The sequence below is a fragment of the Arvicanthis niloticus genome, chromosome 3 (genome assembly GCF_011762505.2).
Source record: "Arvicanthis niloticus isolate mArvNil1 chromosome 3, mArvNil1.pat.X, whole genome shotgun sequence".
In the NCBI taxonomy this organism is placed as follows: Eukaryota; Metazoa; Chordata; class Mammalia; order Rodentia; family Muridae; genus Arvicanthis; species Arvicanthis niloticus.
The window spans coordinates 105,433,723-105,505,811 of NC_047660.1; the positions used below are offsets into that span (position 1 = coordinate 105,433,723).

General features: G+C 43.4%; 1 long non-coding RNA gene and 1 pseudogene across 1 annotated transcript; both read left to right on the top strand.

The window, feature by feature from the left end:
- The first annotated feature begins 7,918 nt into the window (after positions 1-7,918).
- On the top strand, positions 7,919-46,188 carry LOC143441787 (uncharacterized). Its single transcript, XR_013109469.1, has 3 exons — positions 7,919-8,056; positions 39,143-40,791; positions 45,528-46,188. It is a non-coding gene; the product is annotated as an uncharacterized LOC143441787 (long non-coding RNA).
- LOC117706367 (U6 spliceosomal RNA) lies at positions 9,913-10,004 on the top strand (annotated as a pseudogene).
- Positions 46,189-72,089: the final 25,901 nt, after the last annotated feature.

The window sequence follows — 72,089 nt, forward strand, 5'->3', positions numbered from 1 at the left end:
GTTGTTTGAGACAGGGTTCTGGAAGTCCAAACTAGCTTCAGTCTTGTATATTAGAGACTGACCTTGAAGTCCAGATCCTCTTGCCCCTGACTCCTGAATGCTAGGATTATAGATGCATATCACCACATCAGTCTCTGGACTCCCTTTTTTAAATATAAGATCTCACGTATCCCAGGCTAGCATCAAATTCACTAAGTAGTCAAAGATGACCTTGAGTGTCTGACCCTTCTGCCTACAGCCCCTGAGTGCTAGGATTACACGTGTATTCTACCATGCCTGGCTCATGTGTACTGGAGATTGAACCCAGAGCATCGTGTATTCAAGGCAAGCATCCTACCACATGGCTGTGCCACCTCCTCACTTTTTCCCCATTCACAGTGGTCATCCTGCCTCAGCTGCCTGAATGCTAGAGTCACAGGCCTGTGCCACTACATCCAACTTACGTTAATCTCTCCTCTTCTTGCTATAGCTCAACCGCACAGGTGCTTCTAGAAGTACCAGGTAGAATAAGATGACCCAACCCTGCCCACATTGTCTGCTACTTTGACACTTAGGTTTGGGGAGGTAAATGGAATATTTTGTTTGTCACAATTACATGCTGTAGTTGCACTAGGAGAAGATGATCCCAGAGTCAACTTGCAACAGTAACAATCAGATAAAAACAAAGGTCAGTGGATGTGATGCACAAGTCAGGACACAGGCAGTCAGAACCAGAGTTACCTGCCACAAGCTGGTTTGTATGGACTAGAAATTTTCCAAGGAATGAACCTCTTGCAAAGGGAGAGGGAGCCAAATTCGGACTCTGGAAAAGAGGAGAGGAGTAAACATTGAGGTTATAGCACATCTGTCATTCATGGTCGGGTCTTGTCTCCACAGAGACTGTCATGAGGATGGGGAGGGAAAGGTGGGACAAAGAGGGTGTCTACTGAAAACTCAAACAGGCTTCTCTCTAAAGCCTCTGTGAGACCAAAGGCAACACAGAGCTAGGCAACTCTAAGTCCCTAAATTCATCTTAGCCCCTCACTGGTCCTGTGATTTGGGCAACTTGTTTTCAATTCCCTATGCTTTAAGTTGCCTTGGGGGGGGGGGGGTGTTGGGGGAGGGGATAGGGATGGGTCGGTGGGAGGGGTGAAGGGGCTGGGGAGAGTTGGGCTGAAATGGGCTCTCACTGTATTTTAGACTGGCCTGGAACTCACTTCAAAGCCCAGACTGGCCTCAAACATTCAATTTTCCTAACTTAGCTTCTTGGGTGGCAGGATTAGAGGCACGAGCCACCATTCAGAGAGGTGGCACTAGAAGATGTAAGGAGCCTGGAAACAGTGGGCTCTAGTGGGAAGATCTGAGAGCTCAGAGAGCATCATCAGAAAGGATTAACAGGTTCCTAGACTCTAAGTTCCTTGCTATTTTGTCATTTTATGGAGGCAAGGTCTCATAGAACCTTGCCTAGCTTTCAACTCACTATGCAGCGAAAGCTGATCTTTAATTCCTCATCTCCCTGTCTCTACTCCCCAAATGCTTGGATTATAGGCTTGCCCCACCACGTGATTTCTTGTTTTAAGATGTGATGTCCTCCTTTTACTGCGGCCAGCCATAGGCTAGAGGTGATACAGCCAAGTGGGTCCCTTGCCAGAGCCTGCATCATGCTGTTGACTCAACCTCCCAAACTGTGAAATTATTATTATTGACTCTCTTGTCTTTATAAAGTTAGTCTGCCTCAGGTATTTTATTATAGCATAAAAAGGAAACTAGTAGAGCGCTTGCAGTTGATTCTGGTGTGTGAGCAATAACAATAATTACAGCAGTGGTGATGCATTTCATACCCCGTCTTTCATCTGAAGGGTGCATTAGGAGCAACAACTCACTCGTCATGGGCACACTTGTTTCAAGTTATATTTAGTGGTTGGTTTTATTATTGTTTCTATGGAATTAAGAAGCTGCAATTAAAGTATAGTCATTCCCAGTACTACATAATAATTTCCATTTTTTTTCAAATTAAGATTTCTAAATATTTCAAGTTTGAAGGCATCAATCCCGTGAATTAATATTTGGGCTATCCAGGCTTTAGGGCAGCATTTATTAGTTAACATTTACATACCTTAGAAAAATGTTTCTTAGCCAGGCATGCCTTTCATTTCAGCACTGGGAAGCAGAGGCAGGAAGCAGAGTCTGAGGTTAGCCTGGTCCACATAACAGGTTCTAGCACAGCCAAGGCTGTAGAATAAGATCATATCTCAAAATAAACATCAACAACAAACATAAAAAGCCAACTTCTTCAATCTGGGTCAGTCAGGAACCATTTCTGACTGCTCTCAACAGACAATTCCTCCTTCTTTTAGGGTTTCCAAGTTTAATGGATGAGTTATAATTAATAAATATTAATTGGCTATATACACACACACATATATGTATGTCTTGTCTTCATGTATGTATGTCTTGCATCATGTGCATGCCTAGTGCCTTCATAGGCCAGAAGAGGTTGTTGGATCTCGTGGAACTGGAGTTACAGCTATAAGCTACCATGTGGGTGCTGGGGATTGAACCCAGGTCCTCTGAAGAACAGCCAGTGCTCATAACCACTGAGCCACCGCTCTAGGCCCAGCTGATTGGTTCTTTACACACATTTCTTTTTTTAAAAAGACATCCTTTATTTCAGAGCTGCTCTAGATTTACAGCAATGGAGAGGATGGTCTAGCATCCTTCATTGTCAACATCACTACAAGAGAAGGACCTGTGTTGTACTGAATTGTCTACATGACACATCTTATGGCCAACACTCAGGTGACAGTTTACAGAACAGCTCACTCTCATGCTATAAATTCTGCGTAGAGGTGTAATGACGTAGGCCACCCCCCAGCACAGTGTGATACAGAATATTCACTGTCCCCCAAATCAATGCTCAGCTTGTTCATCTGTCCTGTCTCCTAATCACTGATATCCCTGATCTTTGTACAGTATCAATTGCTTTAACATTTTTAGAATGTTACTGAATTGTGTTGTCACTCTTTTTCATGTAACTATTGTGATGGTTTGTATATGCTTGGAAGAGGGAGTGGCACTATTAGGAGATGTAGCCTTGTTGGAGTAGGTGTGTCGCTGTGGGTGTGGGCTTAAGACCCTCATCCTAACTTCCTGGAAGTCAGTATTCTGCTACCAACCTTCAGGTGAAGTACAACTTTCAGTTCCTCCTGCACCATGCCTGCCTGGTTGCTGCCATGCTTCCTGCCTTGATAATAATGGACTGAACCTCAGAACCTATAAGCCAGCCTCAGTTAAATGTTATCCTTTATAAGACTTGCCTTGGTCATGGTGTCTGTTCACAGCAGTAAAACCTTAACTAAGACATCTATATAACTTTGTTTGTTTGTTTGTTTGTTTAAGACAGGGTCTCTCTGAAGCCCTGGCTGTTCTGGAATTCTCTCTCTCTCTCTCTCTTTTTTTTAAAGTTCTTATTTATTTATTATATATAAGTACACTGTAGCTGTCTTCAGACACCCCATAAAAGGGCATCGGATTGTGAGCCACCATGTGGTTGCTGGGATTTGAACTCATGACCTCTGGAAGAGCAAGTCAGTGTTCTTAACCGCTGAGCCATCTCACCAGCCCTGGAATTCTCTCTCTATATATAGACCAGTATAGCCTCAAAATCAGAGATCTACCTGCCTCTGCCTCCCAAGTGTTGGGACTAAAGTCATGTGCTACCATGGCCCAGACAGACTTCTTACACTCAGCAAAATGCATTCCAATTTCCTCTCTGTCCCGGCTCTTTTCTCTTTAGCATTAAATGATATTCCATTATCTGGGCACAACCACACTTGAGTTAACTCACTCAAATCTATTTCATTTTTAATTGAGCACAGACTCTCAGTAGTTAGCTGGGAACCAGACAGAAAGTAAAGAGGCAGGCTGACATTGACGAAAACTTGAGACCTGCTTTCAAAAAGAAAAGAACATTTTCTTTAAAGTGGTTTGGCTGAGGCTTGGAGAAATGACTTTGTCCTTGAGCAAGGGTCTCTTTCCATCCACCTCTCCTTCCTTCTTTCCTTCTGGTTACAGAAGCAACTGCTGAGTGTCCTGTGCCGCTTTGTTTCATGTCAAGGGGAACTAGGCTGGAGGGTGGCAGAAGGCTCAGCTGGTCAAGGTCATGTGCTTCTCAGTGATGCATCTCTAACAGCAGTGCAATGATATACGGTTGTTTTTTTTTTTTTTTCCAAAAGAGAATTACAAACAATTGAATTAATCTTCACAATTAATTCATGCTACAAAACTATGAAGGGCTTACCCTAATTTGTATGCATCTATATTGTTCCTGGGGCAGGTCTTGTCTCTATTGCTCTAAATAATTTATCTGAGCTACAAAAATATTTCACAATTATCAATTACCCCCAAGATCTTCTCATTAGCCCTTTAAAACAAACTCTAAAGGTCGGGGAGAGGGAGCCTTCAGTAAAGCAGTACAGTATGAAACCACATATTAGACAGTTGGGTGTGGTGGCCTATTTATAATCCTTGTGCTGGGAAGATGGGCAATTCCTAGAACAAAGTAGCTAGCTAGACTAACAGAAACAGAACTCTAAGTTCACTGGATTCAGCAAGAGAACCTGAGTGAGGATTTGAATGAAAATGTTCCCATAGCTCAGATTTTTTTTTGGTTGGCAGTTAGTAGAACTGTTTGGCAAAGATTAGGAGATGTGGCCTTGTTGGATTAGGTGTGTCACTGTGGGGGTGTATCTGAGGTTTCAACCGCCCTGGTCATTCACAGTTGCAATTGTAGATCACTGTGAACTCTTAGCTATGGCTCCAGCTCCATGGCTACCTGCCAGCTGAGATGCTTTCTGTCACAACGACCATGGATGGTAACCTTCCGGAACTGTGAGGTTTTACTTATTTGTTTGTTTGTTTGTTTGTTTAGGTTTTTCAAGACAGGGTTTCACTGTGTAGTCTTGGCTATCATGGAACTCCCTGGTTATACTGGAACTCTGTAGATCAGGCTGGCCTAAGACTCACAGAGAGCCGTTTCCCTCTGCCTCCCAAGTGCTGGAGTTAAGGCATGCACCAACACTACCCAGATTTATTTATTTATTTTAATAAATTGCCTTGGTTATGGTATTTTCTCATAGCAGTAGAAAAGCAACTAGGGCACCCTGTATTACTAAAATTCCTTCTCTGGAGGAGAAGAGAAAATGTCAACCCACTCCTCATAAGGTTCTGAAGACAAATCAAAGTAACAGTTCCACCATGTTCAACATAAGGGAAAACAGTGTGTTTATTGGGCTTAATTACATCATGAGGGGGTTATTGACAGAAGTGTGGGGGACACCCAAACAGCCGTACTGGTACCTCTTCACCAAGCATGGTGGCTATATGGCTTCCATATAGCCATCCATATAAATGGAGTTCCAGCTTGCCCTACCTACTCCCAGAGACATGTGAAATTAGGACAGGACTGCATGCAAGTGGCTGAGAGGAGTGGCCAGATGTATAGGAGACAGACCAATGACTCTACATACCCCTTCCATCTACAAGGGAATGCCAACAGTCTCCAGGTTACACCCTGATGCACACTTGAAAGCAGGCACAGCTGGTATGATTAATGACGGTTGTTTAGCTCAGAGGGGGAGTACTGAACAACAACCTGCCTCAGTATGCAATGTAGAGACTGACTGAGGAAAAAGCCAGATGTCAACCTTGGTCCTCCCAACACAGATTCACACACAGAGAGACACACAGACACATAGACATACACAAACAGTGACACATACACATATAGACACACTCACAGAGACATAAATATACAGATATATACAGAGATACATAACAGAGACACACAGAGATACATAGACATATAGACACACACAGAGACACATAGACATACAGACACACACACACAGAGACACATACTTACACAGAGACACACAGAGATACACAGACATACAGACACAGAGGGATACGTACTCACACAGAGACACACATACACACAGACATACACACAGAGAGACACATACAACAGACACACGTACTAAAACCTTTATTTGTATGTATATGTGTGTGAATATTTCCATGTGAACACGTATGCATGGAAGCCAGTGAACCACCTTGGGTGTCTTCTTACACTGCCCTCTTCTTTCTTTGAGGCAGGTCTTTCACTGGCCTAGAGTTCTCTAAGTAGGCTAGATGGCTGACCAGCAACTCCCAGTGATCTGGTTGTCTCCCCAGGGCTAGTGCTGGATTAGAAGCATGTGCCACTAAATTCAACTTGCTTTAAATGTAGGTTCTGATGGATGAACTTAGGTCCTCAAGGAAAACTCTCTAGTGACTGGACAGTCCCTCCCCACCCCAACTGCAGACTTTCTTTTTTTAGAACAGTTTTGGGTTCATGCACACAGGGAGTGGGCCTGACAGCTGCTGTGTCACCTGTCCCCCTTTAGTAATCTGAGCTCCTTTAATTGGATTTCTTGTACTTGTGGCTACTGAGAAAAAGTCTTAAGTAACATAATCTAAGCACTATAGTGACTTATATTATTGGGTCTTTGGATAGTGTCAGTATGACCATAATGGGTGTTTCGCATGTTCACAACCAACTCCAAACTCAAAAGGCCTTTTATTTTTGTTTATTTTTTTTTTTAAAGATTTATTTATTTATTTATTGTGTATGTATACAGTACACTGTTGCTGTCTTCAGGTACACCAGAAGAGGGCATCAGCTCCCATTACAGATGGTTGTGAGCCACAATGTGGTTGCTGGGAATTGAACTTAGGACCTCTAGAAGAACAGTCAGTGCTCTTAACCACTGAGCCATCTCTCCAGTCCCCCTCCCTTTTTTTTTTTTTTTTTTTTAATTTTTAATTTTTTAATCAAAAGGCCTTTTAAACTTGAGTTCTCCCCCACAGAATTGTGACTGTTTTAATAAATACTTCAGCAGGATTCACTTCAATCTTCCAGCTGCTGGCCTTTTACCTTGGGATCTCTGATGGAATGGACCCTGAGATTCCATGCTCTTGGGTCTATTAGTTCATCCAACATCCTCTCCCCATCCCCATTCTCCTTAATTCTTGCTCCCTTTCCATCTCAACTAGAATTTCTAAACTCCTTTGAAGTGACCTTTTGCAAGATGTTCTCTGAAAAATCCATATGGAGCAGGTACCATTCCAAATCCAATCGTTCAAAGGATGCCTGTTGTAGGCTGGAATTCATGCTAAAACAGTGTTCACTTTGCTTACATTTTTAGTAGTAAAAACAATAACCAAATAGGTAGTTCCTTGTTAATTGTACAGAGATTTTTTTTTTTTTCTGACATAAATAAAGATGGTTTAAAAACTTTACCCAATGATGCTTTTGGTGGCTTTTGCAAGGGACCTGATTGCTTTAAAAACAATCATTAAAGTATATTAACCAGGTTTATGCTGCCTGCAAGCCAGATAGGAGAGCCAAAGAGCTTTGAGCTTTTCTTTTTAATCTGTTTTAGGATCACATTACTTAATGAGAAGAACCAAACATCCCTGTCATAAGACATCCCAGCTGTTGAATCACCCTGAGCCACACCGCAGGGTAGTTTGGATTGTGAACCGAAAAGGAATCCCATGGTTAATTGAACTGATGGGATAAACAGGACAGCAAGTCAAAGGCTGCTTGATGAAGGCCGAAGGCCAGGACCTCTTCAGATGAGCCTACTCTTTGTTCAAATGTGCCTAGGAAACCAGCCTCTGAAACAAGGAGTTGGTTTAGTTCCTAGAACTAGAAAGCACCTAGGAGCCTGTATCCTTAAAATCACATTTCAGAATCAAGGGGAAACATGAACACTCAAAACCAGTCTCCTTTAAGGGAAATTGCCATATCCGCTCTCCTAGACTCCCTGCCTGTGCACACTACTGTTAAGGGGCAAAGCTGGCTTAACCCTCCTCTCCTGTTTGCCTTTCAAGACAAATGAAGTCCAGACAGGAGCAGCCCAGTGCAGAGCTTATTATCATGGGATGAGGAAGCTGGCAGACTCCAGGGAAAGCACTTCAACAAGCTCAGTTACACAAGCCAGGTGGAACGTGTCCTTCCCTCCAGGACAGAGTAAGTTAGCATCTCATCTTTGCTTACGCAATGGTTTATGCCGATTTATCGTAGGAATGGGAGATCTTTTCATTTTTATATTCTTTTTCTCAAAGCAATTTTCCACTGATTTATATCATTGGGGGTAGGGGGTGCCTTATCCTTTGTTTGTTTGAAATGGGATCTTACTCTATAGCTCCAGCATCCTGGAACTCTCTGTGTAGACTAGCCTGGTCTGGAATTTGGGGTGATTATCTCCAAGCACTTTGTCTCCCAAGTGCTGAGATTAAAGGCAAAGGTCAGGAAATCTAGCTATTTTTCCTTTTCAAGAATTTGGGGAAGGGGAAATGGTATCATACACCCCAAATCTCAGCACTCAGGAAGAAGATTGCTGTGAATTTGAGGTCAGCTTGGGTTTGAGGTCAGGCCAGCTTGGCCTAGCGTGAAACATGGTTTCAAAAAAACTAAACTAAGCAAGAGTGAATAAAAAAGCAAATGAGCAAACCAAAGACCAGGTTACATAAGGATCTGTCGGAAATGAGAGCAGAGGTTTATGGGAACCTATCTGTGTACTGCGTGTTGGAACAATGGCTCAGTATTTGCTAACTTAATCTTTATGGTTTAGGTTGTTTTTGTAGGACACCACTGTCACGAGAAACTGGTCTCCAGGTTGCTATTGTTCTTTAACTATGGTGAGGTGGCTGCCAGAAAACTCAGCTTCTGCTGGAGGAGCTGATTAGTTTTCAGTCACCAGTGTTGATCAACTAGTTTCTGCATTTCCTGGCCACCACCCTAGCACATGTAAGAGCACCCCCCCCCCACTCCAAACCTAAAAAGCCCTTCTGTCTCACTCCGAGCACAGCAATGAATCCCTGGGTCTGACCCCTGTCACCTGTTATCTGCAGTTGCTTAGTCACATGCCCTATTCTCAGAGAGAGCATCAGAGTATATATACAAGTCACAGCAGGCTCCTTTCCCACTCTGTTTGAAGAGTGTTTGTGTCAGAGTCTGGAGGTCCTGGCTCCAAGTCCTGCCTTTTCCATTGCGCCTTTGATGAGATAAGGTAACACACTGAAGGAGAATTCCTTCTGCCTGGCTTGAAACCCTAGCCTGTCAGACAGAGATGCAAATGAGGCCTTCATGCTGGACAGTGTTTCCCTGTCAGAAAGTGGTGCTTAAGAGGGAACTCGGGTGCTCCTTGCAGAAGTCTCGGGATTTTTGTTCTCGAGCTTAAGTAAATCAGAACATAGATAAACCCCTTTACTTCTTAAAACATGTTAGTTCCAAAACGGTAAGGTCACTTGGTGAAATATCAAGCGGAAAGTTCAGGTTTGGGTGACATAGACCTATAATCCCAGTGGTTGAAAGGTGGAAACAAGAGGATTAAGAGTTTAACGTCATTCTCTGCCTGTTACTGAGTGGGTTTGAGCTAGATAAAACCCTGTCTTAAAAGCCAAAATGTGAAACACACACACACACACACACACACACACACACACACACACACTATTCAAAGTAATACTTTCTAATTAATTTGGGGGTTTTGTAGCTGTCACAGTGAAGGACAATTTCTCTTTCAATTGATCTAGGAAAATCATTTGGAAATAAGCAAATCGTATCTCTTTTACTATGTATATTAGGAAGGCAATTATCTCTACTTAAAATGTATACCTTTACGGTATATCAGTGCAAAAATGCAACATATAAAGATGTAAAAAATCAAAACATAATATGGAAAGCCAAAACAGTGCAGTTGGCAGATCCTCACGCTATGAAATAAAGAACTGTGTGGTTCAAACACGGGACTCACACAGAACTGTCAAGTGAGTAAAGATATCAGTTTCAACCATTAGGAAAAAAAAAATACTCAAAGACGTGCTCCCTTCGGTGGTGCTTAGTAACACAAAGAAGATTAACATGGCCCTAGACAAAGGATGACACACAAATTTGTGGAGCATCTCATATTATTCAAGCGAAGGAAACAACAGTTAAATGAAAGCCACACAGAGCTGACAGAGATGTTGTTTGTTTGTATCTTAGTTTGTTTTGAGGGAGAAGCTCATCTAACCCAGGTTTGTCTTGAACTTGCTATAAAACCAAGGCTGGCTTTGAACTCCTGATACCCCAACCTCAATCTTTCAAGTCTTGGGATTATAATTTTGCACCACCATATTTGGTTTTCTCTCTTCCTTCTCTTCTCTGCCTCCCCAGTCCCTCTCCATCTCCTCCTCCCTCTCCAGCTCCCTTTTTTTCCCACTCTTTCTCTAACCAGTGCCAATTTGTTGCTGGGATTTCCAACCCCAATAAACCCGTATAAAAACCACACAACCCAGTTACTATAATTATAAGCTATTTGCCTAGATTGGGCAGATCTAACACTATACTAACTTATTTCCCTGCTATAAAGACCTTTGACTACTTTCGGTTTCTCCTGGCCATGTGTTCTGCTACATTATGGTGTCCTCATCTTCTTCCATCTCTTAGATTTGGGAAAATTCGTAACTTTACTACCATGTAATTCTGGTAAGATCAGAGAAAAAAGGTTTCTCAAGCATGGCAGTTGGGAGTGCAATAGAGTGATTCTGTAATCTAAAAAAAGCTACAGTTGCATTTATTATCTGCTTCAGAAATCTCAGCTCTTGGAATGTGTTATACATATGTACCAGCACACAAAGGATGAGACATATGTTCAGAGTTATCCATTAAAGCCGCACTCAAAAGAGCAACAATTAGAATCAACACAGGAGTGTGATAGGGGATTAAATGGCTTAACGAACTATATAGTATGTCTCAAATAAAATACAATGCCAGTCAGTGGGTACTGGCACAACTTTGTAATCCCACTGTTCAGAGGCTGAGGCCAGAAGATGGTCAAGTTCAAGACCAGCTTGGGCTACATATTGAGACCCTGTCTCAAGACAAAAAAGCAGTCTATAGAGACCAAAGTAAATCAGAGGCTGCCTTTCACTAAGAGATGGGAGCACCCTGGGAGCTTGTCAAGTGATGGCAGATGAGTCTTTTAAATGTAATGAGGGTGCAATAAAACCAGTTACAGCACCGGTTGCACAAATGCTGTGAATGTAGCCACAGGCATCAAATTATACATTTGAATCAAGTGTGAATTTCAGGGTATGAACTACTTTTGGTAAAGCCATTCTTGGAATAAAGGATATGGGGCTGGGAAGATGGCTTGGTGGGTAAAGGCTTCTGCTGCCAAGCCGGATTACCTGACTTTGACACCCCGGGACCCACTAGGCAGGAAGATAACTGACTCCCACTGTTGTTCTTCTTAATATAGCTCTAGAGATCGAGTGATCAAAGGGGAAAGGGAAACCTTTTAAGTAGAAAAGAGAGTAAGTAAGAATGATCATGTTCCTACAGAGACCCTGGGAGGGGAAGGTACAGGAAGCTAGATTAAGGTGCTCGGTGGGCAGGAGGGATGTAAACAGAAGTGCCCTGGCTATGCATGTTAATTTTCTGTGACTGATTTAGGCAACGTACACATTTAGCATTGTATTTCAATCCTGGGGCAATGCTCCACTTATCCAGACACATAATAATAAGACACAAGACGTAATTCTTAAAGGCAGATAGATGGATCAGGTTGTCCTGACACTGTGCCCATATTTGCCATTGGGAAATGTTTGTGCCTGACATGACCACCGTGGTATCCAGGAATATGCAAAGAAACAAGCTAGAGGAATTGATAAGCTGATGTGCTCCACTTAATTCGTCGGTGGCTGCAGGTGTGAAGGGCAAATGAGGATAGCCTCAAAACAAGGAGTATGTGTCCCTGGGCTTTATTCTGAAGGCCAGTCTGTGTGTGGAAGCCATTCACAACACCACAGTAAGATCCCTGGCACCCACAGATTGCCACGTATATACCTACCTTCCTAATGGGTTCAGGGGAGTGGATAAAGGCAAGAGAGGGATCGAGCATATTCATTGCTGACACTGCTTGGAAGATGAAGTAGCAACCGTCAAGAGCAGCTTCCTCCCTGTACCCTTCTAAGAGAAAGTTATAATTCAAAGACTTCAAAATATTAATACAGTCTCAATTTTCTAACCAACTCCAACCTATCACTACAATGCAGGCAGATTAAAACCTGGCACTGCATCCTGTCATGTGGATGAGCTGGTGGGAGGCACCATGCTGTCTCCCATGTGCCAGCTAGGAAGAGCAGTCTTTCTTCTGAGGACTCACTTGTACTGTTTCATAGATGTTTTGCTCGGTTCTCTGCCTTCAGAAACACTACCTCAGCAGCAGAGCAGGCCTTTCCTCATAGGCCAATTGTCCGGATACTCAGCTCTGCTAGGACCACAGAAGTTTGACTTCAGATGAATGTGTTTGAAAAATGGCAAAAGAGTGTGTTAAATTGGTGGTGAAGGACAAGTGCATGTTTGGGGGTTAAGTTGTTCAAGTTACATCATACATGTGTGTGTGTGCGCGCGCGCGCGCGCGCGTGCATGAACTCAGAAACAATGAGCATATTCACTATTCATAAGTCATATTGTGACTGTGAGCTGCCCAGCATGGGTGCTGGGATCTGAATTCACATCCTCTGGAGCACAAGCTCTTAGCCTCAAAGCTTCTCACTAGACCTTGAAAATGCTTCACTTGAGACAGGATCCCATGAGGCCTAGGCTATTCTAGAACTTGCTGTGACTGAGGATGACCATGAGCTTCTTATCCTCCTGTCTTCCCTTCTGAGTGCTTCCATCATAGGTATAAGAACACATCTGGTTTCTACTCATAGGTCATGTATTTTCTCCCTATAGTCTCAGGGAATAAAGGTATTATGGTATTTGGGGCTGGAGAGATAGCCTATCAGTTAAGAGCACCAGTAGCCCTTTTAGAGGACCAAGGTTCAAAACCAGCACCCACAATCTTTGGTAACTCCAGATCCAAGGGCTCCAGGTACCTTCTTCTAGCTTCTTTGGGTACTGGGCACACACGTGGTGTATAGACATATGAAGGCAAAACAACCATACACAGGAGATGAAATTTTTAAAAATCCATCCTAAGATTCTATTTTATTTCTTTTTTAAACAACAAAGCAAAAATTCAAATATTTATATACACACACACACACACACAAGTGCACACAAGCTAAACTTTTTAAAAGCCAATACAAATTCTGAAAGGTGATTTGTTTGTTCCAAGTTGCAGATATAAACTATTCCCACCACAATCTCTAGGATTATTGTATAATTTAAAACATTTCCAGAAGTCTGCAATACTAATTCATGTCCCATCACTGGTAATAATGGCATCTATTACTGCAGGATTTATTTGTTTTGTTTTTGTGGCCAGGCTTCATGTAGCCTACGTTATGAAGCCTATCCTGGTCTAGAACTTTTTCATGTAGATCAAGCTGGCTTTGAACTTCACCTTTTACCTCTCTGCCTCCTGAGCACTGGAATTAAGATGAACTGAGTTTTCATTTTGTTGTTGTTCTTGTTTATTTGTTTTCATAGTGCAACTCTGTTCCAAAATAAACAAACAAACTGATGAGTCAATAAATAAACAAATAAGTAAATAAATAAAGGTAGCCCCAATGTTGTCATCATAGTCAATATATTTATTCTGTGCTAACTTTCTAAGTGTCTAAAAGGTTCATTTTTTTTAAAGATTTATTTATTTTTCCTTTTGTCTATGTGTATTGTCTATGTGTATAAGTCTCTGTGAATATATGCCACAGTGTGTTTACTTGGGTGTCCATGGAGGCCAGAAGAGGCATTCGATCCCCTAGAACTGGATTTCTAAGCAGTTGTGAGCTGCTCAGCATGGGTGCTGGGAACTCAAGTCATCCCTGAAAGAGCAGTGAGTGCTCCTAACCTTGAAGCTATCTCTTCAAACCCTATTTGAAAGCCCATTTTTAAAAGAAAGAAGAATTTAAAAGAAATAACTTAAGAGAAAAACGCTTAGTAAAATCAAAAGTTCTCAATGAGTGCAATAGAAGCTTCCAGGAAAGGGAGCATAAAGTAGTATAGATAACTAAACAATAAGACCTCTGCAAAATGTCCTCTGGATCAAGAACTTAGTCACTGGGATTGTAATACTATTTCCAAGTTAGATTGACAATGCCAGGCAATCAGACGAAGTGACATTTTAATGAACCAATCCTCAAACTCTGCCAGGCACACGCACATGATTCTCTGAATCTGGAAATGGAAAATTTTGCCATGTATGGCAGAAAGGAATGTTTTTCTATGAACAATTTGCCAACAACTTCAAGACAAACCAAATACAAAGCTCAACAGGCTATGTGCAGAGCTTAGCTTTTGTTTCTAGAACTCAAAGACACAGCTCTTTTAAGGTGCTGGCAGCAAGGTTTTTCTCAGCCCTTGACCTCACAAGGAGTAGCAGCAGATACCTTTGGACCATAGACCAGTCCTGCCTGACACTTAATCCCACCTCACCTCTGAGAAGCCAGGAATTGGGATTTAGACGAGACCCTGTTGGGTACTTGTTAGAGAGTTTCACAAAGAACCAAGTGGCTTTGTGTAGAAGTCTTCTCCATCCGAGAAGTAGATCACCTCCGAAAGAGGCTGGCTTGACAACTGAAGGAGATTGTGGTCCAGTGATCTTCCCCCAGGTCTCATCTCCTCTTGAGTTGCTGTTTATCTCCACATTGTCATAGTCATCAGGTACAAGCAGAGGTGGCAATCTTGAGCAACCCACCAACACTTCTGAGTCACCTGTCAATGTACCAAGTGGAGATTTGCCAGGAAATAAACAGACTGGAACCTTTGAGGGACCCATCAGAAGACCAACCTACTCATTCTTCAAAATGGTCTAGAAATTTGAGATGATTTTTAAAAAAATTAGAAAGGAAGGAAGGAAGAAAGAAAGAAAGGAAGGAAGCCCAAGTGCCACTTTGGAAAAAGAGTTCACTTTGTTTGCAACAGCAGAGGAAAATTAATCATAATCTTCCTCTTGCTGAGTTTAAGCCTCCCTATCTTTAAGATCTACAGTTATTTAAAGCAAATAAATGATAATGGCAAATACAGGCTGAAAGCGAATCTTTGGTGGATACAGGAGGCGGGGGCTGGGGAGACATCTCAGCAGGCCAAGTATTTTCTGTGCAGGGATGAAGAACACCATCCCTTGAGTTGAGCCCTAGAACTCACGTAAGAAAGAGGTGGCACACACTTGTAATCCCAGAACTGAGGAGGAAGGCAGAGACAAGAGGATCAGATTCCAAGGTTCTAATAGGAATCTCTCTCTCTCTCTCTCTCTCTCTCTTTTTCTTTCTCTCTCTCCCTTCCCTCCCTCTCCCTCCCTCCCGCTCTCTAACAAACAGGTGGATTTTTTTTCTCCCTCCAGGTATCAGTTGCACATAGTTTCTTGGCTAGGAGGTGAGGGTTTTGTTGTTGTTCACTCACTCTTCTCAATGCTGAAATTTGGTGTGGCTCAAACTTGTGCAGGTCTTGTACACACTGTCACAGACTCTGTGTGTGATGGTCTGTATATGCTCAGGCCAGAGAGTGGCACTATTAGAAGGTGTGGCCCTGCTGGAGTAGGTATGGCCTTGTGGGTGAGGGCTTTAAGACCCTTGTCCTAACTGCCTGGAAGTTAGTATTCTGCTAGCAGCCTTCAGATGAAGGTGTAGAACTCTCAGCTCCTGCTATACCATGCCTGTCTGGATGCTGCCATGTTCCTGCCTTGATGATACTGGAATGAGCCTCAGAACCTATAAGCTAGCCCCAATTAAATATTGTCCTTATAAGACTTGCCTTGGTCAGGATGTCTGTTCACAGCAGTCAAACCCTAAATGAGACACTGTGAATCAGTTTTCTTCAGTGGAATGACAGTGGGTATATCAACCATGCCCCAGGGCAAACCTCATACTTATGAGTAGTTGGCCATCATAGAGCAGATTAACTACATGGTTGGTTTTTATTGTGCGTTTGTTGTTGTTGTTCTGGTTTGGTCTGATTTTTAAGAGAGACAATGGACATAAAGTTTTATGGATGTACAAGGAAGCTCCGGGACGAGTCAAGGGAAGGGAAAGAACATAATCAAAATATAGTGTGTGAAAGTCTCAAAAAAAAAAAAATTAAACAAACAAATCTGAGGTGGATAGCTCCCAAGGAACAATACCACCACCCCAAAAAACAAAACAAAACCCAAAGCAAACAACAACTGTTGTGTTTTATAAAAAGATAAGGAGAGAGAAGGACTATGTTTGGTGGATGTGTAGTCTGGTGTGGGGGAAGGGGATGTCTCAGTGGGCTCATGCTGAGGCATCCCTTCCCCCTGAGGGACCAGTTACAGAATGGTATAATATAAAATAGAGTTTATTTAGGGCATAAGGAGAGGAGTTGAGAGGGTAGTAGAGACAAAGAAAGGCAGAGAAAGAGAGTAGAGAAGTAGAGGCCAGCCATGAGCACTTGGAGAAAGGGGGGAAGGGGTGAGAGGATAGAGCACGTGAGCAAGAAGGCAAGAGAGAGTGGAGGGGGCAAGCAGCCTCTATTATAGTAAGTCAGGCATACTGGCTGTTGCCAGGTAACTGTGGGGCGGAGCTTAGACAAAATGCTAACAACAACGACAAAACCCTCAAAAAACAAACTAAAACAACCAAAACAAACAACAGAATAGGATAAAAAAAAAAAAAAAAAAAAAAAAGGAACAATTGAATGGCAAAAGCTAGGGTTGGGGGATAGCAGAAGGATGGGACAAAGAACTGCTGTGTTTTAAAGCTTTCAAATAATTCATCTCAAGAGTAATAATAGGACCATTCTCAGCTGAGGCAGATGGCGTTAATGTTGAAAAGGATAAAAACCTAATGGAAAGGCTATGCCCCATAAGACAAGCTGTAGGAAAGATTTGAGGGAAGAGAGTTCCTGAGTGTGACCCCATTTCTGAAGGAAGCCTTCACTTCTGAGCAAGTGTCATCTGCTGTTATTTACCAAGGACTCTGGCAGCAGCCAAAGCTTCCTAAAGAGATTAAACAGTTTTTTTGAAAATGATTTCTGATGCCGGAGCACTGGGTCTCTAAAGAGTTAGGGACAGATGTTGCTCCTGAAGGGGAGATTCTGTTCTTTATCTTTCCCCATTCACAAAGACCAAGGTCTTTGATGTCTCAAGAGCAGGTGTCACCTGCTGTGCTCTGGGGCAGCAGGGGAGGCTCCCTGTGACCTGAGTGATGGTTTTTACAGGACCAGCTCAACACCCTCTAGATGAGTGTGTTCATATCACTGCCCGAGGCGATGACCCAATACCGGAAGCTGAGGGCCACCACCTGGGAGGACTCAAACTCCCTGGGATCCTGCTGATTCCCCGCTCCCTCTGCTTTGGCTATTGGCCCCCAATGCTGTGCAGAAGTATTACTCACTATATGTGTTATATGTGTTGGGTAAGGAACAAACAAATAGGCAGCATGAGGCCTCTTCTGAGGCTTTTAGTTCACAATCTTCAATGACCGTTTCAGGGAGTCTGGGTTTCACAGTGCCGATATCTGGGGTGTGAATGTAGAAAATGAATCCCTCTCCTTCGCAGGCACAAGGATGCAGAGCGTGCTCCTTCATGGATGTTTTAGCAAGCAAACCTCAGGCCTCCTGTCTGTGGTTCTAGGAAAGTTCTCAGGCTATTTACCTATGTGGCCAGGCCTATGCCTTCACTGTCATTTCAGACATAATGGAAAAACATAGATGTCATTGCTGGGTGTAGGGGCACACACCTTTGATCTCAGCACTTGAGAGGTTGAGGCAGGTGATCTCTACACATTTCAAGCCTAGCTTGGTCTACACAGTGAGTGTCAAGACAGCTGGCGCTGCTCAGTAAGATTCTGTTTCAAAAAGAAAGAAGGTTTCCCAGTGAGGTACTTCGAGGCCAAGAAGGACTTCGTTCAGGAAGGGGAAGGCTCTCTGGTACTGGCCTGGGACAATGTATTATAATAATGTCAAGAAGTACCTGAAATTTATCTGTTATGCAGAACCTAGAATAAACAGACACACACACACACACACACACACACACACACACACACACACACACACTTAATGTATATCAAAGACCAAGTATGTTTTTTCAAGCCTGTCAGCCTAGCACTTGGGAGACAAGTTCAAGACCAGGCTGAACTAAACTGTGTTCAAGGCCAACCAGCCCAGCCTGTTTTAAAGGGAAGGAGACAATTGAAAATGCCTTTTTGTGCCCAGCAGTCATGACACATACCTTTAATTCCAGCACCTAGGAGGCAGAGGCAGGAGAATTCCTGTGAGTTCAAGGCTAGTGTGGTCTACAGAGCAAGTTCTAAGACAGAAATCCCTGTCTTGAAAAACAAAACAAATCTCTCTCTCTCTCTCTCTCTCTCTCTCTCTCATCAGAGTTATAAAGTAGCCTTTGGGTTTATGTTCAGAACAAAATTCCTCTTGAGTTATTTGTTCCAGGAAGAATTTGTATAACAGGGTGTAGGACCAAAGACTACTATAGACAGGCACATGGACATGAACACACATGCACAAGTATGAAGCAAAGGAGGATGGGTGTAGCTGGAGTTTGAATATGGAAGCAAATTCGGTAACTGCAGGAATTCCTCCCATCCCCTGGCTGGGGATGCAGCTTGCTCCTGACAGCCCAGGAAGTAAGGGTGCTGCAAAAAAGAAAAAGAAAAAAAAAAAGAAAGAAAGAAAGAAAGAAAAGTGATGTTTCTCATTGTGTGTGTGCACACAGCTATCCATCAGAGGGAGGAGGAAAAATGGAGGATATGAAAATAAGAACAAATGAAAAAAAGGACGAGATGTGCTGAGAAGAAGAAAGATTCCTAGGAAAGAGGACAAAAACCAAACCAAAACAAGACAAAACAAAAACAATGGAAGAAGTTTTAGCAGCTTGGAAAAGGGGTAGGGGTGTTGACCTGAAAGGAGAGTACCCAGAAAGACCTGAATTTGGTGTTTGAGTGCTTTGTGATAAAAGATGGGGCTGAAGCCTGAGCCTCAAGATAGGATCAGATAAAAGCAACAAAGGACCACGTACAATCAGAAACGTGAACATGGATCAGCGTGAACCACAGAGGCCAAGTTCAAACACAAAGAATCCTAAAGCCTCAGGTGTAAAAACCCGGACACAGAAATCCCTGAAGAGTGTCAGATGCAAGCCTGCAAGGACAACAGGGCCATGCCTGGGTCTGAGTCAGCTCTAGGAGGAGTCTGAGCTTAGACTGACCTTGATACCCAGCCAGCCTCTCTCAGGACAGGCACTGTAATTATAGGAGAAAATATTTTAAAAAAGAGTCACTGAGGCAGAGAAAATACAGGGACCTCCCGTAGACAGGCCCTGACAAAGAACATTAGCGTGCCAGAGCACCAGTGCATCAGAGTCAAAGGCATGTTTTCCTGTCTCTGGTCCCGAGTTGGCTAGCTGTATGGTTCTTGTTCCATCCCAGCTCACCCACTTTGCCCCTGTAATGACATTATGTAGGCCTCTTTCTCAGCCAGCAGGCGCTACAACAGTCAGTGTGCTTGGTTCTAGCCAGAATTTACTCAGAGTAGAGAAACAAATTTTTTTTACCTATAATCCTGGGAGTAATAACACTTGTCTCAGGCAGTTTTTATCAAACTATACATGAACCTGACAGACACTTAATGCAGGTCGTTCTAGTACACAGTGGGAGCAGAAGATTTCTGAGAGTTTGAGGCCACCCTCTGAGAGTTTGGACTACATGATGAGTTCAAGTCCAGCCTGTACTATACAGGCTTGTCTTAGAAAAACAAACTTCAGAAAGAAACACTACACAAAGAGCATGCCATATGCACTAACACATAGTAGGCACTTAATGCAATAGCTGCCTTTATTACTATTTTATTAAAATCAGTATCAATATTGCTTACTACTGTCAGAAACAGATATCTGTGCCCCCCACCCCCCACCTCCAATCTTGCAAAGAAACACAGGAACAAAGAGAAAGTAAGCTGGCAAGGTGATTTCTTTTTGAAAAAAAAAAAGTGGGGGGGGGAATGACAGGGTGGCAGTGGGGTGGGTGAGGTGCCTCGATCTAAACTAGGCTAGCAAGTATGCTGAGAGAAAGTTCACCTGGTTTTTATTCTATTACTCTAAATGACTGTTTCTTCCCCCCCCACCCACCTGTTGGCTGGGGCCTGACTTATAGTCTTTTGTGATTGGCTACTTTTGAGAAGTTGGCACAAAGGAAATGAAGGAAAGGGGAAGGGGCCAGCTTCTTCAGGCCATCAAGTTGTAGGAAACCAGGGAGAGAAGGAGGCTTTGCTAGACACAAGGTTTTGTGTTTAGGAGAAATTAAAAGATCCACATAAACGTTTCACAAGGTAGGGAAGATTTATGGAACATTGGCCCTTGGCTGGCTAGTTATTTTGATAGGAAAAAAAAAGAGAAACATTTCTCACACTGCTGTGGACTGAATTATGCCTTTCCCCAGGCCATCATACATACAACTTCCTGATGAATCCCTGGTGCCTGGGATTGACTATATTTCAGGAGGGCATGAAATGAGGTCATAGGTCTAATCAGGCCTTGGGAGCATATATGTCCATATATGGCCTCTAATCCTTATTAAAATTAAGGAAACACTACAATCTCCAATCTCCTCTCTAAATACTTATGCTTATCCCCATAGGCTAGTGCAGCTCTGTGTTCCAGTCAGAGAAGCGTCCCTGTGACTCTTTTTTGTTTTGTTTTGTTTTTTGTTTTGTTTTGTTTTGTTTTTCGAGACAGGGTTTCTCTGTGTAGCTCTGGCTGTCCTGGAACTCAGTCTGTAGATCAGGTTGGCCTCAAACTCAGAAATCCGCCTGCCTCTGCCTCCCAAGTGCTGGGATTAGAGGCGTGCGCCACCACCGCCCGGCGTCCCTGTGACTCTTAAGTGGTCAAATTGTTGAGAAGTGGGTTTTGTGTGTGTATGTGTGTATTTGACTCTAAGCCAGACATCTCTATCACCTCCTCCAAGGCTCAGACAACACTGCAGAAGAGGAGAACGGAGTAACGTAAGAGCCGGAAAGCGGAAGGAGTGCTGCCTTCTGGAACTAACATGGCTTGGGGCATTTATGAAACCAAAGGTTCAGTGGCCAATAAGAGAGACCTGCAAAGGACAGGAACTGCCAGTGGATGGAGAGGGGCTTATAAAGCCCCGCCTTTCCCCGAGGAGCTATTGGCAGTTAGAGGTTACTGGGGGAAGAGTGAGGGACATATTCCTCAGTGGTATAGTCACTGAGCGTTGATACGCTGCCCTTGCACAAATAACTAACCTTCCATGGGGGCTCCTGCAGGCAACCCTAATAAAATGCAACAGGCCAGCCACATTAAACAAACAGTCAAAACCCCATGCTGGTGCAGGAGGGTGGGCTGGGAATAAGAAGTAGTGTGTGATGGGAGGGAGGAAGGGAGGGAAGAATCAGGAAATTCGATTGCCATTTTATTCAAATCAGTATCAATATGGCTTACTGTTAGATCTGGTTACATCCCCAAGTAGACATATAAGGAAATCTACAGATGGATAATGAAGATAGCAAGCTTCTGGCTTCTCCCTAACCTGTGACAAAGGCTTGGAAGCCTGAGACAAAGGTGTGGCAGGTGCTTTCTACCACCAGTAGATTCCCCGTTTTTCCCTGATGGCTAACTGGTCCAGACTGGACATATATGCTCCCAAGGCCTGGCTGGAATATGTACTCAAAGTTGTGAGTCTATCTGCTTCCTCTCCTCATCTAAACCAGCCATTCTAAATTAGAGAAAGGGGACCCCACTCCAACCCACCGAAAACCCTTAAAGGGACCCACCCAACTTTCCAGACGAGCTTCTGCTTTTTATGTCCCCCTTCTGCTGCTTACTGGGGCTTGCAGGTTTTTCTCTGTGTCTCTCTCAGTGTCTCTGTCTCTTTTTCTTTCTTTGTCGTGTTGTCTCTGTGCAAACTACCCCCCACCCCACCACGTGTTTCTTCACTTTGAATAAAAGTATCTTTCATCTGTATCTGTTAAGTTTCAGGTTTTTGCCTGCAGCTACCTGTTGGGATCAAAACACCCCACCCCTGCATTTTAATTCTTTGATCAGAAGAGAAGAACAAACTGGATCCAGACTCCTAGTTGGCAACATGAGAACGATAAGAGAAGATAATAAGGGAAATGATGAAAGTTGATATATACACATGTGTGTGTGAAATTATGAAATAATAGATACAGAAGAAGAGACATGAAGTCAGACATGCTAACACATACCTGAAATCCCATTATCCAGTCAAGGTGTGTGGTTTTGCCCACCACTGACTCATTCATTATCTGATTTCTAGTCTAATCTTTAAGGTGTTTATTAGAACTGTTTGAAATATTTTGGGGAAGGGAGCAAGTTTCCCCTCTAGCTGGTGTCCTTTCTTTCTCCTGGAATGAGCCAACATGAGATTCCTGGGGAAATCCTCATTTCAGGGAGTCCACTGTTTCAACAGTCAGACAGTCAATGAGAAAAAGATTAAAAACTGATACACGGGGGCTGAGAACCTAACATAAGTCCTCTGCAAGAACAGCAAGTGCTCTTAACTGCTAAGTCATCTCTCCAGCTCTGATACAAAGGTCTCTTTAGAATATCTTCATTCCTACCATCCTGGTTACATCTGGAGGATCATGAGTTCCAACCCAGCCTGGGCCACATAGCAAAACCCTGTCCCAGTAGCAAGGAAGGAAATAGCCAGCCCTCAGGATGCTGAAGCAGGAGGATCAATTGAAATTTGAGGTCAGCCTTGGCTACATGGTAAAATCTTATCTGGAAAACCAAATAATGAAATGAACCACAACAAAACAGACAAGAAGAAAAGAACTATCAGGCAATTCCTTTACTGATTCCTAACCTGGCGATGGCCTTGGTTATGTGAGGACACAGGAGAAGGTGGCTGTGTGTAAGCCAGCAATGAAGAGTCTCACCAGAAACTCCTGGCATCCTAATCTTGGACTTCTCCAAAATCTAGGCCTAGGAGGAGAGAAATCTGTTGTTTAAATCAACTAGTCTAGCACTGTCAAGATAGTTCAGCTCAAAAAGACAGGTAATAGGACTAATGGGAGTTCTGTCCTAATGACCTGAATTTGATCTCTGGGACCTATGTGATGGTAAGAAAGAACAACTCCTCCAAGTTGTCGTCTGACCTCCACACGTGTGCTTGGCATGCCTGTCACTCAGGTGCACACAAATATGGGAGCAAAACCAACAAGTAAATGTCATAATCTACAGTGCTTCCTTAGCTGAGGTGACAGATACTAGAATGATTACATTTGTAGCGTAGCGATGGAGCCCCAAAACAATCAACTTGTACCCCACAATTTAGATCTGTGCCTAACATAAGCAAGAGTGTGAGCTGTCTTCAGACCTGTGGATACAAATCTAGGGAGCCCCTCTGTAGTGGAGGTTATATGAATCATAGCCTGGGAGCTTTATGATGTAGCAGCCACACCATGACCTTCCCTTCTCCCGAGGAACAGCAAGACTCACTTTCTCTACATTACAAATTTTGTCTTTTTTTTTTTTTTTTTGTTAGACTCAAGCTGACATGTCAGGAAACACTTGCATATAAACCATCTAAAAATACACACAAGAAGCTGGTCACAGTAACTGTCTTTAGGAGGAACTGGAGATAGGATAGAATTAGTTTTCAATATTTCAACTACTTTATGGTTTAAAAAAACTAATTATATGCTGTACCAAAAAAAAGTCTACTTTATGGTTATTTCTTATTGGTATGATCTTGACTCTCAGCCAGGTCCAGAAATACCAGCTTATTGAAGAAGGAGGAGGAGCTAATTTTGGAAATAAGGATTAAAAGTATTTAAAAAAAAAAAAAAAAGTGACACAGCAGTTTCTACCATGGGTTCAAATCTGAGAATCTTTCCGGAAGAGCGATAAGTTTAGAGCGAGGGAAACAGCTGCCCAGCTGAGCCTCAGGTGACCTGTTTTCCTGCCACTCCAAAAAAAAGAGCACCTCAGCCTGGGGACCCTTCGGCATCTTCACTGTCTTGACACATTCCGTGCCAGAGTCCACTCCTTTCCGGTGTTTGCCTGTCTCCAGGGAGCCTTGAGCTGCACCAAGATAGCCCCTCTCTACAGCTCAAGGCCGAGGAGTGACTGTGACCAACCAGAACACCCCTCAGTGAAAGCCAAGGTCTGGTGTTTTGAGTTTAGGTCCCTCTGGAGTGACGGGAACCTTGTTCTGTAGGAAAGAAGCAAGGGCTTCCAAACTCTTATTATTAATAAAAATGTTTTTATTAGCACACACTAATTATACACCACAATGGCTTTCATTCTGACATTTTCATACATGTACATAATGTATAAGCTGTTGTTACCTTTACCTCTCTTACGCTCCCATGTGCCACTCAGTCTCGCTGACCCTGACCTCCTGGCCTTTGTGTTCGTGCACATGTGCATTCATGCATGCTTGCGTGCGTGCGTGCGTGCGTGCGTGCGTGTGTGTGTGTGTGTGTGTGTGTGTGAGAGATAAATGTGGACAAGAGTTTGCTTATAAGAACCATGGTACCCCACCAGTGGCTACACCACTGAAGAAAATGTCTCCGTTCCTCATCCACCTTTGACTCTGTGTAGAGCTTCCCGAGTCCCTCCTCAGAAATTCTTCAAACATCAAAACACAATTTGGCCTTAAGCTTAACGTTTGTCAGAAACCGCCTGAGATGAATTAAGTGAGTCAGAAAGGAAGCAGTGAACATTAGGAGTTTGTGCCTAATTGTTGAGACTGTTGAGGACTTGGCGAAGCTTTTCCTCTGGTGCCAAATAGAAATGGCACAGTCAGGGCCACACAGAGGCCAGGCTGCGTGTTCCTGGCCAATGGTAGGGGCTTGTTCTTTGCAGCTCAATTTGAATGGGGCAGCTGGCTAAGACACTAATGAGGAGAAAGGGCCCAGCCTGAACAAAGACAAAGGGTGTCCCTAATCAAGGACCCAATGTGTTTGACCTTTTCTGGCCAAAGAATGTTCCTGTTGAGAAAGATGCATGAGAAAGTTCTGCACCTCTGCTTTTAATCTAACACATAATGTAAACGTGTGGACCAGAACACAGGAACGAATGCACTCAAGGATCGGTTGTAGGGGCTGGATTCTAAAGCTAATGACAGATGCCTCCATTTTGTTTTTATTTCACTTAAGTGGTTAGTTGGGTGTTTGTTTATTGTTGTTGTTGTGGGGTAGGGAGCTGTTGCTTTTTGGCTCAACAGTCTCATATTGCCGAGGCTGGTCTGGGAGTTTCATATCCTGTCTCTATCTCTTGACTGCTGGAATCACATCTGTGTACCACCATGCCCAACCTCTAAAATTATTTTTTATTCTAAAATATATTTTGTAAATGATTTGAACAAGTTCAAGAAAAGACAGCCTTTTGTTGGTTGGTTTGTTTGTTTGCTGTTATAAAATACATGATTAAAGCAACTTAAAAAAGGATTCATTTTAGCTTACAGTTCTTAGGGATGTGGTCCGTCATGGCAGGGAAAGTCCAAATGCTTGTGCTCATCTGGCTTCCTCCTCTTTATTTGGTGCAGGACCCAGCCCATGGAATGGTACTGCCTATGTTTAGAATGGGTCTTCCCACCTCAGTTAACCTCATGGAAATATCCTCTCACGGACATGGCCCAAGATTTGCTTCCATGGTAATTCTAAATCGCATCAAGTTGACAGTCAAGATAAACTGTCATAGTGGCATTGTGCTTGGATACTACTGAGGTACCCTGTCTTGTTCTCGACCGGACATAGCTCCCTCCTGGCTCCTCAACTGGCCCCAGCAGCTCTCTGATGTCAGCACTGAGTCTCTTAGCCTTTTCTTCTTTTGGAGGTAGCTTTGTTGCAGTCTTACACAGATATTGTGGGTTGCCCTGACGCTATTTGTATCTGACGTTAATTCTGCTTCCTCAAGAGGGGCTGCCCCCAACGAGCAGTTGCTCAAGTACTCAGATGATCTCATGTGACTCTTCTCCTCACTCTAACTGGTCAATAAAGACTAGAGCCCATGATTGGGTAGTAGAGGGGAAAGGTGGAATAAGAGATTTGGAAGAGTGAGGGAGGAGAAGAAGGAGAGAGGACAGAAGAAGAGGAGGGGGAAGACATGGTGGAGCAGAACCTAGTGGTCAGGAGAAACCGCAAGTAGCAAAGAGTCTTATATTGGGGGGAGGCATATGAGGGGATATGGTTAGTATAGCTCTACGTCTGCCCAATCTAGGCACATAGGTTATAATTATAGTAACTGGATTTTGTGTGTGTGTGTGTGTGTGTTTTGATACAGGCTTATCAGGGTTGGAAATTACCTCAACACACAGATGGCTCTGCAAACCCTTGCTCCTGGGGTTTTGCCTGTTCTCTACAAACTAATACTTGGTCTGAGGGTTTCTGGCTTGTCATCACAATAGCATATGCCGACAAAGCTATACAAAAGGGAGGCATCTGATGTATGGTAATGGTGGTGGGGGTCCTCCATCCAAATCACTGGGGCTGAGTCTTGGAGCAGTGACCACAGAGTTCCTTCTGGCTTGAGAACCCACTCTGTTTTCCCAGAACAAGCTCCTCAACAGTCTTCAGGTGGCATTTTTGCCCCCTCCCTGGAGGTGGTCCTGGAGAAAGGTGGAATGCTGTCTTAAATGCACCACCAGCACTGTCTTTGTAGCCCCATGAAACAGATATGGATGGAAAGCAGCATTGTGGGTTACATAATTATAATAAGTGTGATGTGAAACTCACTCTTGGGCTGGAGCTTGTAGTCCAAGGGTAAAACTCTGACTAACTCATGGTTGATGCATAGTACTGAAAAACAAACTGAGAAACCTCACCCCCAATTACAGTCAGCTCTCCTCACACTGACATCACTGTGGTTTTCTAGATTCCTCTTGAACTGTCAGCAAAAGGCAAGAGGCTTAGGTAATGTGCATCTGCGAGGGAGGGATTAGTATTCTTAGTTCACTGCCATCTACAAAGCAGGTGCTTCAAAGGATACTTGGTGATTCTGTATAGGGAATTTTAAATACATTAACTTGGATTGTGAGTTAAAATATGAGTAGAGTTGAGATGCTACTCTGTATTCTGCTTCCCTGGATTAGTGATGGATGTGTTTGTCTTGAAATAACAGAATATCCTAGTGTGGTGAAGCAAACAAATAGAGCACTGGTTTTCTTCCACAGGAAGGAGTATGAGGAGAAGAGGCTGTTGGTTGGGTGAAGCCACCACTCAGTGATGTAAGCATGGGCTCTCTTTGCTTTTCTCTCCTTCTATGAAGATGTCTTCTTCCACCCATAGCATCACATCTTCATTTTTTGGCAAAATAAAACAGACAGTCAATAGCCACCTATTTCCTCAGTCCCTGATATTGAAAAGCAATACTCACCCAACTGACCCAGCAGAGAATTTCCCCAGAATCTGAGGTTCTCACTGCATCATCTGTTCACCACTGAGTAAAACAGAGGTGAGGAAAGACAGAAAGGAAGGGATGAATAGTAAGTAGGCCATAGCGAGGGACGGCCAGATTTCTTCAGTCAGGGGCATTCATACTAGTTCAAAACTCTTCAGAGCAGAGGAACAGTTTGTTCCATGCCTGGCAGCTTTAGAAAGATGTTTTTGTTTAGACCCAGATTCAGCCCCCCTTCGGACTGGTCCCTGTGGCTAGCGGTTATATCGTGTGGCAACTTTGCACATGAATTTGTTTACTTTTTGTTAAGAGATGTACAAATATTTGAAGACATTGACTCTGAAGCTCCTATGACTCTTCTCTTAAACGCAGGAAGCACCCCCTGTTGGGTCCTTGTGTGACACAATGTTCAGTGTGCTCCCCCTTTGATTTACTCCTGGATGTTTGTTGAATGATGTGCCAGTTAGACTTTGGTGCCCCAGGTAACACTTCTGGTCAACAGGTATGAAGCAAAGCCGGAGAAGCCAGGTGCTGATCGACATTGTTCTGGGAAGATATTGATGAGTTTGCCTTTTATGCATCTGATACAGGTGATCTGGCTTCTAGAGGCAATAAAGCATGTATGTATGTATGTATGTATGTATGTATGTATTTTGGAGGCAGAATCTCTACAATGCTCTGGCTAGCCTGGCTTGTCTGGCTGGCGTGAAACTCACGGAGATCCACTTGTTTTTGCCTCCCAGGTACTGAGATTTAAAGACATGTGCCACCATGCCTGGCTTAATTTTTTTTTTAAAGAGGGTTTCATTATGTAGCCTTGGTTGCCCTGGAACCCCATATGTAGACCAGGCTGAACTACCTACCTACCTCTGCCTCCTGGCTCCTTAGATTAAAGACCTGTGCCACCATGACCAGGCTTATATATAGTTAATTTTTGAGACAGAGTTTTATGTAGCTCAGTATGGCCTTAAAAATCCATATGTAGCCAGAGATAGAGCTAAAGTCCCAATTCTCTTGCCTCTACCTCCAACAGATGGAATTACAGGTATGGGCCATATATAGAGAAGAATATATACTTTTAGTAGTATATTCTTTCTATAGTGTTAGGCTTGACTTATGTGTCTAGTTCACTGAATTATTTTTAGGTTATTTAATTGTCTTTAAGTTTTTAGTATTTCTTTATTGAGGGGAACTTTGCCACAGCATTTGGGTGGAAATAGGTTCTGGGGGTTGAACTTGAGTCATCAGGGACGGCAGCAAGCTGAGTTACCTGCTGGCTCATTTACTCGCCCTATTTTTGGATTTTAATTCTTTTTTTTTTTTTTTTTTTTTTTTTTTCAAAATGTGAGTTATTCCTTCCAAGTCAAAAGTATCTGCAAATGTGACTGATATAAGTTCTTTATAACTCTGTATAAATTGTCAGGTTTCATCACTGATTATATTTGCATGATTGGTTTGGCTTTATGAGACCAAGTGTCCTTATATTGCTCTGGTTGGATGAGAACATTTTTTGTAGCCCAGGCTAACCCCGACATCATAATCCTCCAGCTTCTGCTTACGGAGTGCTGGTATCACAGGTGTGCACCACCGTGCCCAGAGTCAGCAAGTACTTTCAGTAAGAGAGTCTTTATAAAGTGAGGGTGGCTGGTTTGTCATTAAGCACATCTGCAGTTGATAAATGTGCCTTGTGACTATTGAGCTTTCACTCCACCCATGTCCTAGGACACTGTGAGACTCTCTTTCAATCCCTTTGTAAAAATTTAGATGAGGAGAAATGAGCTGTGTGTTCATGGTGCTCATGTCTCTAATCTCTGTGCTTGAGAAGCTAAGTGCCATAAGTTGTGTGTGTGGGGAGGGATGGGGTTGGTCTCATTCCTGCCGCCTGTCTATCATCTCAGCAGATACAGAAACAAAGGGATTTTAAATTTGAGGCTAGTTAGGACTACATAGTGATTTCCAGGCCAGCCTGGGCTACCTAGCAAGGAGCTGTTTATTGTGTGTTGTTTAAGGGGAGAGAGAGAGAGAGAGAGAGAGAGAGAGAGAGAGAGAGAGAGAGAGAGAGAGAGAGTCAGTCCTCCTCTGTGTTCTTCAAATTAATGCGTTCTGTGACCCCGCTGCCTTTTTAGCAGTAAACTCAGGCTAAAATTTGGAGCTGGATCCCACAAATAGTTATGAAATTGCACTTTAAACTGGGGTTAGCATAAAAGCAGAGATTGTGTGTAATTTGAGTGATCTTTGAAAATGTCCTAATGACATTTTCAAAATACATCAGTGATGGTGTGCCATGGACAATCTTTTGTTCTGTTTGTTCTGATGTGTTTTGTTTATTGAGACAAAATCTCTCTAGATAACCCTGGCTGGCCTGGAAGTTGCTATGAAGACCAGACTGGTCTCGAACTTTCAAACTTGTATCAATCCTCCTGCCTCTCTACTTCCCTAGTGATGATTACAATCTTGTTCTACTATGCTCATCAACAGTAGTAATAGCTTAAAACCTTTAGTCAGTGATCAAAGAGAATCATTAAGTAAAGGTTCAAATAGCTGTCTGTCACTAAATATTTTAAGTATTTCATCAAATCATCTTTAGAAGTGAACGACACAAAATGAAGAATTTCAAAGTACTCCTGCCTTTTGTTAGGAATGATTTATGCTGGCTTAATTTGAATCCTACTCTCTCTTAATTTCCTAATTTTATTTATTATTATTAATTATTATTATTATTATTGTGTATTGTGTGTGTATGTGTCTCTGCGCACATGTGTACACACACACAGGCCTGTATGTATTGATTAAGAGGGAAAGGGCTCATGCCACAACACACGTGTGGACATCAGAGGACAACTTCAGAGTTAGTTCTTGCCTTCCATCTTTTACATGGGCTTGATGTTTCTTTAAAACACATGGCTCCAGCAACATAGCTGGCTTTTCTGTATGTGTCTACACAGCGATACTCTCTCTGTGTGAATCTGTCCCTGTATCTAAATCTCTTCCTTTTATAAATATGTCTGTCATCTGTGGATTGGGACTCAACTCTAGAAACTTCATTTTTAAAAGACCACCTCTGTAGAAACCCTATTTCCAAGTAGTCTCATCCTGAAGTACTGAGTGACAAGATTTCCAAGTCATTGGGTTTGAACAAAGATTATGGGGCCATCCTAAGATGGCAGAAATAATGCCCTCAAAAGCCAGCATCAGGTTGGAGAGAGGCTAGTGCGGAAGAGAGAGATGGCAAGGAAGGGTTTTCCACATCCACTTTTTACCAACCAACACTACACTTGAGAATGCTGGATGCACACAGCTGTGGCAACATTAATAAGGCCTTAAATATCTTGTTATGTTTAAGCTCCTTTTAAAAATTTTTAAATTTTAATTTATTTTAATTAATTAATTAATTAATTATTGAGACAGGGCTTCTCCATGTAGCCTTGGCTGTCCTGGGACTAACTGTATAGGCCAGGCTGGACTTGAACTCAGTAATCTGCCTTCCTCTGCCTCCCAAGTGCTGGGATTCCTGGTATACTCTACCATCGTCCATCCAACACTTAAGAAGCCAGTCGTGGTGGCTCATACCTCCAACCCTTGCACTTGGGTACTGAGACAGGCGTTCACCACTACTTGGGCTACCGAGTGAGTCCCAAGTTAGTCCTATATGGCAAGATCCTGTCTCAGAAAATGAAATAAAACAAACGAAAACATGCAAGCTTTATGTTTTCCACCCATTTGTGCACCACAGTGGCTTAGACATCAGAATACACAGCAGAGTATGCTCTCTCAATTCCTAATCTCAGCACAGCTTAGCACAGGCTTCTAGCCAAAGTGTTTCCTGTGAAATGAATCACAGCCCAGAACAATTGACACAGAATGAGCAGCTACACCACACTCAATAAATACTAGCTTTTTTCCTTCTTGCTATTGACTCTTGACTCCCCAAAAGCTAATTTTGTTAGATTTGTTGTAGCAAAGAATAATAAAAACCTTGGGCTGGGGATACAAGTCAGTGGCAAAGCTCTTGCCTAATATGCATAAAGACTATAGGTCCAGTTTCCTGCAGGGGGAAAGAAAGAGAGGAAAAAAATGAAGGAATGATAGACCCTTGACAAATAACCGATAATGAATTAGAAGGAAGATTTCAAGGAAGGTCACGGAGATGTGGTTAGACCAGTGTTTCTCAACCTGTGGGTTGTGACTCCTTTGAAGCAGGGATGGGAACAATGCTTTCACAGGGGTCACCTAGGGCCATCAGAAAATACAGGCATTTACTTATGATTCATAACAGTAGCGAAATTACAATTATGAAAGTAGCAACAAAAATAATTTTATAGTTGCGGGTCACAACGTGAGAAATTGTATTAAAGGGTCTCAGCCTTAGAAAGGCTGAAAACCACTGGTTAGACTCAAGTGGTCATAGGCTGATTTTCATTCTTTAACATAAATTCAGAGTTTTAAATTATTTTATGTATGTGTGTGTGTAGGCGTAGATCTATGAGTACAAAGCCAAGGAGTCCAGAAGAGGTCACTGGATCCCATGGAGCTGAGTTACAGGCAGTTTTGAGTTGTCAGTGTGGTTGTTGGGAACTGAACTCTGGTCCTCTGCAAGAGCAGCCAGTGCTCTTAACTGCTGAGCCATCCCACCAGCCTCCATAGACAGACTTTCGAAAGAGTGAGCCAGTAACACTGAGCCCTGTTCATGACATAACTGAGGAGGAACTCTGGGCACAGTGGGACAAAGATTTCCCCAGTTAAGCTGTTTTCTGACAGGCCAGTTCTTTCCTCCAGTAAGCAAATCATTTCCTGATAAGGAACAACCTTTTCTGGGATCAAATTTGGAGGAAGCTCATGAAGCAACCTGTTAAACTATTGCTGTATACTCATCTTCTTAGGCAATAATTTCATGAATATTAATAGAAATGTCATCATCTCTCATGGCCCATCTGTTCTTGAACATCACCTGAATTTCTCTAGGTGCCATGATGTGTACAGCTTAGAGAATGAGCCGACTAGGGTGATGGGGACTGGTGGACCAGCACATGTAAGTAGGGAGAAGCTGGGAAGAGATGGGCTGTGGTCTCTGAACGAAGCACACTGATAGCAGCCCAGAACCTCGAAGTCTTTATTTCATATCACCAAGGGTTAGCTAATCTCTGTAGAAAGTCTCCGGAGGGATCACTCATCGGTTGCTGGCATCCCCGAGGAGGAAGAGCCTCAGTTGACACATTCTGAACACACTGCTTTCAGCTAATGGTTAAAAGGTCCTCAGCAACAGTACTTGGACTTCAGGAAGCTTTTGCCATTCTGAGCATGACCTAGGGAAGGCTGTGCTATTCCCACGGGTCTAAGGCACTGGGATCTTCCACATGGTTGCACCCATGCCAATAATACACATTCACTCAGGATTTCATCGGCTTCCTACATTTAGAAATATAAACTTGGTGTTGGAGAGATGGCTCCACAGTTAAGAGCACTAACTGCTCTTCCAGAGGTTCTGAGTTCAGTTCCCAGCAACCACATAGTGGCTCACAACTATCTGTAATGAGATCTGATGCCCTCTTCGGGTGTGTCTGAAAACAGTGTACAGTGTATTCATATATAAAACATAAGTAAATAATTCTTTTTTAAAGAGGAAATATAAATTCAGTTATCTTTTTAAACGAATTTTCAGATTTATTTATTTTATTTATACATGTTCATGCATCACCCACATGTGTGTCTGTGCACCACATGTATGCCTGTGCCTGTGGAGGTTAGACACTAGTATTAGATCCCCTGGAGCTGCCATACAGGTGTGGGAGTCAAACCCCATCCTCTTCAAAAACAAGTGCTCTTAAGGGCTGAGCCATCTCCCTAGCCCCTAAGTTCTGTTATCATTAAGGACTAGAGTGATAGGCTTGCCTTCAAGTCCTGTGATAGGCTTGCCTTCAAGTCCTGTGTTTGGTAGATGGGAAGATGTTTTGTTTAAAAGCTGAAGTTTTCTTCTTACTGCTGCAAAGCCAGTTCTAAGATGCTAGGCTCCCAGGTTTCTCCTCCTCCTCCTCCTCCTCCTCCTCCTCCTCCTCCTCCTCCTCCTCCTCCTCCTCCTCCTCCTCCTCTTCTTCTTCTTCTTCTTCTTCTTCTTCTTCTTCTTCTTCTTCTTCTTCTTCTTCTTCTCCTTCTCCTCCTCCTTCTTCTTCTTAAAGATGTATTTATTTATTATATATATATATATATATATATATATATATATATATATATATGTACACTGTCACTGTCTTCAGACACACCAGAAGAGGGCATTGGATTCCATTACAAATGGTTGTGAGCCACCATGTGGTTGCTGGGAAATGAACTCAGAACCTTTGGAAGGGCAGTCAGTGTTCTTAACCACTGAGCCATCTCTCCAGCCTTCCCAGGTTGTTAGGAGCCTCGGTGAGCGTGACAACATTCGCCATTACAAGATGACACAGGCATCCTGTGCTCCCACAAGTAAACAACTAACTGCGCAGGTGCAAAAGGTAAAAGCGCGCCAAAGTCACTGCCCATCCCAGGGCGTAATATGGGGTGATGAGTGAACAGCCAATCAGAAGTGAGCACACCACTCTAGGGTACATATAGCAGTGCCTTTCCCGGGCTTGGGGTCTTTCTGCTTCTGCTGATACAAGAATAAAGCCTAGCTGTAGTAACCACCCGAACACTGCCTCACGTGTCTCTTTCTCGGGCAAAGGGGACACGGAAGAGGCCCGGAATATCTGGTGCCAAAACCCTGGGATCTTCAAGGCGCCGCGGGAGACCCCCTCGAGATTTGGGGCGGGTTAAAAGACTATAGGATCGAGGTACGTCTCTGAGAGATATGTTTGGGGTGGAAGCCTTCATTGCGAGCGGATTCTCACCCATTGCCGCCGCTGCACTAGTTGGCCTCTTGTTTGTGTTGCTTTTGCTTTTAGCTTATTTGTGTTGTGAGAATCCAGCTTGCAGCACAGCTATTAGGGCAAGTCAAGAGGTTTCAGGAGAGGTCCACTCCAGGGTATCAGAAACAGATCGTGTTAGCAGGCATCAGGCCAAGGAGCCTGGGGAAAAAGATCAGGCCAAGGAGCCTGGAAAGGAGAAGCAGGCAAAAAAGCCTGGGCAGCAGAGACAGGCCAAGGAGCCTGGTCAAAGAAAAGAGTACTCAAAAGGAACAGGGGCCACTGCAGGACCTGTTAAGGTTAAGGACCCTTCACCAGCTGGTGAAGAGAGAGTGGAGGTCAAAAGGACCCCCCTATATCCCATTAAGGAGCTTGCCTCCATAGACCTTGGCAGCTCCGAGGAGGAGAGCCTAGAGGAGGAGGCAGCTGCCTGTGCAAAGGATAGCCGTTCTGGGATAAGACTAAGAAAGACCTTGAGCCCCTCGGCCCCGCCCTTGCCTCCGGCCTATGCCCCAGGCAGTGCCTCTAATTCATTTCTCAGCCCAGGAAATCGGAGATAGCTACAGCTTGCATTTCCGGTCTTTGAAGTGGCAGAAGGAGCACGTGTTCATGCTCCAGTAGAGTATAGGCAGGTCAAAGAATTAGCTGAGGCAGTACATGCATATGGAATTGGGGCTAATTTTACTGTATCCCAAGTGGAGAGGTTAAATACAGCTGCTATGATGCCAGGAGACTGGCAGGACACAGTGAAGGCGGTACTTAACAATATGGGCCAGTACCTAGAGTGGAAGGCCTTGTGGCACGAGGCACTGCAAGCACAAGCCAGGATTAATGCAAACACTGAGGGACAGCAATTATGGACTTTTGACATGCTGGCTGGAGTTGGCGTACACGCGAACAACCAGACCGCTCACCCTTGGCAGGTCTACGCACAGATAGCATCAGCTGCAATAAAGGCATGGAAGTCTCTCCCTAGGAAGGAAGGCAGTAACCTTTATTTGTCCAAGGTAGTTCAGACATCTAATGAGTCTTTTTCTGATTTTGTGGCCTGAATGACCGAGGCAGCGGGTAGGATTTTTGGTGAACCAGAGCAAGCAATGCCATTAATTGAACAGATGATCTTTGAAAATGCCACAGCTGAATGCCGTGCAGCCATTGCTCCTTGGAGAGCCAAAGGGCTACAAGACTGGTTAAGAGTCTGCCGCAGCTTGGGAGGTCCCATTACTAATGCCGGACTTGCAGCAGCTAACTTAGAAATAGCTGCAGTCCTCCTTAAGGGTCAGAATCGTGGAAAATTCCCTTCAAAACATATGGCCCGATGCTTTGCCTATGGGAAGGTGAGACATATGAAGAAAGAGTGCCCAAATAATCAAATACCATCAAAGTTGTGCACTAGGTGTGGAAAGGGCTATCATCTGGCTCGGGATTGCCACTCTGTTAGAGATATAAGAGGTCAGATCCTCCCTCCAAATCCCTCAGCCATTAAGGAAGGAAATTTTTCAAAAAACTGATATACGGGCCCAAGATCCCAGGGCCCCAAAAGATATGGGACACTGTTGAACACTCAGGGGACTCTTCGCTGCAGAGCCACAAGGGGTTCCGCAGGAGTGGCCCTCCATTCCACCTCCCGAGTCCTACTAATGCCACACATGGGGGTGCAGCCGATCCCGGTTGATTATAGAGGCCCCCTGCCAGGGGGAAGTGTCGGCCTTATTTTAGGCCGCTCCTCTCTTACTTTAAAAGGACTCGTGGTACACCCCGGTGTAATAGATCAGGATTATACCGGAGAACTTCAAGTTCTCTGTTCTAGCCCACAAGGCATATTCTCCATCTCCCCTGGGGACAGGATTGCTCAATTGGTTGTCCTTCCAAGCTTACATGATTGTTTTCCATCCACCGAGAAGCTTAGAGGTGCTCAAGGCTTGGTTCCTCAGGAACTGACTTCGCTCATCTGGTGGTTGACCTTAAAACTAGACCCACCTTACAGTTAGCAATAGAGGGGAAGAACTTTACTGGAATTCTGGACTCAGGAGCGGATAAAAGTATTATTTCTTCTAATTGGTGGCCTAAGGCATGGCCTGTAAAACGATCGTCCCACTCCCTACAAGGATTGGGATATGAGGCCAGCCTCGCAGTCAGTTCTCGCTCGTTGACTTGGCAGGCACCAGAGGGTCAAACAGGAAGTTTTATACCTTATGTGCTTCCTCTCCCTGTCAATCTCTGGGGAAGAGACATCTTACAAGACCTAGGGCTAGTTCTGACTAGTGAATACTCCCCACAATCTATAAACATTATGAAGAGCATGGGATTTAAAGAAGGGAAGGGTCTTGGCAGGAACGAACAAGGAAGGATAGATCCTGTCTCACAAGAATCAAACACAGGAAGACAAGGCCTGGGTTTTCCCTAGTTGCCACTGAGGGTTCTATGCCAATACCCTGGCTCACAGAGGAGGCTGTGTGGGTTCCTCAGTAGTTCCTATCCTCTGAAAAATTGGAAGCTGCTACAAGACTAATTAAAGAACAAGTGCAGCTCGGTCATTTAGAACCTTCTACCTCTCCCTGGAATACACCCATATTTGTCATTAAAAAGAAATCCGGAAAGTGGAGACTTTTATATGATTTAAGAGCCGTCAATGCACAGATGCGACTATTTGGCTCTGTGCAATGAGGCTTGCCTTTACTCTCTGCCTTGCCTGAGCAGTGGAAAATCATAATTATAGATATTAAAGATTGTTTTTTTCTCAATTCCTTTATGTTCACAAGATAGACCAAGATTTGCATTTACACTACCTGCTATTAATCATTTTGAACCTGATAAAAGATATCAGTGGAAAGTTCTGCCTCAGGGCATGGCCAACAGCCCCACTATATGTCAGCTGTATGTACAAATGGCCCTCGAGCCAATTAAGAAACAATTCCTCTCTCTGCTGCTGGCCCATTACACAGATGACATTATTATGTGTCATAAGGATTTAATTACTTTACAGACCTCATACCCCTTATTATTAAACACCTTGGAACAGTGGGGTCTGCATGTTGCTACTGAGAAAGTTCAATTTTCAGAAATTGGCTCCTTTTTAGGGACAGTTATCTATCCAGAAAAGATAATTCCTCAGAAATTGGAGATTCGTAGAGGCCATTTACATACTTTGAATGATTTTCAGAAATTATTAGGTGATATAAATTGGTTAAGACCATTTTTAAAAATTCCCTCGGCTGAGCTGAAACCTTTATTTGATATTTTGGAAGGAGATGCTCATATTTCCTCCCCGAGGGCCTTAACACCAGCTGCGAGCCGTGCTCTACAAGCAGTAGAAAATGCTTTACAAGATGCCCAGTTGAAACGCATAGATGAAACCAAAACCTTTGATTTATGTGTTTTCAAAACTAGATGCTTACCCACCTCTGTATTATGGCAAGAGGGGCCTTTGTTATGGATTCATCCCAATGCTTCTCCCGCAAAGATTATTGAAAGGTATCCAGATTCAGTTGCTCAGCTTGCCCTTCATGGACTAAAAGCAGCCATTACCCATTTTGGAAGGGAGCCTAAGGTTTTGATAGTGCCTTATACTGCCCATCAAGTCCAAATATTAATGGCGACCTCTGATGTTTGGGCAGTGCTGGTTACTTCCTTCAATGGTCAAATAGATAATCATTATCCTAAGCATCCCATCTTACAATTTGCCTTAACTCAAGCTATCATATTTTCACATATTGTGTCTCAGGAGCCACTCCCAGATGGAATGGTAGTTTATACGGACGGGTCTAAAACAGGAGTGGGTGCCTATGTGGTTAATGATAAGGTTACATCCAAACAATACCATGAAACCTCACCTCAAATTGTGGAATGCTTAGTGGTGTCAGAGGTTCTGGAAATCTTTCCAGGTCCCTTAAATATTGTTTCAGATTCCTTCTATGTGGTTAATGCAGTGAAAGCATTAGAAGTTGCTGGGTTAATTAAGACATCTAGCAGACTTGTAGAAGTTTTCAAAAGACTCAGCTTACCCTGACTAAGCGAAGATTCCCTGTCTTTATAACTCATATTAGGGCTCACTCAGGCTTACCGGGACCTATGTCCCGTGGAAATGACCTGGCAGATCGAGCCACAAAGTTGATTGCAATTGCCCTTTCACCAAAATTAGATTTGGCTAAAGCCTTTCATAAAAGGTTTCATGTGACAGCTGAGACGCTACGAGGTCGATTTAACATTACTAGAAAGGAGGCTAGAGATATCGTGACTCAATGCCAAAACTGCTGTCAATTCCTACCTGTTCCCCATACCGGAATTAACCCTCGGAGAATTAGGCCATTACAGATCTGGCAAATGGATGTTACTCACATCCCATCCTTTGGCAAATTACAATATTTGCATGTCTCCATTGATACCTGTTCTAGAGTTATGTTCGCCTCTCCATTGACCGGAGAAAAGGCAGCCCATGTTATTCAACATTGTCTCGAGGCTTGGAGTGCCTGGGGAAAGCCTAAAATCCTTAAAACGGACAATAGACCAGCCTACACTTCTCAAAAATTTCAACAATTTTGTCGCCAAATGGAGGTGACACACCTGACGGGTCTTCCTTACAACCCTCAGGGACAGGGCATCATTGAGCGTGCTCATCGTACCCTTAAAACTTATTTGATAAAACAAAAAGGAGAAGTTGAGGAAGCTCTGCCCACAGTGCCATGGGTTACTGTTTCTCTGGCACTTTTTATACTCAACTTTTTGAATTTGGACAGTCAGGGCAATACAGCGGCTGATCGCCATTGCCTGGAACCAACTAGGCCAAAAGAAATGATAAAATGGAAAGATGTTTTGACTGGTCAATGGAAAGGCCCGGATCCTATTTTAATAAGATCCAGGGGAGTGGTTTGTGTTTTTCCACAGGAAGAAGACAACCCATTTTGGCTGCCAGAGCGACTGACGCGGCGGCTCGCGGTTCCTGAAAATGACCTCCCCGAAGGATTCATCTGCAGACGCTCTCAGTTCTCACTTGGACTCTCCTAAATTGGGTTCCTAGTATATATAGTGAATTTAGATGGCTATCCTATCTGCTTTTCCAAAACCTATGCCCTTGCCTTCTTAAAAGGCGCTGCTTCTGCTAAACAGAATTTCTCCTATACCCTTAACTGTAATGTCTCACTCCAGTTTGTGTGTATCCTCCATTTCTTTTCATCCTATCCAACAACTCCTTTAATACTTCTACCTATGTAACTTGCTTTGTGTCCCAGTGCTGGTCTGCTCATGTCTATAAGCAGGCCCTAATAGCCAGTATACCACTTGGATCCCTATTCCCGTTCAGATGTCTGGAACCTTGACCTTATTTCGACAGAAGAGAGATTTTGATATCACTGCAGCCATTATCACTGCTGTTGCCATCTCTGCAGCTGCAGCTGTGACAGCCGGCATGGCCTTGGCTGATCAGGTTACAGCAGCTACTGTTGTTAATCAAATTTCAGAAAAGACCTCTGAGGCTTTGACCACTCTACAGAAAGTGGATGCATACTTGGCATCAGGCATCCTGTTGGTCAATCAGAGAGTTGATTTGCTCCAAGCCCATGTAGAGCAGCTCACGGATGTGGTTCAAATGAGCTGCGTGTCAGCAACCCCACATCTATGTATTACACTTCTGAGATTTGTGAATGATGCATTTGTTCAAAGCCATAATCTTTCTGCTTATTTACAAGGGAGTTGGACTGGGGAGCTGGACCAGATGCAATTGCAGATCCGGATCTTGAGCCTTGATGGAGCGCGGGTGGACCCTGTTACCCTTGGCGATTTTACTTCTTGAATTTCTTCTGCCTTTTCTTTCCTTCTTAAAGGGTGGAGATAGGCCTGTTTGGTGCAGCCCTATGTTGTGGATTAGTGTTCATGTTATGGTTGGTCTGTAAGCTCAGAGCCCAACAAAAACGTGACAAGGCTGCTATCGCCCAAGCACTTGCAGCCTTGGAGCGAGGATCTCCCCCTGAAATTTGGCTATTTATGCTAAGAAAGTAACTGATGACTGAGACCCTCAGTTGATGCACCCCAAGGGTTCAGCCCATTACACTGGGTTGATGAGAGGTCTAAGTCTAGTCAGCCCTTGCCTGAATAACTGTGGTACCTGAATATTTAGAGGTGTTTGGGAGTGGGTACTCGACAGGGAATGTTCCACGAGTGTGGATAGATTTCCCAAAAGTATGCCTGATTGCACAAAGGTTTGATGCCAAGAAACCTGCTCCCCTGGTGGCGCCCCAGGGCGGAGGCTCCCTTTCCCCGTCAAAAGGCATCGAGATGGGTATGGGAAGTAATACTCATTGCACGATGACAAGAGAAGAAACCCATTACAATATCTCATTTTGCACAGGGGATCAGGCCTCTGCTTTCCCTCACTGAGTTGGTGCCGCACTTGATAGGCAAAAGGCTGTTCCATCTTAATAAAATTGATAGGAGGAGATGTTAGGAGCCGCGGTGAGCGTGACAACATTCGCCATTACAAGATGACGCAGGCATCCTGTGCTCCCACAAGTAAACAACTAACTGCGCAGGTGCAAAAGGTAAAAGCACGCCAAAGTCACTGCCCATCCCGGGGTGTAATATGGGATAATGAGTGAACAGCCAATCAGAAGTGAACACACCACTCTAGGGTACATATAGCAGTGCCTTTCCTGGGCTTGGGGTCTTTCTGCTTCTGCTGATACGAGAATAAAGCCTAGCTGTAGTAACCACCCGAACATTGCCTCACGTGTCTCTTTCTCGGGTGAAGGGGACACGGAAGAGGCCCAGAATACTGGGTTCTTCTTAAAGGCATGGTTGAAGAACCATTGAATAAAGCTCAAGAGAGTGGCTGAGATAGTAGCTCGGCTCTCAGGAGGCTGAAGCAGGAGGATTGCTTCAAGCAAGCTTGAGACTAATAGGGCTTAACATAATATAATCTCAAAAAAGGCAAAATATAAAATTCACTCAAAAGAAGAGCAGCAGTCGCTGCAGAATGGCACCAAGACTGGTCCTGCTCAGTGTAACCTGAACCCTCTGCCTCCTGCCAGTACCTACTCTGTGGCTCCAGTCACTAAATACCCTATTTCAGCTGAGCGTAATGCCCCACTTATAAGGCTCTCAGTCCACATGAAGGGTCCTTCAAAGTCCATTTAGCTTCGGTCAAGAGCCAATCATATATTATTTCTGACCCATCTCAGTATCTCCAGCTTACTTCCTAGGCATCTGAGGATGTTGGTAAGATGCTTACCTGACACAGAAGAAGCCCTGGGATAGTCTTCCAGGAGTGCATAAATGGAAGCACAGTATGACTTGCTTGTAATTCCGGTATTCCAGAGGTGGAGTCAGGAGGATCAGAAGTTCAAACTCAATGTAGTCATTCTTTTATTTATTTTATTTTATTTTTTTAAAGATTTATTTATTTATTTTATGTGAAGAGAACATTGGATCCAATTACAGACGGTTGTGAGCCACATGTGGTTGCTGGGAATTGAACTCAGGACCTCTGGAAGAGCAACCAGTGCTCTTAACCCCTGAGCCATCTCTCCAGCCCCAATGTAGTCATTCTTAACTATGCCAAACTTGAGGTCACGCTGGACTCAAATTGCTTGAGACTGAGTCACAGAACATGGGGGTACAGAAAGAGCGTTCGAGGGGTACTAGCATTTGCTGGGCAAGCCCAACAACCTGAATTCAACCCAGAGCCTGGATAAAAAGCCAGATTTGGTGGACGGCTGCGATCACAGCACTTTTATGGCAGGTTGATAGGCAAAAACGGAAGAATCAGCCAGAAGCCTATGGGGTAGAGAGCCTGAAGTTCACTGTACAGCATTGACAAAAAGCAACAAACATCCTCCTGACTCAGTAAACAACACCTAAAAGCTATCTTGACCTTCACACATGCACCATAGCATATTGACACCTACACACAAGCACCCCACTCTCACCCCCAAATCACTTCTTTTCTGGCTTCAGAACTCCTTTGATTCTTTATTGACCAAACTAGACGCACAATGACATGCCCACTGTTCTACTCTGTCTATCACTACGAAAAACAACTGCCCCAAAGCAATTTGAGGAGGAAAGGGTTTATTGGCTTCCCTGTTCCACTCTCAGTCCATCAGTGAGGGGAGACAGGGCAGGAACTCAAGCAAGACAGGAACCTAGAGATAGGAACCAAGCAGACACCATGGAGGGATGCTGCTTACTGGCTTATTCCCCACGGCTTGCTCAGTTTGTTTTCTTATAGAACCCAGGACCACCTGCTCAGGGTGGCATAGCAACCAGTGGTCTGGTCCCTTCTACTTTAATCATTAATTTAAAAAATGCCTCCTGTCAATCTGATGGACACATTTTTTTCAGATGAGGTTCCTCTTCCCAGGTCACCCTGGTTTGTGTCTGTCAGACCCAAAGGAAATTCCAATTCCCCAGACTCAAAAGGTAGTCCTAGACTATGGGAGAATTTCTGGGTGGTTAGATAAAAGCCTGTATTCCTCCGGAACTGGTGAAGCCTATTTCCCTTCTAAAATCTTCCCTTGTGAAGATTTCCCTTATCACTGGCAGAAGGGACAAAAGGGACAAAAGGCTATTTGTGGTACCCATTAGCCCATCAAAGCACTTGCTGGACTCCCTCAGCATCTACCTGTTACATGCCCTAAAGTTCCTCACAAGCATAAAGCATACCAACCCTTCTCTCCTCCCTTACCCTAAACTCCCTCCAGCTCATGGGCTTCCCTCCCCTAATTACTCCTTCTTATAACTGGGCTATTTTTGATATGCTCTCCTCACCGCCCAGCCTCCCCACCCACCCCCTTTCTCTCAGCTCTGTTCCTGTTCTCTCATGGCCAGGTTTAGTCTCTCTCTCTCTGTCTCTCTCTGTCTCTCTGACTCTCTGTCTCTCTCTGTCTCTCTCTGTCTCTCTCCTCTCTCTCTCTCTCTCTCTCTCTCTCTCTCTCTCTCTCTCTTTCTTTCTTTCTTTCTCTCTCTCTCTCTCTCTCCCCTCTGGACTTATCCAGAAGCCTCGGGGCTGTTCTCATATCTACAATAAAAACTTTCACGTAACCATAACTGTGGATCAGTCAGGCCCTCAGTTTATACAGTGTCAAGGTGACAAAAGCCAGCACATCTGTTGTTATTGTTTTCTTTTCAGGACTTCATCTAAATTCACCATCCTGCTGCCTCAACCTCTCAGATGCTGGGCTTGTTCATTTTTTATTCATTTGTCGTTGCTGTTTGTTTGTTTGTTTGTTTGTTTGTTTGTTGGGCACCTGTGGAGATTAAACCAAGGGTATTTTATGCTAATAAAGTACTCTGCCACTGAGTCTTTACCCTTTCCTCTCTTCTCTTTTCCTCCTCCTCCTTCTTCCACCTCTTCCTCCTCTTCTCTTTCTTTTCCGCCTTTATTTTGGTGCTAGAGGTTAAGCCCAAGGTTTCGTGCATGCTAAGCATCTCCAATCACTGAACAACATCTTGAAGTCTAAATTTTCCATCATCCTTATTTTTTTAATGCAAGACTTGGGAGCTAACCTCAGGGCCTTGTTTATGCTGGGCAAGTCCACTACCACTGAGCTACACTCCAGCCCCTATACTAAGCAATTTGATCTAAAGAAAATGAGACGCTTTAAAAATCGCTCCAGGAGGAAGTCTCTCTTCCTCCTTCTCTTCCTTCCTTCATCTCTGTTCTCTCTCCTTCCCTGGAAGAGGTACTCTGTAACTTTCCCTTATCTGCCCAAAGTCCAGGCTCAACAAATCAACAATCACCTTTAGTCCTTTCTCAGAGCTTCCATCAACTAAACCCACATTGCAGGAAGACAGAAGTCAGTCAGCTCACAAGGACAGACCATTAGGGTGTTTGTTTTCTATTTTGTTGCAAGATCCTTTTAGGCAAGACAAAAGGATCTTGCCTCCAGCCAGTAGATATTCTCCAAGCTGCCTATTGTGTTAGCCTAACCAGTAACTACACCTCCTGAGTTTCTTATCTCTCCTCCATGGAGAGATATGAGGTAAATGCATATGAGTATGCAGTGATGTTTATCCACTTGCATGGATGCAGAGGCCAGGGCAGGACCTCAATGTCTTTCTCTATTGATTTCCATCTTACTTCCTGGAGATAGTATCTTGACGTCTTGATGAACTGGAAGGTTTTGCCTAGGCAAGCTGGCCAGTGACCTCTCCCAATTCAACCATCTTTTTCCTACAATATTACAGTTAAAGGCATGCACAGCCATGCATACCTGGCTTTTCGCTTTTTACATGGGTGGTGAAATTTGAACTAAGCTCCATGTTTGTAGAATACATTTTCTTACTGGCTAAGCCATTTCTCCAGTACAGAACCACGATTTAAACTCCTCCCTTTGTGTATTAATACATCTAGACAGCTCTGCTTTCTTGTTTGTTTGTTTGTTTGTTTATTATTTTTAGGTTTTAGATTGGTTGCATTTTGTTTTGTTGAGGAAGAGTCACAGGTAGCCCAATCTGTCCTTGAACTTGCTAAGTGGCTAGGGATGGCCTTGATTGCTTGATCGTCCTGCCCTTTCCTCTTTGTGTTAAGATGATAGCTATGCTTGCTGGACTATCACATCAGGTAGGGCTTTCTTCCTTCACTTTCTGTCCGTCTCTTTTGATTTGGATCAGACCCCTGCTAGACTGCTTAGACACTGGAATCACTCAAGGAATGTTTGTCTGTCTAATTCATCTCATCACCGCCAAGGAAAAGAGTGACGGAGGCAGGCAGCTCTCAACTCTTTACATCTCTCTTGCTCTCTTATAGCGCCAAAGGTCTTCCATCCTTTCCCAGAACATGGGATCGATCACCTTGGAGTCTGGAAACAGCCAAAGCTTCACAAGACAGACTGCCTGTCCGATGGTAGCACTTCTCTAGATGTCGAGGCTGACCATGAAACCACGCTTTGGCCAGGACTGCTTCATTAGACACATTCTCGCCCCATGACTCAGTTCTTCCTCTCTTTAAACCGAAAACGAGTGTCCATACCTGACAAACTTCCCACAGTGTTCCTTAAAACTCTTCTTTCTGCTTGTCAACATTTTTCATCTACTTAATTGGCATACAGAGTTGGGTGGCTGAGCCTAGCATATCAGGGCTAGAGCTAGGGCTACTGCCTTAAAACACTGTGTACATGAAGAAGAAGTAAGAGTCCTCTTAAGTGCCCATCAATCTGTGGTCAATAGCTGGTGTTTGTTATACTCTGGTCAGGACAGGGGTGGTTTCTGGGCAGGCTTGAGAAGTACTTGCATTTTCGTGATACTGACCACACATGTAACTCTCATCTTCCCTTAGGAGTGAACGGTAATTGTAAAAGAGACTGAATGGATGAGAAACTGAAGGAGGAAAATATGTCACTGGAGCGATAAAGTGGAACCTCAAGTGCTTGACCTGCAAGGAGGCCTTTCTTAAGAAGCTCAGCACATCACCAGAAGACCAACATACTCCTCACCTCAGGTCACCCATGTCTATGAAAATTAGGAATTGCAACTGTAACAAAATTAAAATAAATCTCCATGGTCAGTGGTGGACATCAAAATGAAATGATGGGGGTCTCTGCAGGGTTGATAGACAGGTGCAAGACTGTCAGGCTAGGATATTTTATTCTGTAAATAAATGGGCTGTGTTAAAATAGCCACACACACCCTGCCCCCATAACAGATCAGCGCTTCTTCACATTAGACGGTCATATTTTCTGCAACAGCAGTCACTGGTTTGATGACATAAGCATCCTTTCTGGTTCTCATCTGGAGACAAGTTCTGTTCCTTGGACAGTCTCAAGGATGAAAGTATATTTTGGTCTAACATTTTCTTGCTGGCTATATCAAGATTAAAATATGAAGAAAACCAAAGTTTCTTACAAGCCTCTCTAAGGAACACTGAATGTTGGCTTCAGGGCGCTTAACCTGAATCTTGACAAGGTGAATATTCATGACTGGGACCTTGAAGGTTGCTAGCTAGAGAAGAATAAAGAAGCTTGTAACAGAAGAAGCTTCAGAAAACTAGGTCAGTGCAAGAGCTGGTGGAGGAAATAATGAAATCAACAATAAATATGCAAACATCCCCAAGGTCACAAACTGCAGTCACTTAGTTTGAAAAGCTTCCTAACTTGCCAGCTGCCTCCAGTCTTTTATCTGTGGCCATTTGGATAGCATTTTGACCTTCACTGCCCAGCTCACCTGCTCCACCAATCCCATATCCCCTCTGGTGAGCCAGTTAAACCTTTTTTTTTTTTTTCCTGGCTCATTTTGTGACACGTTACAGGAAAGAATAGAGCCCACCACCTTCCAGGTAGAGACCTGCCATGACTATCTCCCTTAAGAGTTAGTCCAGTTAAACAGGTCAAGCCCCTGGCCAAGACCACCCCTCAGAGAAGCAGGCCTACCTTAAACTATGCTAAAGTGATAGGAGGATTCATTCTTTCTTGAATGGGACCACACCTCTGCCCTGTAGCAGTCCTGTAGTCTACGTTGAGGTCTGATTGGATCTGCCAGCCTTTCTGATTTCTGATTCAAAAAGGCATAACTATTTCTTTTTTTTCTTTTGGTTACTGGCCAGAGCCCTAGTGTGTTTCTCTGGTACTTATACATTTGAACACTCTTTCTCTAATGCTCCCTTCCCTGCCATATGGCTGCTTAACTACCATGTATCTACCATCCACACTGGCTGTACTCAAATGGCATGGTTTTTCTTCCCCTTCTGTTTTCTGCTCTCCCTGAAGCAGTTGCTGAGATTTATAGTTTGCCTGCCCTGAGGTTTTTCTTCTAATATTTAATGTGGTTCTGGAATGTCAGTACTCACTTTTGACCTCAGCACTCTGAATGCCAAGGCAGGTGGCTCTCTTTCAGTCTGAGGCCAGCCTGGTCTACACAGCAAGTTCAGGATAGCCAAAGCTACACAGAAAGACCCTGTTACAAAACAAACAAACAAAACAAATAAAACAAAACAACCAACCAACAAACAAATGAAAACAAAAGTAAAATATTCCTGGAGTTTCTGTTTCAGTCTGTTCTTAAATTCTTTTATTAATGAGACTAAAAATCAAAGAGGGGACCCTGATTTTTCCAGGGTCCCAGACCCAGAATCAACAAGTTCTCATACAGCACAGGCTAGCCTCAAACTTAGAATATAGCAAAGGCTGGCCTTGAACTCCCAGTCCTCTAGAGTGCTGCTGGGATTTCAGGTGAGGAGTATTACAATGGGCTTGGTTAATTGTTCTGACTGATAGAATCATGCTATTATTCTGTACCTCAAGGTATCATGGAGGTTGACAGAAATGGTAGGGCGTGAGTGGGCTCCCCTTAACTCTGCCTTCTGAGGCTGGTTTTAAACTTTGACCCACCTGTAAATACATTCATTCACTCATTTATGCATTTACTCAATGACATTTGGGTTCCTTCCATATACCCATATCAAAACAAAAGGAATAATTGAATGTAACTTGAAGCCAGTTTAGGAGACTACTGTTTTAAAAGTTCAGGCGATGCTAGATATGTTGGCACACTTGCCATCGCAGCTCTTGGGAGACTGCCTCAGAGTTGTGAGTTAAGAGGCCTCGGTATGGTCACTTGAAATCCTAAAACTCTGGAGACTAAGGCAATCGGATTGCAGGGAACTTGAGGTCAACCTGGTAGAGTGCCTCAGTTGTACAAATAGGAATCCTATGAGATTATAGATGACCTGTCCAACCTTATCTGTCAGCATAGAAGGGGATGTTTGTTGAGACAGCCTGTCTCACACACAATAGCTGTTCTTTCAAGACAGTCTCACCTTAGACAGTTGCAGGAAGGAGAAACTGCAGGAGAGACACAGTTGCAACAATTCCCTCATTCCCGAGCCCCTTACTTTGTCCCAGTGAAGGGTCTCAACCATCTTTTCCTCCTGGCATATCCCTCAATTTCCCACAGGAAAGAGCCTGCCCTTTTCCATGCACTAGTAAACAGTGTGTTTGTTGAAGGTCAGACACTGGCCTCTTTCTGCTGTCCCAGAAAGCTAACACAGCCTGATTTAACAAGTGAGTTTCAGGCCAGTCAGGGGTACACAGCAAGACCCTACCTTAAAACAAAGACAAGGCGCTAAAGAGATGGTGCAGTGGTGAAGAGAACATACTGCCCTTTCAGAGGATGATACTTGGGTTCCCAGCACCCACACTGGTCAGATGACAAGCTGCCTAACTCCAGCTCCAGGGTATCTGACACCTCTGGCTTCTATGGGCACCTACCGTCACATGCACACAAACATACACATGTAGAAATCACTTAACAATAATAAAAATCACTATTTTTTAAAAAATATAAACAAGGGGGCTAGAGAGATGGTTCAGGGGTTAAAAGCACTGGCTGTTCTTCCAGAGGTCCTGAGTTCAATCCCCAGCAACTACCTCGTGGCTCACAACATATATCCCATGTCTATAATGGGATCTGATGCGCTCTTCTGGTGTGTCTGAAGACAGCTACAGTATAGTCATATACATAAAATAATTCTTTTAAAAAATAAGTAAAAAGTAAACAAAACAAAACAGACTCAAAAACCATAAACTAAAAGTTAAAAACAAAAAGAACAAGGAAAGAAAGGTTCAGGGAAGGCAAAGGAAAGCCAGAAGATATGACACTGTGTAACACTGCTACCAACCCTGAAACAGCATGAGGAAGAAGCTGGAAGCAGAAAGTGGAGTTTATGGAGATCCCTGTGTAGAGAGGGCCGTGTCATGAGACCTGTGACCTTGAGGGGTGAATCCATTCTGCTATAACCCTGCATGAAGGAAGCATGACTTCGTTTCCCTCCTTTTTGACTTGCCATTGCTTCCTGTCATGGGAAGCAGAGCTGGTCTTACCACAGAACACGTAACATCTATTTACGCTAAGCACCTTCCAAGGCCCAGTGGCGGGAAGTACAGAGGCAGAGGGGATTCTAGCATGTTTGTATGGTCACGCGGTTTTGTAAAATTCCAAATGGAAGACAATATAGCTGCAATTGGTTACATCCACTGTTTCTTCACATTCCAGATCATTAAAGCTCCCCCTAGGCATGAGGGGTTGGAAATGACCATAGACCAGTAAGCAAATGAGGGCTCTGCCATAGGTGTGCCATTGCTTTCCCAATCCTGGGAATCTCCAGGAAACCTCTCCCAGCCCTGTGCTAATTCACAGCCTCATACTGTGCCTCCGCTTTGCTGAAGGCAGGAGGAAGAGCTGACTTCGAAAATCCAAACTCCTTTTCAATGGAAGCAGCAGGTTCACGTAGTCCTGTTGCTATAAATGGGTATCATATATTGGGTCATTTAGGAAGAGTAGAGGTTTAGGTAGTTCAAGGGTCCAGAGACTGCGAAATGCGATACCAAGGTGCAGACATCTGGGGACAGCATTCTTGCTACATCATGATAGCAGAGGACCACGCATGGAAAGACAGGGCATGTGTGTGCCAGCCTTCTTCTCTTCCTCTTCTTCTAAGGCCACAAATGTCATTACCAGACCTCCAACCCAAGATCGAAGCAGTCCTTATTACCTCACAAAGGGCCTAGCTCCAAATATTATTACTATATGAACTCAGGAGTTAATCTCCAACAGCCAAATGCTTGAGGCACATATCCAAGACATAGTAGGGTGCACTCAGATATGATCTATGTTCATTCGTCATGCCATATAAAGAAATTTATAACCTTGCCTGATGAGAGAAAGATATTTTGTTTGAAATGTCAAAAATGAGCCCAGTTGCTATAGGCCATACAGCAGAGGACCTTCAGCTTCTGCTCAGTTATATGTGGACCGTGAAGCTCTTTATGAGTTCTTGTGACTCATCACTCCATAAGATCTGACACTAAATCCAGGCCCTTCCGACCGAACTGTCTTCTTTTCTCATGTCTTCTCTATCTTCTCAGCTAGCACACTTATTTTCCCTTACCTGACTGTGGACTCCTTTTGCTGCTGGCTTAGCTACAGTATGAATGATTCTGTCCCTTGGGTCAGTACTCAAGACAAGGATGACATCCATTTCTGTAAAGTCTTTATATCGAGATAAATCACTAAGCTAGGTATGCTAGTGCATACCTATAACCCCCGAACTCAAGGGTCAGACAGAGGAGGAAGTTCAGGGTCATTTTTTGGCTAAATAGTGAGTTTGGGACCAACCTGGGATATGTGAGACTCTGTCTCAACAAAAACAAATACAAACAGAAAACAAAATTTTCTAACCAGCACTTGAGAGGCAGGCTGGGGCAAGAAGATACTCTGAGCTACAGAACAGGACCACCTCGTCTCTAAAGAAAAAGGGACATCTGAGATGTCTTGCCAAAGGTATAAAAAAGAGGTCCCTTGTGCATGCTGAACCAGTGTTGTCCCTGGTTTGCATAGGGACAAATGGGTATGATTGCTTTGGGGACTGTTCCTGGGAGAAATACAAATAAAGAGGGATGTTGGGGACAATCAGGAAGACAACAAATCTCATTCTGCTGGGCCCTAGCCCTCTGGTTAGAGCAATGAGAACTAGAAGCCAAAGAACAGACTAAGAGGGAACTGAGATTGAGGTAAGGGCTGGGCTGCTGTGTACCACAGAGGGAAGCTAGTAACCCTGCCAGAGGTGGGGGAAGCTCTTCCTACATCCTCATAGGTCTTGGCAATGTGGGGCCAGATCAGAACAGGAGATGGGCTCTTTCTGGAACTTTCTTGGGCAGTGCTCCTTGAGAAGTAAGGGATAGAAACAAGGCAGGCCACAGCCACTGAGATGCGTGGCTTCAGGGCAAATGTCTATTTAGGGCTCACAGAAAGGACTAGATTGAAATGACATTCAAGTTGCCATGTGAGTTAATGAAGGCTTGTAGACACTGCTACTGCAGCTTAAAGGGAAAACATCGAAGTTTGCTCTGTCTGTTTTCCAGGTAGAGAAAGACCTTGATACTGTCTGGCACTTCTAGTCTGCCAGAGTTCTGTTGTATTATTTTAGTTTGTAGAAGGAAAAGGCTCAAGGGAGAGGAAGAAGATGTTGAGTGGTTATGGGAATGTATTCAGGCATAGAACGAGGGGCAGGTAGGAAGAAACAGACAGGGATACAAGAGCACAGAACTTGCCAGCTGTACCATCCCCATCCTTCAGCAACGTGTTGGGTACTGAAGGGGCTTCCCTGAGCTGCAGCAAACTGGATAACTTACTCTGTCCTGTAGCTGGAAAAGATGGAGTTCTATGGACCTCCCTCCAATCTGTGTGTGTGTGTGTGTGTGTGTGTGTGTGTGTGTGTGTGTGTGTATGACAGGATCTCTCACTAACCTGAAGCTTGCTGATGAGGCTGAACCAGCTGGCCAGCAACTCTCAGGAATCCCCCTGCTGCTGCCTTCCCAGTGTATATAGAGGTTTACTCAGAAGGATGCTATCATTCCTTTGATGAGAGTTCTGCCTTTCAAAGAAGGCTCACTCACACTCATGTGCATTGATAGATCAGTTTGATCATATATCAATTATATCTTTAAAACAAAATGAAAAGAAACTAATGCTTTATGAATTGAAAAGGCATTAAGTGAAGTGACTCCCAGGGAATTGTGCACAGGGTAATTTTCTGTTAAAATCATTACAGAGGTAGATATTTAAAAAAAAAAAAAACCCAAATATGTAAAACAACACCACAAAATACTGACAGTTATGATTTCTGGATGGTTGACATTATTGGGAATGTTTTATCTTAAAGTTTTTTTCTATCTCTTACTTTTTATTTTTATTATTTTCTAATTTATGCATGTGCTTTGCCTGAGTATATGTATGTATATGTTTAAGTGGTTTTGCCTGTATGTATGTATGTATGTATGTATGTGTCACACATATGCCTACTACCAGTAAAGGCAGGCAAGTGTCAGATCCCCTGGAGCTGGAGTTACAGGTCGTCATAAGCTACCTGATGTGGGTGCTGGGAACTGAGCTGGGGTCCTCTGATAGAGCAGTAAGGTTTCTTAGCTGCTGAGCCATCTCTCCATCCCTGTATCTTACCTTTATAATCCTCTTCTGCTTGGTTTGAGATAGAGTCTCATGCTGTAGCCCCGGCTGCCCTGGAACTTACCATATAGCCTGTGTTACTTACTTGCAGCAATCCTCCTGCCTCATGTGGTACCATTGCAGGGATTCTGAATTTCTTTATAACCCATTTCCAGACATGAGAAAGGAATCAAGCCAATCTACCTGTGGGTGAGGGTCATACAAAATTCAGAATACTCTGGACTGTTCCACATATATTGTGATGTGGAACTGTCATAATTGCTAATGTTTATTGGGACCTTGCTATGTGCAGGCATTGTACTAAATGTTTATGTGTAACAGCTCATATATAACAAGACACTGGGAAAGGGTTTGTGTCGTATGCCTTATTTAGTGGAACAAGAGATAAAGACTGAAAGGTGCAGCCTCATTGAGGCCACATAAAGGGATCTGTCTGACTCCAGAGCTAGGTTTTTAAAAAGTTTGATAGCCACGGAGTTTGATAGGAAAAGGTAGGAACAACCTTCTCCTAGGACAGAGTCAACCACTAGGCTTCATTCGGCTTGTACTCAACTGTGAGTCATGACGTCACCTCAAGTCTGTCTTAGAAGGAGAGGCAAACAGCACTGTCCCATTTCTGTAGAAATGCAATTGAAACAGTTCATTGTTTCTTTAAACTCATTTCCCTCTGAGCCAACCAATTGTCTGCAGACAGTTGAAAACAGCTCTCTCACAGTGGGTGCAGAGGCCCGGTGACAATAATGGAAGCAGAAGGAGGCTTTAGTTACCAGCCTCCCTATCCTAACTGCCAACAAGGATAATGAGTTCAGGTGAGGACATGGCCTGCTCAGAACTCAGTTTGTTTTCTCTTTTGAAGCTGTGAATCACCTCTTTTGTTTTAAAACTTGCTTTTTTTTTTTTTTTTTTTTTTTTTTTTTTTTTTTTTTTTTTTTAAGGCAGATTGAGTGGTTGATTTCAAATACTAATTTCCATGATTACCATTTATGGTTTTATTATGCTACTCAGATAATAGATGAACAAAGGCATGAAACTTTAGCTGATTCCTGTGTGTGTAAATACACATGTGTATATGTTTGTGTATGCATGTATATGTTTGTGTATATGTGTATATGTATGTGTGTGTATTCACATGCATATATGTATATGTGCGTATATGTGTGTGTTTATGTATGTGTTGGTGGTATCCGTGTATGTGGTGTGTGTGTGTGCAGGTATGCAAGTGCACTCACCTGTGCATATGCTTCTTAAGGCCCGAGGAAGACATTGAATGTCCTTCTTTATATCATTCTTCATCTTGCTTTTCCAGACAGAGTCTGTCACTAAGCTGAAGCTTGCTGTTTAGAAAGGCTGACTGAGCAGAGAGGTCCTAGGATCTCCACCCTACAATGTTGAGGTGACAGGCACCTACAGTTGCAATGTCTGACTTTTACATGGGTGCTGGGGATTTGAACTCAGGTCCTTTAAACTCAAGTCCTCTTTCTTGCACAGCTAGTGTTCTTATGGGGATTTGAACTCAGGTCCTTTAAACTCAAGTCCTCTTTTTTGCACAGCTAGTGTTCTTATCCCCCAAGAGCCATGTCCCTAGCCCCATTGTTGGGGCTTTCTATGAATTAATTATTAGCACATTTGGAGCTTATACATCCTCCTATTCCCACCCTGTTGTATAGTCCAGGAAGAACATGATTCTCAGATAAAGCCAAGAGTATTAAAAAAAAAAACTATCTGCCAAATGCCACCTCTAGATTGGGGCAGGGCCACTCCAGCTGTGTGTTTCCCTTGATAAAAGATAAAGCTGCTACATTTGTGCTGTTTTTGCTCCTTTTACCCTTCCCACAATTCCTCACAAGCTGAAGGTAAGAGAAAATTCACTGGTCTCTGTCATTTTTATTTCAATCAAAACATAACTCTTGAATCACTCAGGAGCAAAGAACCGTGGACAGCGCTGAGCATAAGAAGGCATAAAGTGATTTAGAAAAAGCAACAGGCAGCAGGCTACCAGCAATCACTTCAATGCCAGTCTCTAGACTGTCTTCACCACGGACCACATTTTGTTTTCTGTTTTTATTGTAGAAGCAAATTCGACAGGTTAGTAAATGGTCCTAGCATTTGTCTCCCATGTGAGCACTGAAGCGTGTATCAGAGACTAAGCAACAAGCACAAATAAGAAAATCTGTAAGCTTGTGGTACCTCGTGCTTGTTAAGCCCAGCACTTAAGACTGTAAAATCAAGGCCAGCTTGGGCTACACAGTGGAACTCTGTCCCCCCACAAAACAAAACAAATATGAAAGTCATATCTGTTAGTATTCTGTCTAAACTCCACCTCCACAGTTACCTGCCACACTTCAATATCTCCCTGCCCTCAGATTGTCCAGGCCTGGGGAAATGACAGTATCATGTAACCTGAACCAGAACGGAGGTGTACGTAGCGCTATGGTGGGATGTTTCTCATTCAAACCACCATCATGCTGAGGGAGAGATACAGCTCTGAGAACAGGTTGAGTTTAGAGCAGCTTCAGGAGCAGACGTTTGTAACTCTGCCTGGGGAGTTTGGAACCATCACCACTCCTGGGGTAATGTGAACCCAAAATATACAGCTAAAGGGTGCCAGCTCATAAGTACTGAAGACACAAAGAAACAGAAGTTTTCTCCAAGCTCCATCCCATCACCTGCTTGAAGAGGATTCTCCAAAAGGAGCTCAAGGGTAATGAGTCTCCAGAATCCCCATTACCAAGGAAAACCAATCTGGTCACAGGAGACGCTGAAGTTGACCACTGCAAGAAACTCCCTCCCCCTTTGTGGGTTCTGCGGATGAATTCATACCGCTACCCACAGAACTAATTATCATGAGAGCAGGCTTCTGATAATAGGATAAGTCAAGCCTCAAGCCGCATTGTCTCTCTTGGGCTAATGCTCCCTGCCCTTCCATTTGCCTCCCAGCATGTAACAAGGATGTCCTTAGCAGACACAAATACCTGCTCTTGAACTTTGTGTCCAGAAACTGAGTAACTTCTTTTAAATTACTCTGTTATAGCTATAGAAAACTGAAGACAACACCAGGTTTTCAAATGATGTGCATTTGAATTCCCCAGGGACCTTGTTAAAATGCAGGTTCATGTCTATGAAGCTTTTGTAGCAGACCTGGGCTGAGGAACCTGCAAATTTGCCCTTGTCACAGCTTCCTGGTAGGTAATACAGACACTCCTGTCAGGAAGCATCCTCCAACACCCAGATTCTAGTCCTAGCATTCGCCCAGTGACAGCATAAGTACTGATTTTAATCTAATAAGGATTCTGTGTATTACAATTTTCTATGAAGGCCCTTAAGAATTGCCATGACCTCTGATTATTTACAGGATCACTTCATATACAAACCCACAGATTCGCTGGCCACTATAATCCTAGCCTGGAGTTCCTATTACATTAATTTGTATATGCAATATCATTCACTTGGAAATTCTTTTCTTTAATGGACACATCATTCTTTTCAGTTAAAGAACAGTTACAATTTGATCTTTATTGATAGTGAATGCTTCCTCCTCCTCCTCTTCTTCCTCCTCCTCCTCCTCCTCCTCTTCCTCCTCCTCCTCTTCTTTTTCTTCTTCTTCTTCTTCTTCTTCTTCTTCTTCTTCTTCTTCTTCTTCTTCTTCTTCTTCTGCTGCTGCTGCTGCTGCTGCTGCTGCTGCTGCTGCTGCTGCTGCTGCTGCTGCTGTGGGATGCTTTCTAAATATAACCACACTATATCATCTATCCAAGGACATCCTGAATCATGACAGAAATTGTTGTCTCTTGAAATAGCACAGAAGTCAAACTTATAGCCAATGGGCCCCATGTATAAGAACAGATGTGGTTTGCAAGAGTGAACTGGAAATTATAGTCCTCAAAATTAATGAATGCTTTCTTCAGCATGTATAACTGGACCACAATCATCCTCTGGTATCTGAGAGTGACTGAGTTTAGGACTACAAATTCTCAAATTTGTTTGTGTTCAAGTCCCCTATATAAAAATGGGTACTGTTAGTTCTTTTAAGATGTTTGACCGAAGCTCAGAACAGACCACTCCAGACCACACGGTTCCAAGGGGGAGGAGGTTTATTCAGGAGATAGGGCAAAGGTGGGGAGAAGAAGGTGGAAGGATAAGAGGGAAGAGAAGTAGGAGCCGGCCATGACCACGTGGGGGGGGGGGGTGGGGACAGAGAGGCAAGAGGGAGAGAGAGAGAGAGAGAGAGAGAGAGAGAGAGAGAGAGAGAGAGAGAGAGAGAGTAAGAGATTAAGAGAGTAAGAGTAAGAGAGTAAGAGAGTAAGAGAGTAAGAGAGTAAGAGAGTGAGGAGGGGGCAAGCAGCTCCTTTTATAGTGGATCAGACCTACCTGGCTGTTGCCAGGTAACTGTGGAGGTGGAGTTTAGACAGAATACTAACAGGTACTATTCGCATATAATATATGCTCATCTTCCCTTTAAGTTGTATGTAGAGTACTTAAAGTACCCAGTACAATTTAAATGTAAGAAATGTCACAGAACGGTTGAAACCAAGCTGCTTAGAGGATAATGACAAGAAAAATTTTGATATATACAAAATCTTTTATGTCATAAAGAAGAAAGAAATTATGTCATTTGTAGAAAAATACATGGGATTGGAGAGAATTGTATAAACTAGCCTCATTTGTGGATCCTTGATTTTATATAAATACATATAATCACGTATGTATATATGCACCAAAGAAAGCAGGCAAATTATCTAGGGCAACAGGTGGGATGAATGGGAGGGGGAGGGGAGAAGAAAGGGAAGGAATCAGGTAGATATGGGAAAGATATATTTTACATACATTGCATACTTGCATATTTTTTAAAAGAGGAAAATGTTTGTAAATGGTATATACAGATAGATTTTAAAATTATTTTTAGGGGGGGTTAGTGTGTGTGTGTGTGTGTGTGTGTGTGTGTGTGTGATTCAGTATGTAGCTCAGCATACGTAGACCAGACTTGCCTTAGACTTGCTATATAGCCCAGGTAGTCTCAACTTCCTATCTGTAATTCTCCTGATTTAGTCTTTTTTTTTTTTTTTTTTTTTTTTTGGTTTTTCGAGACAGGGTTTCTCTGTATAGCCTTTGGCTGTCCTGGAACTCACTCAGTAGACCAGGCTGGCCTCGAACTCAGAAATCTGCCTGCCTCTGCCTCCCAAGTGCTTGGATTAAAGGAGTGCGCCACCACCGCCCGGCCTGATTTAGTTTTCTAAATGCTGTGATTACAGATGTGTGCCACCAGGTCCTGATTCTTTTTCTGGGTATTTTTGAGGTAAGTTGGTCGTGTGGAAGTAGACTCTGTGGATAACAGAGGGCCAGCTGTACCGCCCAGAAGATACTCAGAGTTATTGCTAAGAATTAACCCACTTAGAGTAGGGATATTTGTGGGTCCTTCCAGGAGAGTAGATAAGATGTGGGGCAGCAGGCAACACACATCCCCTGGATTCTAGAGCGTGGGAAGTGCCCAAAAGAAAGACAATAATGTGTTTTTGACATGGCTTGCAGTTGGCACTGGCCTCAAGAGTGGAAGCTGAGATGGCTCTGCAAAGATCTGGGGAAACATTTCGAAGGAAAGCAGGATCATGTCAATGTCACGGAAGGGTGGCGAGCTGAGACTATGGGAAAAAGGAGAATACAGAGTCAAAACCAAGGAAAGAAGGGACTTGTCCCTGCTCTGCCATTTGCCAGCTGGAGGAACTTGAAGCAGTGTCCCCTGATCTTTTGTATCTCCTTGTCACAAAAACAAGGGGGTGACCTAGATCTGTGGTTCACGAACTTGGCTGAGCATCAGAATGACCTGGGAAGCTTTCCAAACACCGATGACTTCATTGGTCTGGAGTTCAGCTTTAAACCTGGGGATCATTAATAGTCCCCAGGTGATTCTGATATCCACAGCACAGTGGGGGCCCTGAACTAGATAATCTGTGAAGTTTTGTCCTGCCCTACCAACAGCTGGCAAAGGACCGTGACCTCCCTCAGCCCAACCCCCCTCTGCCCCTGCATCTCTAGCAAGAAGCTGGCCTGGATCTATTTAGCCCCTTTCATATAATTATCATTGCATGGGGTGGATCGGCTGTTTGCTTATGTAACTTTAAGGGCTGAAATCCCATCCTTGGCCAGCAGTCTTTTTCCCAGCTGGAGGAGGTAACTGGATACTCCCTGCAGGGTTTCGATCTGTCTCTCAACCTCTCCAAAGCGAATGTACTTTTCCAGTCCTTTCAACTGTAGCTGAAAAAAAAAAAAAATCGTAACCACCAACATTTCCTTTATAGACAAAGGTAAGCACTGAAATAGCTCTCAGCTTGCTATCCAGGTAAACTCAAGACAAATTTAGAAACCCTGTAACTTTCACACCCCAGGATGTGAAGTAAGGATCTGGTTTTCTTCCTTTCAGTCTTTGGTTCTTCATTCTTTTTTAATTCCCTACAATATAATCCAAAAACACAGGTAGGGTTTTCAAAGGCCAAGATTGGGCTAATGACCAAAGCCCTTAAATTCCAGCTCAATAGGATTAGCCCAGCTAAACCCTTAGCATTAGGGTCCGGTATAACACCCTGGCCTGCTGAGACACCTCCTCCATCCTGCTGGGAAATCCTTCCTTTAAACTCCAAAATAGCAGCTTAATCTGTGGAGGAAACAACAAAGGAGAGGAGCTAAGTATAGCCAGCACCTTCCAGAGAACAGCATACTTTAGAATAGGATGTGAGCCACAAGTTATTTAAAATTTTCCACTAGTCTTCTCAAGTAAGAAAAAAGAAGCGCGTGAAATTAATTTGGATCAATATTTTATTTTCCCTTTATGACATACAATTATCAATTCTTAATTAACAAGCAATTTCGTGGCTTCTACTTTTTAGTGAGTCTCCAAAATCCCATGCGTATTCTGCAGCATCTCTCAGCAGAGCTAAATGAAACTAGTACACTTCCTGTGTTCAGGAGGCCCTGTGTGCTAGTAGCAAATGTGAATGACAGGGATCTGGGCAGTCTCTTTACTTAGGAAGTGCTGACTGTAGGCTAGAAGAGATGCAGACAGGGGAGCCCAATAAACATATCTCTCTTTCTCTGTCTGTCTCTGTCTCTCTCTCCCTCTCTCTCTGTCTCTCTGTCTCTCTCTGTCTCTCTCTGTCTCTCTCTCTCTGCCTGTATGTCTGTCTTCCCCCCCCCCCCCTTTGCTTTCTTTGGGATAGGGTAGCCAGGCAGCATACACTGGCCTTGATTCTGCCTCTTTAACCTAAAGCCATATGTGTTGTTTGTTTTTCGAGACAGGGTTTCTCTGTGTAGCCCTGGTTGACCTGGAACTCACTCTGTAGACCAGGCTGGCCTCGAACTCAGAAATCCGCCTGCCTCTGCCTTCCAAGTGCTGGGATGAAAGGCGTGTGCCACCACTGCCCAGCATTATTTATTTATTTATTTATTTATTTATTTATTTATTAAGACAAGCTATTTATAAGCTTCACGCCAAAACAAACAAACAAACAAACAAAACTCTAAAATTCTCCATAAAACATGATGAAGAGAAAAGAGAAATTTAACCCTTAAGTGGGATGTGAATGACCACATTTAATTCTTGTGTCAGCACTGTAGACCCTTTTTGCAAACTTACTACTAAATGTTGGAAAATTGAATTTGGAACTAAATGAAAAGATCTCTGGCAGAGCCCTTGTACTTGGTTCATTTCTGTTGTTGTGATCGAAATTCTGACAAAAAAGCTTATGGTTCCAGGGTACAGTCTGTCATTCCAGGGACGTTAAGGGAAAAACATCTAGTCATACCCACAATCAAGAACAGGGAGACAATGTATACATGTATGCATGCATGCACAATCGTGCTCAGCCCCCTCTATACTAATACAGTCCAGAATCCTCTGACTAGGGAATGGTACTTTGGGAGTAGGGGGAAAGCTAGGTATGCTATGGTCTTTAACTGTAGTTGGCAGCTGGAATAGAGCAGTAAGATGCTTGTCTGAAGGCATATGATTATCCAACGAGCCTTCAAGTTGAATTCTTCTAAGTTAAGTAACAATTGAGAGGACACTCTTTCAAGGTAGTCAGGCTAGGATGTGCAAACATAATATCATCCATGTAATGGACTACAAGGACATCCCTGGGGACTCCCTGTATGGCTTCAGCTACATATAGCTGACAAATGGTAGGGTTACTTTTCATGCCCAAGGAAGGACTGTCGTCTACTGATATCTTTTGCCTGGTTTATTCATATTAAGCTCCCATATTGTAAAGGCAACACGGCATCTATCCTGGGGAGCCAGAGAAATCTGGAAAAGGCAATCTTTAATATCTAGGATCACCACATGGTACGTGGGTGGGTTAGCACTAGGATGAGGCAGTCCCGCTTGAGTCATCCCCATTTTTTCCATGTTTGCATTAATGGCCCTCGGATTCAGTAGACACCTATATTTTTCTGACTTCTTCTTAATGACAAAAATGGGGGTATTGTGTCTGTTGGTTGAGGGTTCCAAATGACCCAAAGCTAATTGTTCCAAGACCAGTTCCTTGAGAGCAGAAAGCTTAGGTTCCAAAATGGGCCACTGGTCCACCCAGATATCAGCTTCAGACAGCCAGACCATTCACATTAGAGATTACCTTGTCCTTCTATAAAGTTCCCTTGGTTCAGTATGAGAAGGCCTGCACCCAGGTCTGGAGAATGGTTGACCCCTGTGTGCTAGTTCTTTCTGCAGAATAAATGCTCTTTGTCTTTGCATACTATCAGAGTCTGGGCTCTTCCTTTAGCAATTTCAGACTCTTACAACATGATGTGACATGAAATATGGGCACTACCTCTAACACACTTCTACAGAGCTTAACATATAGAGGCAACCTGCATGTGTTGAGTTGGCACTGAAACTATGACATTAACTGGCACAGCAGTTGTGAACTTTATCCTGTTTTGTTTTTTAAATAAAACAATGCAAAATCTTAAAGTCACACTCATTAAAACAAATCCAGTTGCTATTATTTTAGCTGCATAGTTTTCTCTAACTTTTTTGGCTTTTAACATAGGCAGTGGTTACTTGGAGCAAGTTTCTATTCTGTTAACATTATTTCAGAATTTAATGTTAATTTTAATTTATTTGTTTTTGTTTTGTGTACACTGGTGTTTTGTCTGTATGTATAAACTGTGTAACAGTGTTGGATCACCTGATATTGGAGTATGAGACAGTTGTGAGCTGCTATATGAGGAATGGGAATTGAACTTGTGTCCTCTGGAAGAGCAATCAGTGTTCTCTTTTTTCTAGTTGTATGTTTGGGGTGGGGGTTCAATAAATGCAAGTGCTACAGAGGTCAGAGATATCAAATCTTCCTGGAGCTGGGGTAACAAGCAGTAGTAAGCTCTGTGATGTGAGTGCTGGAGATCAAACTCAGGTCCTCAGAAAGGTCTATGGGTGCTTTTAACCACCTTTCCAGGACCTCAGCCAGTGATCTTAACCATGAAGCCATTTCCCCACCCTTAATTTTAATTTTTTTTTTGTTAGATGAGTCTTCTTTATAGAAGGCAGTGACTTCTGCTGCTTGGTAAAAATTTACCCCCTTCTGTTGTCCACTTCATTAAAGTCCTCAGTGATCACTAACTTCAGTCTTGTGGGTCTGCCTTCTTGGAATGAAAGAGCCTATTCTCATTGATATACTGAAAGGTCACAAAGTTTTCAATATAGTCCCTATAAAAATTAAAATGATACTTTTTAATAAAAAACAAATAAACAACAACAAAAAACCTTAAAATTCATACAGAGCCTCAAAATATCCCAAATAGGTAGAGAAAATTTGAGAAAGAACAAAGCTGTATCACTTTTTTTTAAATTTTCAAATAATACTACAAAGCTATTGTAATCAAAACATCATGGAATTATCATAAAATCAGATCATACAACAATATAATAAAAGAGAGTGCCCAGAATAAGACCATGTAACTAGTCAACTGAGCTGCTCCCTCTTCCTGATGCTGTGATGAACAAGATTACAAGTATTATCATCACACCTGGCTGAGTAACTAACATTTAAGACCAGTGCCAAGAACACATGGGGAAGGAGAGTCTTGTCAACATTTCATGTTGGGAAAACTAGACACCCACATGCAAAAGAATGGAGAGGCAAGCATGGTGACACACACCTGTATCCCAGCAAACTCAAGCAAGTTCCTTCAAACTGATTTTGGCAATAACATTTTGGTTTTATGTTATCAAAAGCACAGACAACAGCATAAGCTAACAACACTAAACTCAAAGGCGTCTGTATTCAAGCACAACAATGAAATGGAAAAGCAACCTGAGAGGAATGACCATTTGCAAGGCGGTCAGCTTGTGAAGGTTCTATTGCCAACACACATAAGGTACTTACACAACTTGAGAAGAATAAAAAAAAAAAAAAAAAACCGCAAGAGATAACCCGAGGGAAAATGAAGCAAAGTGCCACAACACATTGTGACACAGGCCCATGACCCTAGCACTCCAGGATTGGACCGTATTAATAAATTTTCTGTTGCTGTGATAAAACACCACAATCAAGGCACCCTATAAAAGAAAGGGTTAATTTGGGCTTATGGTTGCAGAGGGATAGGAGTCCATCATAGCAGGGAAGTATGGCAGCAGGCAGCAGGCAGCAGGTATGAAAAACTGAGAGCTTCAACTGCAGTCACAAAGCAGGAAGCACACTGAAAGTAGGGTCAGGCTATAAGCTCTCTAAGCTCACCCACAGCAACATACTTTTCCCAGCAAGGCCACAACCTCTAAGCCTCTCCAAACACCACCACCAAGTAGAGACCAAGTTCTCCAATACCAGAGCCTATGGGGGATAATTCTCAAAAAAAAAAAAAAAAAAAAAAAAAAAAAACAAAAAAAAAAAAAACAAAAAAAAAAAAACACACACACAAGAAGGCTAAGGCAAAATGCCTCTGTGTGTGTGTGTGTGTGTGTGTGTGTGTGTGTGTGTTGTGTGCTACTCTTAGGTGCATGGATTTGGGATCATCCTGTGGGGTATGGGCAACCTACCATTGGCCATACCTGCAGTTAAAAGTGAGTGTCACTTTGTAGGAGGAGCGAGTCAGCATGCTCTGACTGGTGGTCCACAATGGCCCACTCACGCACAGCTGGCACTTCTGCATTTACTAACCCTGGAACCTGGCTAACATGAGAAGTGGAGGATTGTGGGTTCAAGGCCAGCCTAAGTTCACAGTGGGATAAGGCAAAGCCCTATCTCAGAAAGCAAAACAAAAACTCAAGAGAAGATAGAGCCAGCTCAATCAGGGTTTATAGAGCTGGCCATAGGCCACAATTCTCACCCAAAGCACTCTCTCATCTCCTTTATGGATGGTCTTGCTACCCTGCCTTGTTGCAGATTTTTGTTATGACTGATAGTAATACAATTATCCAAGCCAGCTGTAGTGGCTTATACCTGTATTGTTAACATTCAGGAGGCTAAGGATGTGTTTCAACACACACACACATACACACACACACACACACACCACCACCACCACCACCACCATCGCTGACACTGCCACCACTACTACCACCAAAAATAAAAATAACCAAAAATAAATATAAATAAATAAATATAGAAATAATGGTATATTTCCCTTGCCTGAGGATAGAAACCCATGCGATGTCTTGTGTCTAGGTAAAGCAATACTGGGATATTGTATTTGTTTTAAGTGACAAAGGGAGCCTACCTCTTTGCTCCAGGAAGCAAACATTTGCTCCCTGGAAGTAAGACAAACTGACTGCTTGCCCATGGAGTAGTTTTGGGACTCCTGTTTCCTGCACCTACCATGTCCATCGATATAAGGTCATAAACTCTGCCCTGTACCAACTAATCCCTCAGCTTCCTAGACCTGCCTTCAGGTTACTGCGCCCATGTCCTCAAATGCCACAAAACCTCCCTTGACGGTTACCTGCAGAGACTTTTCCAAGACCCCACCCCCACCTCCTTCCCACCCCTACCTCCCACCCCCACTCCAGGCCTAATAATCAGCAAATTTTTTCTGATGATCCTTTGAGGTGCCAATGGTGGATCTGTTTCTTTTGAAAAACCGGGGGGGGGGGGGGGGGGGGGGGGAATCAAGTAAAAGACAACTGTCTCCCAGGGTAGAAATGGCTGTTTGTTTTTAAAGCCTGTGGGTAGGGATGTAAAATGACACCACCACTGTAGAAATAGTTTGTGATCCCTTAAAAGGCTACAGGTCGAGGCTGGGGAGATGGCTCAGTTGGCAAAGTGCCTCCCATGCAAACATGAGTGCCTGACATGGACTCCCAAGAAAAAACCCAGTGTGGAGGCAGATGCTTGTAATCCTAGTGCTGGGGGTCAGGGGTCAGGGGTCAGGGGTCAGCGGTCAGGGGTTGGAGACAGGCGATACGGCAGATTTGTCATAATAATCAGAAGATGGAGATAACCTCCGTGGCTGTGTGGATATGGGTACAAATGAGGTAAAGCCACCCACAAAAGGAAGCTCTAATATAAGTGGCAGCAACGGACTAATCATCTTGATATTCTATCATTAACACTAGAACACAGGGACTTTTTTTTTTTTTTTTTTGTGGGATTCTGACTATACCTATAAAAGTCAAGTTCATAAAGCAGACTAGCAGTTACTGCAGGGTGGGGCTGAGAGGGAGGGATGTGGAATTATTGCTTAATGGTTATAGCTTCTGTTCAGAGTCCTGAAAATGTTTTAGCCATTGTACCTGCAGATTTTGTGTTACCTTAGCACAAGCTAGAGACATCACAGAGAAGGGAGCCTCAATTGAGGAAATGTCCCCATAAGATCCAGCTGTGAGACATGTTCTCAATTAGTGATCAGTGGGGAAGGGTCCAGTATATTGTGAGTAATGCCATCAATGGGCTGGTGGTCCTCGGTTCTGTAAAAAAGCAGGCGGAGGAAGCCATGTGAAGTAAGTCAGTCAACGGTATCCTCCATGGCTTCTGCATTAGCTCTTGACTCTAGGTTCCTGCCTGTCTAAAGTTCCTATCCTGACTTCCTTCGGTGATGAACAGTGACGTGGAAGTATAAACCAAATAAACTCTTTCTTCCCATCATGCTTTTTGGTCATGGTGTTTTGTTTCAGTAATAGAAACCCTAACTAAGATAGCCATAGTGGTGATGGATGTGCAGACTTATAAATATAATACCAAAGCCAGAAGGCGTGGCATAGTCCTGTAATCCCAGCACTTGAATGTGGACCAGGAGGATCAGGCATGCAAGGTCAATCTCAGCTATGTAGTGAATTCAAAGCCAGTACAGGTTATATCAGACTTCTCTCCAAATGAATGTAATTAACGTCATCAAAGCATACTCTTATAAACGGTTAAGTTTGGGGATGTAGATCAGCTGGTTAAAACACTGGCTTACCATGTATAAAGCCCTGGCTTCTGTACCAAAAACCAGCATCAATATGAGAACATTTCCATTTTTAATCTCTGAACCATTTAAAAAACGTATCCACGGGGCACTGTGGATGTAATTCCTTTATTATTCTGGTCATTTGCCTGCTAAACTGGCCCCCAATTTTCTCAAGCTTACATGCTTGCAGTAGTTGACTGTCAGATCCAGGACAATGAGTTTTTCTGGAACTGGTATGTAGTCAGCACAAAAGTGAACCCAAACCAGGAGACAGCATAGTCTGTAAACAGCTTGCCTTGCAAGCACAAAGACCTAAGTTAGATCTCCAGAATCCACATAAAAAAGCCAAGCATTGTGGTCCATGACTGTAAACTCAGCACTGGGGAGACAGATGGATGGATTCCTAGTGTGTGCTGGCAGCTACCTGATTGTTGAGGTTCCAGGTAAAAGTGCATCTTGAGGGGTGGCATCTGAGGTTGGCCTCTGGCCTCCATATGCACACACACATGTACACAAAAAGCTAACCAAACAGGATGACAGGTAACTTGCTTAGTTTCCCATCTTTTCTGACTAGGAGGGACCTGCAACTGCCATAACAAGGGTAAAAATGAGAGGTAGTCTGGTAGGGTTCAGTGGGTAGGAAAACCGGAAGAGAAGTCATATTGTGCCTGGAGGAATTGAGAAAAGAGAACAAGGAAGAGGAAGTGGAGGCGGGGTAGAAAAAGAAACCATAGCAGTTCATCCTAACTAAATCTCAGCATATCGCTGGAAACTTCAGGCTAAATCCCTTCTCCTTGAGGTCTCCAGGCCATCCTGGAGACTAGAAACTGATCCCAGGGGGATGCAGGCAGAGTGGGCGAGCCTGAGCGTGAGCTTTATGGTCCTGTACTTAGGAGGCGAGCATCAGAGATGTAGCACAGGCTGGCTCAGCTCCCTTTCACACTTCACTGTGTGTAGAAGAGCTAGAGAGAAGGGAGTTCCCTCTCCCTCCCTCCCTCCCTCCCTCCCTCCCTTCCTCCCTCCCTCTCTGTAGTATGTGTTGTACAGGAAGCCTGGATTCATAGATGCCTTGGCTCAGTTCACACAGTGTGAACTGCGGTAGTGGGTTCCACTGGGCTCTCTCTGCAGGATTCCTCAGCAGTACTGCAGGGCTCTGTGGCTGTTCCCGTAGCACTCAGGGCTGAATGCTCACAAAATCACGCTGGAGTCCCCTCTCTTCCACCTAGAGGCTTCCAGGGAATTCCTGTGATACTGCCGCGTGACTGCACTAGGCACACACATACAAAGAACTTTAGTCACTTAGTGCTAGACTCAGAATGAAGATGAAGAGAGAAAAATGGAAAGGGGGTAATTTCATCCATCACTCCAGGGTGTGCTGCTAAACCCCTGGCATTGATCGCCTTCCCGACTAAGCTATTCTTGACTAATTATAGTAACAGAAAAGAAAACACTTTCTTTTAAAATCTTACTTGATACTTTTTTATTATACAGGGTTACATTGGGCCACTTTTTAATTTAATTATATAAAGCACTTTGAACATATTATCCCCATCCGTCAGTTCCCTCCCCCTTCATCCCCTCTCCCTCCCTCTCATCAGTTCTCTTTGCTCCCTCAAGGCTTTCATGTCTATGTTATAGTGCAGGGAGGAAGTTTGGAGAATGGGTTTCAGCACTGCCCAGCTAATGAAGGTAGGTGTGCGTGCGTGTGCGTGTGCGTGTGCGTGTGTGTGATTTTTTTATGTATTTTATGTATTTATGAAGTCTATGACCGACAAATGAAGGAAAACATGTGATGTTTGCTTTCCTGAAACTTTTATTCCCTGAGGATGCATCCCTATACCCTCTGTGTGCAGGTTCTTTAGCACTTTTGGGAGGAGAGGATCTGGAACAGGGTCAAATTATCACCCTAATTATTCACAGCTGATATTAAAAGTGGACAATGATACCCCCAGGAATACCTTAGTGACTCCATTAACCGGCATTTTTTTTTTTTTTTTACCTGTCTCAGGTCAGGTAAGTCACATTTATATTATGACCATAAAAAGAGATGTAAGGGGAGCTGGGGGATGGGGGAATTACTGAAATAAAGCAATTCTCAAACGTGTCCATGCATTGACTGTTGAAGCCTAGTCCCCCAACGTAGTTGCAGCCATTTTGTTCCATTCTTGCCAGCCATTTCATATTGTTACTGACACAGAAAAATAGTTTGACTCACACAGCAGGGTCAAACTGACCACATACTGTGTAATGTTCTGAGGTTTGTTAATGCTAAGGAATTTCACAGCCATAAGCTCCACTTATGATCAGCCAGAATAAAGGTCAGTTAGAACTGGTCTGTTTAGCTAGCCAAAGTAGTTTGATTCAGAGTCAACCATGAGGCGGCACTTCCTGCACCTGCAGAAGAATTCACTGTGGTTTTTGCCTTTATAAACTGGCCCTGGGAAACATTTGGGGTCTCAGTCAGCTCCCGAGTTTGGTCTGTGGCCCTGATTGATCCATCCTGGGTGCATACTCAATAAACTATCCCTCTCTGACTGAGATTGATGTATGTGTTGTTTATGGGGTGATTTTCACAAACCCCAACATTAAGGTCACTTGGAGAATTCATTCTTATTGGCTCCAAAGTACCTGATTCCGCTGGTCTGGGCCTGAAAATGTGCTCCTAAGCAATGCTCTTTCTTTTCCCCTGGTCTGGAAATCCCTGGTGAGAATCACTGGTCTAGAACAACACCATTCAACAGGACTTTCTGTGATGGTGGAATTAGTCTACATCTGACCATGTAATGTGTGGCCAGTAGTCATGGATGTCTACATTGAAATATGGCTAGTGCAACAGACAGTTTAATTTGTTTAACTTTTATTGATTTAATTTTAAATTTAAATAGCTACATGTGGCTACTGGTTTCAGTCTTAGGCAGCTCACAACTGGATCCTTGCTGCTCTCTCCAACTCCAGACCAACTGGATTATAAACTGGATTTCAACAAGATGTCCAGAACACTGGGATGTGCACTATTTGAGAAACAGAATTTTGGCAACCACTGTCTCTCCAGTGCTGAACTAAGTTTCCTATATAACTGCTTGTTTGTTCCCCCATAGATCTGCCACCTTAACCCTAGTATATGTAAAAATTGCCCTAATGTGGAAACAGTATTTATGAAGAGAATCAAGTTAAGAATAAGTTTAATCAACATGGCCCTGTGTCTTAGGGTTATTCCTACTATAATGAAACACTATGACCAAAATGTTAGGTCCAATGCAGCCCCCCCACCCCCAAAATGCCAGTGCTGCTTACAATGTCCTACACAGAAGAATTCTGATCAGGTAAACAGAACATAAATTCTTCATTCATTGGAGATATAAGGCAGGAAAGCCGATCTCAGATCTCAGAGAGTGGATTTCTGTTTACTAGGACCTCCCTCAATCCATCCTTAAAGGTCAGCTAACTCTAAGGGCATCTGGTTCCTGGTTAACCAGAACAGCCTGTATCAGGTCAAAGACCCCACCCTGTTGTCTTACAAAATCCCTTTGCTTTTCCACCATTTTTCTTCACTCTGCCCCACAAGAGATAGCCTTGGTAATTTAATCTCCAATAAACTTTTCTACCCACAGAATGGTCTAGTTTGGTGGTTTCACTGCACCTTACTTACACAAAGCAATTTGGGAAAGAAAGGTTTTATTTGGTATATGCACCCATATCACCCTTTATCAAAGAAAGTCAGGATAGAAATTCAAACTAAACAGGAACCTGGAGACAGAAGCTGATGATGCAGAGGCCATGGAGAAATGTTGTGAGTTGCACAGCCTGGTTTCTTATAGAACCCAGAATCACCAGCTCAGGGATGGCACCACCCACAATGGACTGGATCCTCCCACATTAATCACTAATTAAGAAAATGTGCTACAGACTTACCTACATAGCCCAGTCTTATGTAGGCATTTTCTTGGCTGTAGTTCCTTCCTCTCAGATGACTAAAGTTTGTGTCAAGCAGACATGACACTAACCAGCAACAGGTTCATATTACTTTCCTTATTGACAAAACTGTAACATAATATCTGAGAGAAGCAACTTAAGGAAGGGTTTATCTGAGCTCATGGTTTTAAAAGGTACACTGTCAGGGCTGGAGAGATGGCTCAGTGGCTCAGAGCATTGGCTGCTCTTCCAGAGGTCCTGAGTTCAAGTCTCAGCACCCACATGGTGGCTCACAAACCATCTATAAAGGGATCTGGTGCCCTCTTCTGGTATGCAGGTGTACATGCAGTAGAGAACTCATACACAAAATAAATTAATTTTTTAAAAAAGTTGCATTGTCTTAGGGTTTTACTGCTATGAATAGACACCATGACCAAGGCAATTCTTTTCTTTTCCTTTTTTTCTTTTCTTCTTTCTTTCTTTCTTTCTTTCTTTTTTTCTTTCTTTCTTTCTTTCTTTCTTTCTTTCTTTCTTTCTTTCTTTCTTTCTTTCTTTTTTTTTTAGACAGGGTTTCTCTGTATAGCCCTGGCTGTCCTGGAACTCACTCTCACTCTGTAGACCAGGCTGGCCTCGAACTCAGAAATCTGCCTGCCTCTGCCTCCCAAGTGCTGGGATTAAAGGCATGCGCTACCACTGCCTGGCCTAACCAAGGCAGTTCTTAAAAGGACAACATTTAATTGGGGCTGTCTAACAAGTTCAGAGGTTCAGTCCATTAACATCAAGGTGGGATCATGGCATCCCAGGCAGGCCTGGTGCAGGAGTTGAGAGTTCTACATCTTCATCTGAAGGCCACTAAGAGAAGACTGACTTCCAGGTAGCTAGGATGAGGGTCTTAAAGCCCATGCCCACAGTGACACACTTCTTCCAACAAGGCCACACCTCCAAATAGTGCCACTCCTTAGACCAAGCATATTCAAACCACCACATACACTGTCATATCAGAGAAGGTATTGTACAGTTTATGGTAGCAGGAATCTGTAGATGATGCCTCACATCTCAGGGGATTAAGAAGCAGAAAGGCTGAATGCTAAGACTCAGCTCACTTCTGCTTAACCCCTTTATACTCAGCCTAGTACCCTAACCCACAGAATGGTGCCAGCCACATTGAAGGCAGGTATTCTTCACAATTAATGTTCTCTAGAAATGCCCTCATAGGCAAGCACTAATACTTTAGGAAGGTCTTAATCCAATCAAGGTAACAATTGAGGTTTTTTATCACAATGCCTAATATAACATTTCGGGGGGGGGGGAGGACTTTAGTCCAAGACATTCAGCAAGAATACAGTTCTAGGGCAGGGAAACTTTGACCTAATCAACTGCAGGCTCAGAAATACTGAGGATCCATGGCCATCAAAAAGCTGGAAGAGGGGCTGGAGAGTCGACTCAGTGATTAAGAGCACTGGTTGCTCTTCCAGAGGACCTGAGTTCAATTTCCAGTAACCACATGGTGGCTCACAACCATCTGTAATGGGATCCTATGCCCTTTTCTGGTGTGTCTGAAGACAGCTAAAGTGTACTCATATAAATAAAATAAATAAATCTTAAAAAAAAAAAAAAAAAAAGCTGGACGATGCAAGGAAGGATTTCCCTGCAGGATTCAGAGTAGCCCTTGCCAACACCTTGAATTTGTTCTTTGATCTACCTGAACTATGACACAATAAATTTCTGCTGTTTGAAGCCACTTAATTATGGAACTTTGTTTTAGTAGCCATGGAAAATGAACTAACCAACTTTCCATAAAACCTTTAGATTCTTTGAGCCCAAAGATCTCTAATCAACAGGTAGGTACCGCTGTTTACTATACCAGGATTCTGCGAGGATTGCAAGAAGCATCAACGAGGAATGATCTTCAAGTGCTAGTGTCAAGTGGCAGGACCTCCTGGGATATACTACATTGTTATATCAATGCTTCCTGGAAAGATATGAGCAAATATCTGTTCCTTAGAAAGGCTATCAATGATTTACCAAAGCAATGACTCCAACCAGGTCTAGCTTAATAAACCAATGAGTGTATTTGGCTTCTCAGAGTGTGGCTGATCCTTAAACAGCAGTATCACCACAAAAATCCTATCCTAACTCCCAGATCTCTCCAGACTTGCATAGACGGAGTCACCTTCAGTTAATTTTCCACTTCCTATACACTCTGGCACCTCTAGGCAGCAAGTGAAGTTAGGGCAGAGCTGCACACATATAGGAGAGGCAGGAGAGGGTGACTAAACTCTTAGGTGACAGTCTCATGTCTCCCCCTTTCATCTCACTCCTTCGTGCTATGTGGGACTGTCAACAGTTGTTTTGGTTAAAACGATATGATGTGCTCAGAGGGCAGCATTTACCACACACCCCATACTGCGCGGAAATGATGGCCCACGTGTGGGCGTGGGTTCATTCTGTTGGGCTGAGTTGTGAGTCCCCACCATCTTCTGTTCTTTGCAGGCGCGCCTCCAGAGAGAAGCAGAAGCTCGCAAGCGGAATTTTGACCAAGTTGGTTCCACACGGCTCTGGGACACTGAGCTGTGAAAAGCTGCAGGGGTGCCCCCGGGCA